We start from the raw sequence: 72,089 nt of genomic DNA on the forward strand, positions 1-72,089 counted from the left end.
CCAAATCAAAGACCACATATATATTTCATAATATCACATCCCCTGTTTTAAGTGCCTGCATTGCCATAGTAACTTATGCACAAATATCTGTTAAACATTCATTAACAGTAAAAAAAAAAAAGTAAACAGCATTGCAACTTAATATGGATCATGCAACTAAAACAACTACCATGTTATGCTATATCATTATATTATCTGCTATTAAATAAAATTTTAAAACCACTAAAAATTAAGTTGGGGTGTAACTGCTGTGCAGAACAGATTTTATACAGCAAGGATGAGACTGCCATCCTTAGAAAGGCCTGCTTGCAAGGCTGGCTCATGGCTGGGATCCAGGACATTGGCTTTGAGAGGATTCCCACCATTCCCTAAGTGAAAAGAGCGGCACACTGTGCCTAAAAACTCTTCATAAAAACAATGTGACTTACTCTGAAGAGCGGCTTTCCTTCTGGGAGTCTGGAAAACACTAAAAAGACTCTATATGAATATCCATTAAATTCAACATTTATAGAAAAGTGTTCATCTTCCTTGGTGAACTGCTGCTCTTCTCTATGCATATGCCATATGGTTTGTAAAACAAAATGTTACTGGAGCACAGTCATGCCCATCTGCTTACATATTTTCTATGACTACTTTCACACTACAATGGCAGGGTTGAGTAGATGTGAAAGCGATAACACAGCCTTAAATATTTAATACTAGATCCTTTAGAGACAAAGCTTGCCCATGCCTGATTTAGACCATATACAAAATGCCCTAAAACTGAAATCCCACCTTAAGACTCCCCTGCTCAATATTCTTCAATGAATCACTACAACAAACTTTAATGGCTCCCTACCCAGTAGCCATTCCTTCTTGTCTCTTGCTGGAGAAACACAATTCTATTTCAATATTTATCATCTTAATACCCCTCCCTGGCTCCAAAAAGAGAAATAATTATTCTAAGCTAATCACAGTAATTACATCTGTTTCCCAGTGACTGATTTAAAAATGAGCATATGGTGTGACCCACCTGATAAAATGTTACAGGGAGACCACTGCATCCTTCCCACTTTTCTCCCGAGTTACAAAAAACATATGAAGAAAAGCAGCCCTTCCCACCTTTAGATACTATCTTGTAAGAACATTGTGTTTGGAACTGGTGCTAATGAGCCAACCAGGAAAGGAGCCATAAGCACAACAGTGCCAAGAGCATCCTTGAAAGAGGGACAACAAAGTGGATCCTGGTGGCATTACTGAACCACCAAAACAACTTGGTTCCTATTGTTTCAGCCTCTGTTCCTTAGGTCATCCATTATTTGCAGCCAAATGCATTCAACCTGAGAAATTTCCCATGGCCAAAAAAATAAGATCTCTCCATTTCTACTTTTTAGTGTGGAAGCATTAAAAAGTCTTCCACAATCTTGTCTTAGCTAAGTGTTCATCTCATTCCCAAGCATTACAATTTTATGCTTTTTGCATAAGGAAAACTGAACTGCTCACACACCCTGCAAAGTTCACTCATGCATCTCAGATTTTGCACTTGCTGATCCTTCTGCCAAACATGCAATCTTGTCAGCTGTTCCTTCTGCCAAGCATCATTCTTCTGTCGCTCTACCTGGCATGCTTACCTGACATGTTACCCAATTTTTTAAAGCATGAATTCCTTGCCGTGGACTTAAACTGTCTGGCACATATGTAACATGGTAAGTACATTAGAAATGGTAGTTATGAGCTCACAGAGGGCATCAGACACATAGTAAGCACTGAATAAAGTAATAAATAATAAAAATGACAATAAAAATATAAAGCTTCTGAGTGTATTTCTTAGACATTTATATTTGGTAACATAACAAAAATGCTTATTGCCTAAAAGACTCTTGAGCGTTATTTGTCAACTGGTCAAGAAAATAAATGAATGAAAATGATTTTTGACAATTCTGTTGAAAAACCACAGACATTACTTCCTAGGACAGCTCTATTTTATTATGAGAACCCTAAGGACTGAAACTACATCTATCATTGTCTACTGCAACTTGCAAAACCTAACTTATAAAGGCTCTTTCATAAAGACGTACTAAATTAAAGGTGTCTCGTACACTTCAGATTAGCAGGTGCTTAAGTTGTCACACCTAGGGAGAATAGTACCATTTTTGCTATTGTGAAATGTTTGTGTACTTTTATTACAATTTGTTGAGCCCAAAGCAAGTCTGTTGGAATACTGACTATGGTAATCTTTTGCCTAATGGTAACAGGGTATCCTATTCTAATAAAATTACTGTTATCATGATAGCTATCTGGCAGATAGAAGAATATATATCTTGTTTTAACAAAGTAAATATATCTCATGCAGTTTCAATTTATTTGGGATGAGGTCGATAATAATGAGACCACGTTAGAATAAAAATATGTAAGATAATTTGTGCTTCTCAACAAGTAATATCTGACTTTTGTACTCAGTATCTTTAAAAATGAATCTTCTTCTGACACTACTGCACACTGGCTACTTTTTACAGTTCTTATTGCTATTTGTTCATACCAGAAAGCTATTTTTGAATTGCCAGTATTAAAGATAATTACTTCCTTAGTGACAGGAAACACTATGTAATACCCTTGATCACTGAACAACAAGGATTTGAACTATAGGGGTCAACTCATATGCATATTCAACTCATATGCATATTTTCTTCTGCCTCTGCCACACAGAAGCAACAACACCAACTTCTATTCCTCCTCCTCAGCCTACTTTGTGTGAAGACGATGAGAATGAACACCTTTCTGATGATCCACCTCCACTTTATGAAAGTAAATAGTTTTTCTTCCTTATGATTTTCTTAATAATGGTTTATTTTCTCTAGTTTTCTTTATTGTAAGAATACAGTATATGATACATATACAAAACGTTTTAACTGACTGCTTAAGTTAACAGTAGGGCTTCTGCTCAACAGTAGGCTGTTAGTAAAGTTTTGGGGGACCCAGAAGTTATACGCAAATTTTTCACCACACAGGGAATTGGTGCCCGTAACCCCTGCAATGTTCAGATCAACTCTAATTAATATTCATTTCCTAGACAGAAACATTTATTATAAAATATAAATAACTCATTTTAATAAGAAATCCAATTGATTATAATGTCACCACAGAGGAAACATATAACATACTAACTTTAAAACCTATTTTATTATTTATACAAAAATATCATAGAGCATTTTAAGGACAATAATTAAATGAAGACTTTTTTTAGACAATACTGTTTGTGATTATAAACTCCCTACAATTAACTTCTTACATAATTCTAAATTCTAGATTACTAAGAAACAAATTTTTAAAATATGCACACAATTTACACATTGACTTTTTAACTGCCCCTTTTGTGCTCAAAACTTCCTTACTCTTTATTTTTTTATCCATGGTAGAACGACCAAGAGCAATTCACTATCAGAAGTCTTACCTGGATTGTTGTTTTCAGAAAGATCGTCAGGTATCTTTTCTTCTTTATATTCTGAAATTTGGTGGTGAATGCTATGTATAAAAATGTAATAAGTAATATTACTATTTTAATGCTGATATGAAAACATTTACCAAATATATGAAATTCTCAGAGTATTTCAACAAAATCAGGGCTAATATCAGAACTTTAATTAGCCCACACACTTCAAATGTGTAAGCGCTGCAAACTTATTACGCTTTGATTTCAAGAATACAAAACTAAGGTGAAGTCCTCATGAAGTGTGAGCAGCATAGTTCAGTCAACGAACTAGAGTACGCTTGACATAACAAAAAGTGTCCTGAACTTAAAAGAAGTCTTAGGTGCTATGACCAACAGCTATTTGTTCATGGAAAAGTTGCTTGTCTTAGGCTCAATGTCTTCAAAACATGACGATTTTTCTTCCTTGTGTCACTCTTAATAGACATTTTTATAAATATTTAATATTAATACTATAACATTTTTACAATGCTTGAAGAAATAGTCAAGTAATGGATTACTTTGTTCTTTAATTTAATTGCTGAAATTATTTTAGAATCCCAAATACAACCCATTCTGCATTTTTCCCTAGGCTGCAATATTGAATGAAATGTTGAAGTTTCAAGAAAATGTTATTAAGTCCTAATTTTGATTATTAGTTTTCCTATTCTTTGTGGCTTGTAATTCAGGGTATCTCAGTTATTTCATAATTTGTGACAAATTTATTAATATATTATCTCATTAAATTAGATAACATAACTCTCCCCCCATTACTGAGCTAATCAATCACACCAAAGGCAGAATAATCAATAAATGTCAAGACCTGCCTTGGACTGCTACTATTCCTTCTCTACCTACTCAAACTCTGAACCAGCAGATCTTCGTTAGCAAGATGCTTAATCTCCATGTTCCCTCCAAGTGATGGGGAAGGCAAAACCTTACTTTTATTTTTACTAAGTTCAATGAAGGAGATGCTGGTTCATATTTTCTCATGTCTGAGATCAGTACCGACAACATATTTGCATATGATATTATACATGTTGCTCAACACTCAACTCCACTGTCATTTCATACATCACTTTACACAATTTTCTTGTTAGTGAAACTCACAATCTTAATATTGAGTCACACCTGTTTTGCTTTGACATACACTGTTTCCTCTGAGCTAGTCAGCAAACAGTCAAATGATGTTCACAGGACTGCACAGAATATGGAATGCTTCATAAATTTTCATGTCATCCTTGGGCACGGACCATGGTAATCTTCTCTATATTCTTTCAATTTTCATGTATGTGCTGATGAAGCAAGCTCAAAGCCCTATATGGACACTGATGAGTCAGGGATGAGGTTTGGCCCTGTTAAATCCAATCAACCTCCTGTATGTATGTATGTATGTATGTATGTATGTATGTATGTATTGTATCAACAGAAGAGCCAAACAATTAACCTACTTTTAGCTCAGAGAATTCTGACGAATGGTTTCCCTAAGAGATAGAATTTGAAAGAATTTAAGAAACCTCAGGTACAGGTCCAAGTAGCTTGGGAGATTTTCATTGTTATGGAAAACAGATCACTTGAGAGACCAGCTACAAGTTGGTGACCATTACTCTGCAGAAGGATGAAATGTGACTTTCCAATACTTAAAAAAAGGCACTAAACAGAGGCAAAAGGAGCCTTGGCATACAAATTTGTAGCAAAGAAAAAAGGAAGTTCTAATATCTTCCTACAATGATATTTGAAACTCTCTGACAGTTTAGAACAATCTCAACTATTTGCTAGAGGGAAGACAATCAGGGGCATCAAAGGATAACTTACCATAAAGACCTAGGCTAAGTCTAGGCTGAGATGAGGGCTCCACATAAGGTTTGGAGTGTGGAGGGAGGGCCCTTTTGCTCACTATGTTTGTGGCTGTAGCTAGGAGGCCCAGCTGCCAGAGCAGGGTACTGGTGATTTAGGAACAATGGTTGAGCATATGTGCACGAACTCAAAAAATGTGTATGTAGCCTTGAAGTCTAAATATGGATCACCATATGAAGACTGAGGGATCTGAATCTGCAAAGGTCAATCATTTCCAGACAGCAAGACCAGTGTCAAATGGAATAACAGAATAAATGAAACAACAGAATGATTGAAGTGTCCTTTCATTCCCCTCTCTCAGACTTGTAAAAACAACTGTCTTCTTTGCATTTAGAGAACCATTCCATTTCCTGAAAAGTTCAAGGAGGAGGCTATAGGAAATAGCCCCCAGAAGACACTACAACATTTTCTGTTAAGTAGACATTTCAAGACCCAAATAACTAATTAGAAGGATCAAACATGTGGCATATTATCTCATGCACGAGTTATTCTTCAAATGAAATGGATGATGCTGATACCATCCCTGATGATAAAGGTTTCTTGAAAGTCTCGAGATGATGAATTCTGTGCCCATTACTACTTCTAACTCGTTTAGCCTTTTGTTTGATTTCTGGCTGATGAATTCGACTAATTCACTGCCATTCCAACACTACCTGAAACACGCTATGAAATCTCACCTGATGTATAAGATACAAAATTTGAAATTATTTTACACCTTGATTTAGTGTTCACTGGTCTTTTAATGTAAATACTTACGTATTAAAACCACTAGTAGTGCCATAATCCTTCACAGTCCTTCCAGAGATATCTTCAGAAAAAACATCCATACCTTCCTCAAGAAGGTGTAGTATACTTGGTGAGTTATGATGTTCAGCAAGCATGAGGGCCGTTCTAAAATAACAAAGAGATAACCTCACCCTTGGGAACTTTAATAGTTATTTAAAATGCTAATTTGATATAGATTGCCAGCTGAATATTTTGCCTATCAGTATAGAATTAACCTTTTATATGTACTAACTGACACAAGCATCCTGGGTGCTCAAGCGTGCCTCTTTGTAAATTACCACCTAGGTTAAAAGGAAGGGACAAAAACGTAGCTTCTTCTGTCATTAAGGTATGACATAGTAGAAGTTGGTCATTCTCTGCTGAGATCACTTATCTAAAGTAAGCAAAGCATTGCATGAAGTATGCTCCATGTCTTTCCTATTTTGACATAATGGACTGTGATTCAGAGTCAACTAGGGGTCAGTTAAGTAAGAGCTATCTGCAGGCTTAAACAATAACATTAGTAGTAATGGTGAAAATAGTAGCCATAGTAGTTTCAGTTAATGATGTTGATGAGCACGTGCTGGGGCCTGAATTCAATGTTCTATACATAATCTTACTTGTACACAACCACCCTGGAAGGGCATAGTGTTATTCTCCTTCTCATATTAGAATACACATTTGGTGGGAAGTGGTCTTCCCAAGGTCACACGCCTAGCAAGTGGGAAAGCGAGAATTTAAACCCGGTTTTATGTGAATGAAAAGCTGTCTCTTCCCTTTATCATCCACTTATGACTTATCTTCATTAAAGAAAAATTTTATCCACTTAAAGTGGTCTTTCTCTCATTTTCATAACAATTAAAAAGAAAAAATCAAAATACATTAGAAATGAAAAAGGAAAACAACTGATGAACCCACAGTATCTAGTTATAGCAATTAATAATCCTTTACAGATCACCTAACATCAATATTTTTCAAAGAAAGCACTTAAGGCAAAAGAGTCGTCCCAAAGAAACAATGATTTTCAACTTCTATTTATGTTTCATATACCATTTTTGAAGGAAATTCTATAAGAAGAAGTTAAAAAAATACTATAAAAGGATTAAGAAGTTCCATATTGAGTCATAAAGTGATCTAAAAGTTAAAGTCCACACTTCAGTAAAACTAATATGAAACCTCTTTAGGTGATATAAGATGACATGATCAAAAACATCGGATTACAAATAACAAATATCAGTCAGTATCATAAGAGATGATGAATCCTACTGCATATTGTTCTTTAGGTTCCCCAGTCCAAATAATTGCTTTTCTACCTAACTGATGATTTGTGTTGATATTTGTCACTCTATCCTCTCAACAATTATGTTAATCTTCTCATTCATTTAATAATTCTGACTTGAGTGACTCTTACTACCCTAAAATAACATTCACATTTTTTTAAAAAAAGCACTAAATACTATACCTGTTCATTTTATCTACTGCATTTATATCTGCATTCTTCTGTATCAAAAATTCTACCATTTCCTCTTTAGTTCCACTTACAGCAAGTAGAAGTGGAGTGAGGTGATCCTGTAATACAGAAAAATCAATTTATCATTCAAAAAATTTCATATTTCTCAACTGAACTGAACATTTGATGTAAGAGCCTATGAACTTAAATGTATCATACAGAAAGTAAATGAAAGGTAGTTTCATCCACTCACCCATCTGTTCTGCTCCTTCCCTTAGAAACTCCCCTCCTCTGCCTCTCCAGGCTAACTCCTGCCATCTCCAAAACTCATTTCAAACGTTTCTGGGTTCTAAGAATCTTTGTTTCTATCACAACATTTACCATGATATGCTGTACTTAATTTATTGTTTTCCATCTAAACCAAGAGCTTCTTGGGGGCAGGGGCTGTATCTTTTATCTCCATATTCCCAAACCCTAAGATGTAGTAGTAAATGCTTCAAGCATTTTTATTGAATTAATATCAATTATTGTACCTACAGCAACGTTTTTTACATGATATTCCAAAGAGTATTTAGATACCATAAGTTAAACACTGTATCCCAAAAGGAAGATTCCATGACCATCCAGGCTAGAGAAGTAGTGCAAAACTGTGCATCATATGTCCAGTATTAAAGAAATCTCTCAAGCTTTGCCTGATCTCTATTTGACAAGTATTATTATTATTTAGTTTTTTTGGTAAACAACATGTGAAGAATTAAATCTTTAGAGATACAGTTTTAAGAACTTTCCAGTGAATGTGGAGGTTTCCTCCAGGTGATACAAACTCCTGTGATTCTCTTCTAACAGTAGCGTAGGACCCCAGGGTACCAATGTCAGGTACTCCTTCTCCAAAGGGTCACTAAGGAAATGGGCTCTGAATAAAAGAGAGAGGTTTCAAATGAATTTCAACTCATTATTTCATGGTCCATGTTGTTTCTCCTGTGACAAGGTGACAGATTTTTATCTTAGTTATTAGAAGGCTCACTATGATTTTTTTCCTCAATTATCCTGATGATCCTGAGATGCTAATGCCTATCTGCTTTATTTTAATCCACTTGTATTCTGATTTCTATTTTAATTGGTACTCCACTTGGTTTTTACTTCATGCAAAATATAAATCAGAAATAAAAATATAATGGCTTATCAATTAGAGTTCTAATACTGATCTATATGGATTATTGCTAGCACAATGGAAGCCACTAAATCATTTGCATTTTATAGAGTTTATGCTGAGGAGAAAGATATAATGCTGTCTTCATTACACACAGCCTAGCCAACTATAACCATGGGTAAAGTTCCCTGGTGGTCTAGTGGTTAGGATTCAGTGTTCTCACCATGGGTAACCTAAAAAGCTTATAGGTATTCCAATACAAAGATGATTTTTTATGGTATATATAATAAAAAATTGATTTTTTAAAAAAATTTCTATATTCTAAAATCCAACCATATTACTAATGGATAAATGTATATTATAATATAGATGACATACATTCTAAACAAGTATAAACTGTCTTGAAAACCTTGAAATTATTTCAAAAAATACTAAAAAACAAGCTTTGTCCTCTCAAGTGCTTAGGTAGGCAAGTAGATGTCCTGAGCCTGTGAAATACCTAGATAGGCACAGTAGCAAACTGGAGAACATACACCTTGTATAAAGGGGGAAGATTCTGCACAGCACAGCAAGCATATGAGCTCAAGGGACAATAGGCTTGACTCTTTAGGGAAGCCTGAAACCCAGGTTCCTGCATGTCTCCCAAATTTTACATGCAGACTCAATTTATCGAGGCAGAGTAAACCTACTTATGGGCTGCATTTTGACTATAGTCTCATGTTCTAAAATTCACTAATGATGTTTCCAAATAGTCATGTATAAAGCAAGTACTTGCATGTGAAATCTTTGTTTTCTTTAGTGTCATAGGTTTTGCCAAAATATCAAGCCCCAATATGGAATAAAAATTGCTATTAAGATTTATAATACCCACAACAAGAATTTTTCAAACATCTATTCGTTTACTATCTACTTGTGTTTATTTTTCCCAGATTGTTACCCAAATTGTTAACTAGTTCATAGGACTGCTAAAACTAAATTATTAAAAGAATTCCTCTCTATGTTCTTGGAAACTTCATGCTTTTAAGTGTTTAAAACTGCCATCCTCATTACGTCAAAGCTGTATGAACTTAACAGACATACTGAGATAGTCCATAATACAGCTGTACCTGAATAAAAGATTCAAGATTTGCTACTGTGCTAATTGAGAACGCCTTGCTTGTAGTAAACATTTGTTGAACTAATCCCCTGAATGATAACAAAGAAATGTGAAATCCCAAAAGGGCCCGTTACTACTTATTGAAAGACTGTCCATAAGCAGATTTCTAAAGACCCTCTGACTGGCAGTGAATGATTGCTAAACAGCAGGAAACGGGTGTTATTCCATAAGCTGATAGATGTTGCCAATAATATTCTTTGGAACTGCTCAACCACAGAGTTAGAGAGAGGCAGATAAAGTCAGGCTAATATTATTAGAAAGGAGAGATTTGAAGGAAGTAGCATCTATCAAACTCCAATTCTTCTGGAGATTTCTTATGTTTTTGAAACATGGGAATTTCTATATTATATTTATTTATTCAGTGGTTGTTAAGTAGGAATGCATCAGAATCTCAAGAAAAGTATTTTTATTGGCTAGAGAGAGGGTCTGACTATGTTGCACAGGTGGACTCAGACTCCTGGGCTCAAGTGATCCTCCTGCCTCAACCCTCCAGGGTAGCTGGGACAACAAGCACACGCTTCTGCACCCAGCTTTGAGGAAATCTGTTTCAATATACATATCGAGGCCTTCTTAGATTTACTAAATTAAAATCTGCAGGGCTGAGCCTAGACTTCTAGATTGTTAAAAAATGTTCCCCGGTCACTGTGACACGGCTCTAGCTGAGCACTAGCAGAGCAGGCAGTCACTTCAGTGTCCTGTCTCTCTCACATGGCCAAGGCCCTTTATCACTTGGAGATCTGGCCCCAAACAGGAAATAGTGAGAGATGGAGTCATTTGCTGAAAACTCCATTTAGTCTTGCTGCACAGGGTTAGAACAGGGACTAAGAAACTCAAAATGCAACTTGATTTTGCTATTTATAAGTTTTGTACCTTCCACCTTCCCAACAAGAAATTCTAGTAGAGTCTTGTCGAAGTGGCTGTTTCTGCAAGAGGAGGATAAGTGGCTGTTTGGGCAAGAGCAGGATATTCTTCCCTCTTCTCAAGTCTTTCCCACATCCTCACCACCTATTCACTGCCAATCTGCTTTCCTCAGAGTCCTCCTAACACTGATTTCTGGGCAAGTTTACAACTCCCTAACACTCTTTCCCAAACTAAGAATTACTTTCCGTAAAACTGAAGAGCACTTTGTCTAAACATATAAACCAAGAGCAAACAGACAAGTAAACACACAAAAAACTCTTCATTGTATTTTCCCCAAATTACCTAATTTCCAAATGGCCAGCATATTTCTGACTGTTCTCTTTTTCCCTTTCCATTTCTTTCTCTTACGACTTGCCAATTAGAGATTAGTCACTTTGATATAAATTGCATTTCTAAGGAACTTGTCAGCAGCAGCAAGAATTCCATTTATTATATAATGCTTTAGTTTTCAATTATAAGATAAAGCGTATTTCCAGGGCAAATTTGGCTCCCCTGGCTTGTTTTATACTAAATAGAAAAAACAAACAAACAAAAAAAACACAACACTTGTTTGGAAAAAAAGTTAACAAGTTTTCCTTTAACAAATGCAGGGTTTTCACAAATATTAACCATGAATGTATAAAAGAAAACTGCATCTTCTAATGCTTCTTTAAATGTATAAACATTTTAAGTAAAATTTTAAAACAATTAAGGTATTTCAAAATATTTTCATTCGCGGAATGTTTGAGCTTCCAAATATGGAAAATTGATAGTTACATATGTCAACGTTTGATATTTTTCAAATACAGTTCATTGATCTCTACCTTGTTTATGGCTTCTTTATTTGCGCCATGTGAAAGGAGCTTTGCTGCGATCGATGGGGTGTCGCCATAGACAGCATAGTGAAGAGCTGTGTTGCCATACACGTCACTGTGATTCGGATTGGCACCATGTTCTAACAGGATGGTGGCACACTCCTCTTCCAGGCATTGTACCGCCTATCAGTATCAGATCAAGAAATAGATCATAAATTCTAACAGTTCAAAAGAAACATTCCAAAGATCCCACCGACTAGTTACATTTAAATGAAACAAATTTATTTTTATTGTGTATATTGAAATGAAATCCATCTCATGCTGCAAAAGGTGGCTGCTATATACCTTAATCAGAGCTGTCCTTTTTTCACTGTCGGGGACATTGAGCTTGCATTTTCTGTCCACCAGGACAGTAACTACTTCTGGATGGCCATTGGCACAGGCCAAATGGAGAGCAGTCCTATGAAAGTGAGAGAGATTTTTAGGAAATTGTAGTGCACTATCTTAAAATATACAAAGATTCATGTAATTATAAATATTAAACAGCATGTTTTCTTCTACCTTTAAAGCAAATATTTAATTTTCTTGTGAAAAAAGTACAATATTTATTAGCTGCTATTCCTCACTAGATTAATAAAAGAGCAGCCTATTAGAAAGAGATTGGCTTTTGGCGTCAGTTCAACTTGGATTTGCATCCTACTTTAAGCTCTATCAATTATTAGCTATTGACCAGGCGCAGTGGCTCATGCTTGTAATCCTAGCACTCTGGGAGGCCAAGACAGGTGGATCATTTGAGCTCAGGAGTTTGAGACCAGCTTGAGCAAGAGCGAGACCCTGTCTCTACTAAAAATAGAAAGAAATTACCTGGACAACTAAAAATATATAGAAAAAATTAGCCAGGCATGGTGGCACATGCCTGTAATCCCAGCTACTTAGGAGGCTGAGGCAGGATTGCTTGAGCCCAGGAGTTTGAGGTTGCTGTGAGCTAGGCTGATGCCATGGCACTGTAGCCTGGGCAACAGAGTGAGACTCTGTCTCAAAAAAAAAAAAAAAAAACTTATTATCTATCACTTAGCCCTTCTGTGCCTCAATTTCATCTTCAATAAAATAGGGGAAAAAAAACAGTAGCTATCTCATAGGACATCACTGTGATGCTCAAATGAGAATCTGTACTAAGTATGTGGAACAGTTCCTAATGCAAATAACAGCTCAATGACTGTTACATAATGTAATTATTACTACTGCTTAACAAAGATAACATTTTAATTAAGCAAAATAATGCAATTATACCTACTTTGTGGTTTATTTAAAGACTAGAGATAACATTGTATTTCAGTGATGCTAGGGTGCTCATTTTCTCACATTTTAACATCACTGATACTGGAACAGCACCTTTTATTCATGATTTATTTCAACTACAATGGGCAGCACAGAAAAATTATCTCATTGGTAAGCAAAATAACGGGACATCACAAAATCAATGCTGCCTTACATTAAGGGAAATAGGGCATATACAATAGGTCTATGGAAGTTCTAGTTATATCACTGGCATTTATGTAAGTTTCAGTTCTTAAAAGTACTATGGAAAAAGAAGGTTGAAATAACAAAATTTTTAAAACCAAATAATTCTTACTTTGATTTTCAAATACTTCAGACCAAAAGAAACTCAGGATTCGAATGAATAGGTATGCCTCATTTGTTCAATATATATATTTATACACTGTGTGAGAATCAGATATTTTGAACGTTTACTGTTAATAATTAATACTGTTACAAATTTTAAAAGGGCAGTTAAAGTCATCTTTTACAATTGTCTACCTTCAGAAATGCTTTTGTTTGAAAGGAGTGAGCAATGACTTTAACTGAAATTAAGTCCTAATCCTCCAATTTTAAATTTCTCAAATTTCTCAGGCTGGTCAGGTAAATAGTTTTAAGGATGGATGTGTCCTGAAAGTTAGTAGAATACGTCTGTTACATAACAGGTCTTCATAGTATGTTTGATGAATAAATGCATTGAGAAAACAGAGTACAAGAGTTAAATATTTTGAAAGAAGACCCCTATAAAGTTATACCTTTGTAATAGTAACATTTATATTTCCTATTTTTTGTTTTCATAATGATACACCTAAATTATAATGAATAATCTAAAATTTTTGCATGTAAGCAATAAATTATATAACAAAACAGATGCACATTAAAAAACTGTGTATGTAATAAAATCTTCAAGCACAGATGAAAAGATTCCCTTTACTTCTGAAGGGATAAAAGTTGGTGGAATATTCCAATCCACAAAATAATTTTAAAATTAATTCATAGAAATTAAGAAATTACTTCTATCTGTGCAAGATTCATATTACGGCTCTTCCCAGGGATTATATCCTTAATGACAAACTTTTACTAGAACTTTCAAATCGTACACCCTAATTACCCAGAAATAACAAATTTTATCATATTGTGTACATATTTTAAGCTAACACAACACCACAGTGTGTTTGTGTATATGTATAATAATCAAATTGACTTTTATTCTTACTTGATATACCTAAATACTCTTTACATGTCAGCACACATATGTATCTATGCCACCTTCTATGGTGACATATTATTCCATCTATGGACACAATCTAATTGATTTGTAAATCCATCATATGCATTCCTCTTAAAACCTTATTATTTTAAGTGCTGAGAAAAACAAATTGTATGATCTCTATTTCTTGAGGATATTTTAGTATAATGGAACTGATGGGTAAAGGGCATACACAATTTTTAAATGTGTAGTTCCAGTTGCCTCCTTAGTGCAGTAGGGAGTGTGTCAGTCTCACTTGTATGTAGTTACCACCAAGTTGTCTATTTGAAAAGAAATCAACAACATAAACTGTAAGCACCAGTATAAGTATTTTCCATGTTTAATAATAGTATTTAATGTCTTCATTCTGACAAACTTTGTGGATAGCTTAACATTATCTAATTTCTCTTTTAACTTAAAATCCTTCTCTTAGCAGGGACACTTAATATTTTTTCTTATGTTTGTAGGTCACTTGTAGATCTGCAAAAAAAGGACTTTGCCCAATTTTAAATTAGACGTCAGTTTTTATCATGTTTGATTTGTCACCATCATCAAGTTTTAAATTCTTTCATACATTTGGGTGTTTCTAGATTTTCTATTCTGTTCCATTCATTTATCTATCTCTTCAACTGCTAATAAATGATTAATCTGTGGAAATTCATAGCACATTTGGATACCTAGAAGAGCAAGTCTTACTCCATTACAAAATTTTTCTTCATGTCATCACAATAGTAAAAGCGAGACAGCATGTGTTAACTAAAAAATTTGGAAACCTTATAACTTTTATTTAGCTCATGTAAAACTGATAAAATAGAAAGAGCTCATATTCTCAGAAAAATGAGTCTTCCTATTGAAGACTATGGTACCATATACCCACTTCAAATTTTCCTTCTAAGTTCCCTGAGTAAAGAACACATTTTCATAGGTGTACAGTGACATGAAATGGATATTGAACTTCTTGCTAAGATGTTTTAACACAGAATTATTTATAGTATACTTATTATTCCTCTCACTATGTACCTTTCTATAAGGTATATAAGATAATGATTTAAAATGTGTACATTAACAATCAAACACCCAGTATACTTGTGCTAGTTAAGTAGCTAAAACTGGCAAGAAGCTGTCCTAGAAGGGGAATCATGAGTGGATGGGGAAGCAGCTGAAGTCCTGTTTTTGTGCTGCTGCCCATGAAGCTGGCCTTGGCGCCGGACCCCTCCCAGGTGCCATATCCCAGGTGCTGCGGAGCCCGCAGGCAGGACAGCCGGGCGCCCTCGCCGGCAGGACCCTGGGCTACTGCCAGTCTGGGAAGGGCGTCTCCCCCGCACCTGCCTGGCCCCCAACCCGGGATGGCCGCGCCCATCACCTCTTCTTTCTATCTCTGGCATCCAAGACCTTTTTCTTCAGCGAAAGGATCTGCTCCACTTTCGCGACGTCACCGGCGCTGGCAGCTTGGTGGATTTGGCCGAGACCCTTCTTCCGGATGTGGTACCGTGGCTGCAGGAAGGCGCTGTCACCAGCCTCGCCTTCCAGGCCCACCCTGGTCTGGCCACAGTGGCTGGAGGGGCCGGAGGGCGGCCCGCCCTTGTCTGCCCCGAAGCAGAAGATCTTCCTCATGGTGGCGGCTGCCGGCTTCGGGGGAACCTCAGCCCACTCTCACCCCCCACCCCACCGCAGCCCACCCCCTGCCTATTCCCTGCCTCGGGAGTCCAGTGCAGTGAAGACAACCCGATATGACCACGACCTCCAGCAAGGGAAATCCCGGTCTCCAACTTCTGACAGCTGTAAATGGCCAGGCAGCGCCAAGCACAGCCAAGCGACCACAGGCACCGCCAGAACCGTTAAAGCAACTGCTCACGTGCGCATGAGAATGAGCCGTTACTGCACATGCGCACAACTGCCAGCGGGAAACCGCCCACCCCTCCCCCTCCCCCCCTTGGTGACACACTCCAGAACGCGCCACTCGGGGCTGTTCTGTCCCTGCTGCCGCATGGCCTGCATGTGTGGCTGCAACTCGGGCCCCTACGTGGCCTGGCGGAGCTCACCCCGGGGCTGCCTCGGGCTCGCTGAGGGTGGCACCCCTGGGCCTATGGGTTTACAGCCAGCTGAACTCTCTGCTGACCATGGCTATAAAATTACAGATTCTAAATAAAGCTATTTTTCCAAATCTTTCTATCAGAAAATGTGTTTCTGTTTTGAATACCTAAAGCTGGTGCAGACAATTGCTTTTCAGTATGAGTGGTGGGAAAAGAGGCTGTCAGTGGAGAGGTAGAATAAAATATGATCCTCCAAGATTTGGAACAATAGACAGCTTTCCCATTGTTGGGTGTTGGCATTTGGGCCTGGGTCTGGTTAAAGTCCCTGACTTGGTGTTTGTCATATAGGAAGTGTCACAGGGAACTGACAGGGGTAGACTCCTGTGGCCTTTTGGTCTCTCTCTGCTGACCATGGCTATAAAATTGTAGACTCTAAATAAGATACGCACATCTCATTGATACCTTGAAGCTGAAAAAAAATCAATCAAGACCCAAAGATTGCCTGGCCACAAAATATCTCAAACCAGGCTTGGGCTCTTATTTCTGGGACTTTCTTCTTCCCCTTTTACAATTCCTCCTCTTAATCGTTCCCTTAGCTAAACTCTTCTTTTTACAAAAGCTTTAACTATTCTGGCAGACTGCTTATCAAAAACAGAAACCCTCTTGAAAATCAGCAGTTTTTAAGAAATATTCTTGCCATTCATACTTGTTTTAAAAGTAAAACGTAAAATTCCTATAAAGACACCCTCCCTATACTAAAGGAAATGGTGACATTATTATCTTCAAGGACAAAGAATGAGTCCAAGAAACTACTGTCTGACCTTGTTAGAACTCATAAGAGTTTTAAACTCATAAGTTTCAGCCTTCTCACATATTTCAGTCACATTTTCACAGTTAACTGTTGTTTGTACAATCTAGTATATTGATAACTGAATCAAACTGCTTTACTCAAAATTGGGTTCACAGAGTTTATAAGATGGCCTACTTAAAAAAAATCTTAACCTTATGCCATTTTGTCAGAAAAAATGATTTACATCCAACTGGTTTTTATAAACTGGCGAGTTTATATGTTTTACTATCTCATGACTAAAATTCTAAAATGAAATCTTTAAGACCTTTTTTATCTGTATATATATATATATATATATATACACACACAATATATATATTTAGATATATTGATGCATATATACATGCATTATGTCATATGTAATGCCTACATAATAAAATCTGGTATAGCTAGCAAGAAATCCCTTCAAAAGAACTATTTTGGCCGGGCGCGGTGGCTCACGCCTGAAATCCTAGCACTCTGGGAGGCCGAGACGGGTGAATTGTTTGAGCTCAGGAGTTCTAGACCAGCCTGAGCAAGAGCTAGACCCCATCTCTACTAAAAATGGAAAGAAATTATATGGACAGCTAAAAAATATATATAGAAAAATTAGCCGGGCATGGTGGGGCATGCCTGTAGTCCCAGCTACTCGGGAGGCTGAGGCAGGAGGATCGCTTAAACCCAGGAGTTTGAGGTTGCTGTGAGCTAGGCTGTCACCACGGCACTCACTCTAGCCCGAGCAACAAAGTGAGACTCTGTCTCAAAAAAAAAATGGATCATAAATAAGCTGAATATTATGCAAGAAAAAATGGATAACCAACACAAAGAAACCACAAAAAAGATCCAGGACTTGGAAGACAAATTCACTAAAGAAATCAAAATATTGAAGAAAAATCAAACTGAACTCCTAGAAATGAAGAATTTATTCAGGGAGCTACAAAACACAGTGGAAAGTCTCAAGAGCAGGGTAGATCAAACAGAAGAAAGAATCTCAGAATTGAAGATAACACTTTCCAATTAAATAAATCAGTCACAGAGATGGAGCAAAGAAATGAGAAAAGTCAAGAATCTACAAGAAACGTGGGATTATGTGAAGAAGCCTAACGTGAGAGTTATCGACATTCCTGAGGGTGAAGAAGACAATAAGCAAGGGTTGGATAAGCTATTTGAAGACATAATTGAGGAATATTTCCCAGGCCTTGCCAAAACTCTAGATATACAGGTTCAGGAAGCTCAAAGAACCCCTGAGAGAGTCATACCAAATAGGAAGACACCACGTCAACATCATGCAGTTATCAGACTGACCAAAATTTCCACTAAAGAGGCCCTTCTTCAAGCTGTAAGGAGAAAGAAACAAGTAACATACAAAGGAAAATCCATCCGAATTATGCCAGATTTCTCAACTGAAACCTTACAAGCAAGAAGAGACTGGGGCCCCATTCTCACTCTTCTGAAACAGAATAATGCCCAGCCTAGAATCTTATACCTGGCTAAGCTCAGCTTTATATATGAAGGTGAAATTAAGACATTCTCAGATAAATACAAACTCAGAGAATTCACCAAGACAAGAACAGCTCTCCAAGAAGTACTCAAAACAGAGCTACACACACGGACCAGAACAAGAAAGACCCACGAATATACAACTACTCAAGAGAAGATAAAAACCCAGTTATCACAATGGCTCAAGTGAGAAAACAGAATAATGAAATTCAACCCAACATGAGGAACAAAAATCAATCTCACTTATCAATTCTTTCATTAAAAGTGAATGAATTGAATTCCCGACTCAAGAGACATAGACTGGCCCAATGGTTAAAAAAAATAAAAGCTAAGTATCTGCTGTCTTCAGGAAACTCATCTAACCTGCAAGGATGCATTTAGACTGAAAATAAAAGGGTGGAAATCGATATTTCAAGCAAATGGAAGCCAAAAGAAAGCTGGCATGGTGGTTTTAATCTCCGATAACTTAGTTTTTAAATCAATAAAAGTAATGAAAGACAAAGATGGTTACTATATACTGGTGAAGGTTACAATTCAACAAGAAGACATAACTATACTTAATATATATGCATCCAACTTAGGTGAACCCAGATTCATAAAGCAAACCCTACTTGATTTGAACAAAATGATAGACAACAGCACTTTGATAGTTGGAGAGTTTAACACGCTGCTCACACTACAGGACAGATCCTCCAAACAGAAAATAAACAAAGAAATAATGGACTTAAATAGAATGCTAGAACAAATGGGCCTGACTGACACCTACAGGACATTCTACCCAAAATCCACTGAATATACATTCTTCTCATCAGCTCATGGGACATTCTCTAAGATTGATCATATCCTAGGACATAAAGTATGTCTTAAAAAATTTTAAAAAATAGAAATTATACCATGCATCTTCTCAGATCACAGCGGAATAAAGGTAGAAATTAACCCTAACAGAAATTCTCATTCCTACTCAAAGTCATGGAAATTAAAAAACCTTCTCCTGAATGAATATTTTATAAATGAAGAAATCAAGACAGAAATCGAAAGATTCTTTGAATTAAACGACAAAGGAGACACAACTTATCAAAATCTGTGGGAAACAGCTAAAGCAGTCCTGAGAGGAAAATTCATTTCCATAAATGCCTATATCAAAAAGACAGAAAACTCACAAATAGACAACCTAATGAATAGACTCAAAAAGCTGGAGAAAGAAGAACAGACCGACCTCAAACCCATCAGAAGATGAGAAATTATTAATATCAAATGAGAACTAAATGAAAAGGACAATAAAAAAATCATAAGGGAAATTAATAAAACAAAAAGTTGGTTCTTTGAAAAGATAAACAAAATAGATACACCTCTGGCTAAACTAACCAAGAGCAGAAAAGAAAAATCTCTAATAACCTCCATCAGGAACATGAAAGGAGAAATCACAACTGATGCCACAGAGGTACATATCATCTATGAATTCTACAAAAATCTTTATGCACACAAACTGGAAAATGTGGAGGAAATGGACAAATTTTTAGAAACACATGGCCTTCCCAGGCTCAACCAGGAAGAAATAGAATTCCTGAATAGACCAATAGCAAGAACTGAAATCGAAACAGCAATAAAAAACCTTCCCAAAAAGAAAAGCCCTGGTCCAGATGGGTTCACACCTGAATTTTACCACACTTACAAAGAAGAACTGGTGCCCATCCTACATAAACTATTCTCCAATATCGAGAAGGATGGAATTCTCCCCAACACGTTTTACCAAGCCAAGATAACATTGCTACCAAAACCAGGAAAGGATGCAACAAAAAAAGAAAACTACAGACCAATATCTCTTATGAATATAGATGCAAAAATTCTCAATGAAATCCTAGCAAATCGAATCCAAGTGCTTATCAAAAAAATAATCCATCACAACCAAGTGGGCTTCATCCCAGAGATGTAGGGATAGTTTAACATACGCAAATATATAAATGTAATTCACCACATAAATGGAAGCAAAAATAAGGACCATATGATCCTCTCAATAGATGCAGAAAAAGCATTTGACAAAATTCAACATCCTTTTACGATAATAACGCTTAACAAAATAGGCATTGACGGGACCTACCTAAAAATGATACAAGCCATATATGACAAACCCACAGCCAACATCATACTGAATGGGGAAAAACTGAAAGCATTCCCACTTAGAACTGGAACCAGACAAGGCTGCCCACTGTCCCCATTACTTTTCAACATAGTATTGGAAGTCCTTTGGAGAGCTATCAGGCAAGAGAGCAGAATCAAGGAAGTCCAAACAGGGAAAGAAAAGACCAAACTCTCACTCTTTGCTGAGGATATGATGTTATATCTGGAAAACCCCAAGGATTCAACCAAGAGACTCCTGGAATTGGTCAATGAATTCAGTAAAGTCTCAGGTTACAAAATCAATACACACAAATCGGAGGCATTCATATATGCCAATAACAGTTAATCGGAGAACCAAATTAAGGACTCAATACCCTTCAAAATAGCAACAAACAAAACAAAATACCTAGGAATATATTTAACTAAAGAGGTAAAGGACCTCCATAGGGAGAACTACGAAACACTGAGGAAGGAAATTGCAGAGCATGTAAATAGGTGGAAAACCATACCATGCTCGTGGATCGGAAGAATCAACATTGTTAAAATGTCTATACTACCCAAAGTGATCTACAGATTCAATGCAATCCCTATTAAATTACCAACATCATTTTTCACAGATATAGAAAAAATAATTTGATGCTTTGTATGGAACCAGAGAAGACCTCATTTAGCAAAAGCAATTTTAAGCAATAAAAACAATATGGGAGGTATTAATTTGCCAGACTTCAAACAATACTACAAGGCTGTGGTTCTTAAAACTGCTTGGTATTGGCACAAGTGTAGGGACACAGACCAGTGGAACAGAACAGAAAATCCAAATATAAAACCATCCTCATATAGCCATCTAATCTTTGACAAAGCAGACAAAAACATACTCTGGGGACAAGAATCCTTATTCAATAAATGGTGCTGGGAAAATTGGATAGCCACATGTAGAAGACTGAAACAGGACCCACAGCTTTCACCTCTCACAAAAATCAAATCATGGTGCATAACAACAGACTTAAACCTTGGGTGTGAAACAATTAGAATTCTAGAAGAGAATGTAGGAAAGACTCTTACAGACATTGGCCTAGGCAAAGAATTTATGAGGAAAACCCCTAAGGCAATCACAGCAACAACAAAAATAAATGAATGGGACCTGATTATAATATATTAAAAAGCTTCTGCACAGCCAAAGAAACAGTCACGAGAATAAACAGACAACCTACAAAATAGGAAAAAATTTTCACATACTACACGTCAGATAAAGGACTGATAACAAGAATTTACTTAGAACTCAGGGAAATCAGTAAGAAAAAATCAAACAACCCTATCAAAAAATGTGCAAACGACATGAATAGCAATTTTTCAAAAGAAGATATAAGAATGGCTAACAAACATATGAAAAAATGCTCAACATCTCTAATCATCAAGGAAATGCAAATCAAAACCACAATGAGACATCACTTAGTTCCAGTGAGAATGGCCTTTATCAAAAAGTCCCAAAACAACACATGTTGGCGTGGATGCGGAGACACAAGAACGCTCATACACTGCTGGTGGGACTGCAAACTAGTGCAACCCTTGTGGAAAGCAATATGGAGATACCTTAAACAGATTCAAGTAGACCTATCATTCGATCCAGAAATCCCATTGTTGGGCATCTACCCAAAGAATGAAAGTCATTCTATAAAAAAGACACCTGTACCCGAAGGTTTACAGCCACACAATTCACAATTGCCAAGATGTGGAAACAACCCAACTGCCCATCAATTCATGAATGGATTAGAAAAATGTGGTATATGTACACCATGGAGTATTACTCAGCTATAAGAAATAATGGTGATATAGAATCTCTTTTGTTCTCCTGGAGAGAGTTGGAACCCATTCTATTAAGTGAGGTATCCCAAGAATGGAAAAATAAGCACCACATGTACTCACATCAAATTGGTTTCCCTGATCATCACCTAAGTGCACATTTGGGAATAACACCAATTGGGTATCGGACAGAGGTGGGGGGTAGAAGGAGGGATGGGTGTATACCTACATGGTGAGTGCGATGTGCACTGTCTGGGGAATGGACACGCTTCAAGCTCAGACTCTGGGGGATGGGGGGGCAAGGGCAATATATGTAACCTGAACTTCTGTACCCCCATAATAAGCTGAAATAAAAAAATAAATAATAAATAAAAAAAAAAAAGAAGCCTTGAACGATACCAGAATCTTACATTAAAGCCACCGATAATCTGAAAAGACAAAATCTGATCAAAAAAAATCTAAAGCACCTGTGTGGATACACTGCAGGTCTGCTACACACTGCCATTGATTGATTGATTGAGACGGGGTTTCAGCATGTTCCCCTGGCTGGATTCGATCCTCCCACCTCAGCCTCTACAGTAGCTAGGACTATAGGCATCTGCCACTGACTTCACTTACACACTGCTTTTTGACTACAGGTGTATAAGTGACTGTCTTTTTCAAATTAATGAAATGCTTTAAAACTGGATTGTTCACCTACAAGAAGGGTATTCTTATGTAGACTCTAGGGAAGTTTCTGACCCGTAACCAAAAGAGAATCACAAATTCTAGGAAAGATTCTGCTAATTAGCTCTACTATGTCAACATGATCAGCCACTTATAAATTTGGGGCAGCAATTGGGTCTCCCTATATTACTAAATCAACATCAAAGGCCCATTCCAAGTCACAATACCATGAAAGAGTGTTAAGAGGAAAGAGGCAGAAGTAGAGCACAGTGTCAGTAAGAATACAAACCAGAGTCAGACAGACCCATGTCAAGTCCTGACTCACAATGGGTTTACATTCATCTTTAAGGCTTAAGTTTCCTCATTTATAAAATGCTGATATCTACCTGACAAGTTTGGTGTGAGGATTAAATGAGACAACACATACAAAGCACAGTGCCCACAACATTATTAGCATTCAACACTATTTTTTTTCTGCAGCTACAAATCTCTAAATCTTTCAGTTTCTGTAGTTTCCATAAAACTAGAAACCAAAAGATGAGTCTTTGGTCCCAAACAAATATTAGTTTTCATTTTCAGTAATTTTACATTAAAGTAAATGAGGGTAACTACTGGTCTAAAACATGGCAGTTAGCTTCATCAGACACTGCTTTAGGATGCTGTGGTGTTTATTTACTATACACAATCCTATAAAAGAAAAAATTTTGTCTCCAAAAAGCTGAGTGCAAATAAAATATTTTATTTCATTTTAGCAAGTCATTTCTTCATTTGTTTGGTCCTAATACATCTGTCTCCTCATAATCAAAATTTGCCTCATAAAACTATATACCACCACCAGAGAATCACCAGTAAAATCCTTTTTGGATACAGAGAGACACTAACTCTGTTTTGTTACATTGCCACATGTTTGTAGCAAATAATTGTGAAAAGAAAATGACTATGTCTAATGATTCCTCCCCTGCTACTATTTTACATTTAAAACTGCATCAGCTATTTAACTGAACTTTGGGTTATGGAGAACAGCATCATATAATACAAACCTAGCATAGAGAGCATGAAAGAAAACCTTATCCTTCTAGTAAATGAAGACTGAAAGTTGTAATACTATGATTTCACATCAGGTAATCTGCACCTGTAATGAACGAGAATTTTCTTTACTGTTTTTGAAACACATAAAATTTCAAACAAAAAAATGTTATGGGATCAAATAAAAACTCAGTCGTTTCAGCCAATACAAAATGTCTAAAAGATGCAAATGCAATATACATCAGAAATTGATTTCCTAAGTTTTGGACTTAAGGAATCAGAAAGCCGATGACTTACACAGATGACTGCCTTCTGTCGACCCTGTATCCGCTTCAAACTATACCCTCTTTCCTTCTCTTCTAGTTCAAACTTTTCCAATTTTTCTTCAGCCTTCTTAAATAACTGTCTTAACAGCAATTACAAAAAAAAAAGAAACACCAACTCCACCTTCAAAACCTTTTGGTCAAAGGCCAAGTGAGTTCGCACAGCCTATAAAACTGTTTTGCAGTGGTAAATTATAGTGTACTGTGAAAAATACAAAGTGCCATCATTACACATCACCTTATTTTTCACGTATTCATATTCACTCTCTTCCTCTCAAAGTTAAAATCCCAGACACAAGTAGGCAAGATTTCAGGACTAGCAGTAAGGGGACAGCCACCTGGAAAACGGGGACTCTAATTCAAGCAGATCATTTAAACAAGGACAATTTAACACACCACCACAAATCGAAAAAGGTCAAGCAAGGCCACCATTCACAATGTTGTCATGGGCACTAACAATTAAAGAAAATAAGGTCACAGGTGTTGGTTAGCAGATTCTTTGTGGAGAGTGGAGAAGGAAAAGAGTTAAGGGAAAAATAAGTTTCCCAAGAAAATAAAGTGGGTGTTGAAAAATAAAGAGAGAGGAGATTCGGGTTACCGGAGAAAATTGCTTCAAGAAATTAGTACTACCCCTGAGCCCTCAGCAAAACTGTCATTAAATCTCTCTGTCTGGTGCCGAGTGCTGCTTTAACCATGCGATCCCCTCCTACCCTCCCGCCCTCCCAAGTTCTGTGTCAAAATGAATTTCAGGTGAGTCTGGGGGCCGAGTGGACAGTTTCCCGCTTGGGGTAACTGTAACCGCGGCATGCGAAACTCCCCCGGCCACAGCGCGCCAGCCCACAGAGGCGCTCCTGGGCAGGTGCCACCCACGGCGGCCCCCCGTCCCGGACAGGGACACGTCCCCTCCACGTGACCAGGGCAGGTCCATGAGCCCAGTCGCGAGGCCACCCTGCTCTGACCGCCGCCTTCAATCGGAGTCTGGGCATTGGGGCGGGACGGCCGGGGGAGGGGCGGGGTCACGACCCTCCCGCGTCCCGGGCCCACAGCCTCCAGCGCCGCGGCACGGTGACCGCCACCCGCGAGGCCAAGGCTGCCTGTGACCGAGCCCGGCGCGCCGCCGGCCCCACGGGCACGACCGACCAGGGGGTGCGTGCGCAGCAGCAGCGCCCGGCCGGGCTCCGGGCCCTCTAGCTCACCTCACGGTGCGCTGCCTCCTCCCGGTGCCCGAGCGCCGTGGGGTCCACGCAGGGGAGCGTCCAGGGGGTCCCGCCCACTGTCACAGCGCCGCCGTGTGCTCCCCTCCGAGCGCTGCCGCCTCAGCCGCCCGAGGGGCCGCCACGACGCGCTCATCTCTGCGCCTGCCGTCTTCGTCTCCGCAGCGCCGCCAAAGCCACCACGGACGCCACCGACGCCTACTCTTCCCTGCCGGGGCAGCGGATCCGCGCTGGGGAAACTCCACACGAGTCCTTCCCTCCGCCGCCGCTTCAGCCGCCACCTCAGTCACTTGATCCAGCGGCCGCCTCCATGCACCTGCACCTCCGTGACACCGCCTGCGCACCCCTCTGTGCGCCTGCGCCCTGGGGCCGCCCCGCGCCTCCTCCGTGCGCCTGCGCCCTGGGGCCGCCCGCGCGCCCCTCCGTGCGCCTGCGCCCTGGGGCCGCCCGCGGCCCCTCCGTGCGCCTGCGCCCTGGGGACGCCCCGCGCCTCCTCCGTGCGCCTGCGCCCTGGGGCCGCCCCGCGCCTCCTCCGTGCGCCTGCGCCCTGGGGCCGCCCCGCGCCTCCTCCGTGCGCCTGCGCCCTGGGGCCGCCCGCGCCTCCTCCGTGCGCCTGCGCCCTGGGGCCGCCCGCACCTCCTCCGTGAGCCTGCGCCCTGGGGCCGCCGCGCCTCCTCCGTGCGCCTGCGCCCTGGGGCCGCCCGCGCCTCCTCCGTGCGCCTGCGCCCTGGGGCCGCCCCGCGCCTCCTCCGTGCGCCTGCGCCCTGGGGCCGCCCCGCGCCTCCTCCGTGCGCCTGCGCCCTGGGGCCGCCCGCGCCTCCTCCGTGCGCCTGCGCCCTGGGGCCGCCCGCGCCTCCTCCGTGCGCCTGCGCCTGCGCCTGGGGCCGCCCGCGCCTCCTCCGTGCGCCTGCACCCTGGGGCCGCCCGCGCCTCCTCCGTGCGCCTGCGCCTGGGGCCGCCCGCGCCTCCTCCGTGCGCCTGCGCCTGGGGCCGCCCGCGCCTCCTCCGTGCGCCTGCGCCCTGGGGCCGCCCGCGCCTCCTCCGTGCGCCTGCGCCCTGGGGCCGCCCGCGCCTCCTCCGTGCGCCTGCGCCCTGGGGCCGCCCGCGCCTCCTCCGTGCGCCTGCGCCTGCGCCTGGGGCCGCCCGCGCCTCCTCCGTGCGCCTGCGCCTGGGGCCGCCCGCGCCTCCTCCGTGCGCCTGCGCCCTGGGGCCGCCCGCGCCTCCTCCGTGCGCCTGCGCCCTGGGGCCGCCCGCGCCTCCTCCGTGCGCCTGCGCCTGGGGCCGCCTCCATGCCCCTCTGTGTGCCTGCGCCTCCTTGGCACAGCCTGTGCACCCCTGACACCGCCTGCGCCTTCTCTGCACGCCGGCGCCTCCCTGGGTTTTCGGCGACAGCGAAGGAGTGTGTGGCTGCAGCCGCGCCCCCAGCCTGTGGGCAGCCGCACCACCGCCCTTAAGTGCGTGTCTCCGGTAAGGTGCGTGTCTTGCAAATACTGACTCCCAGTCCGTGCCTCGCTTGCTTCTCCCTTCTGTTAATACTTTCCTTCTCAGGCAGAAGTTTTTGATACTAGCAAAGACTTACCAGTGTTTTCTTCCATGGATTTTACTTTGGTGGCGTTATCTAAAAAGTCATTGCCAAACCCAAGGTTACCTAGCAGTATTCTCTCCTGTGGTGTTTTATGGAAGTTTTACATTTTGTATTTTAACTGAGGTCTGAGAAGTTGAGCCGTGGAAGTGGAGGGTAGAATGATGGTTGCCCGAGGGGTGTTGGGGCGGGGTTGGGCCTCAGGTACCCGGGTGCACACAGAAGGACCCGGTTGTGACATCCGTTGCGCAGCAGGGCGACTGTAGTCAGTAACAGCGTATTGTAGATTTCCAAACAGCTAAGATAGTAACTTCAGATGTGTCACCACAAAAATGATAGGTGAGTGGGCCGATGGATGTGTTAACAACCTTGGTTCAATTATTCCACACTGTCTACATGTATCAGAACATGACAGTTCACCCCATACATGTATACTATGAGGGTTTGTCAAATAAAAATAACATGAGTTGTAAAGTTAGGTCTAAGATTCACTTTCAGTTAATTTTTGAGGAGGAACGACTGTGTTTCGATTCTTTTTTTTGCTTTTCTTTTTTTCTTTTGTTGGCATATAGATATGCAGGGGTTCCACCATCATTTTTGAAAAGGCTGTCTTTCCTCCATTACACTGCCTTTGCCTTTTTCTAAAAGGTCAATTGACTATGTTTCTGTGCTTTTATTTCTGGGTTCTCTATTCTGTTTGGTTGATCAATTTGCAAGTCCTTCAAATTTGTTCCTCCCCTCTGATATTGTTGGCTACTGTGGGTCTTTTACCTTTTCCATATAAACTTTAGAATGAGTTTGTCACTTTCAAGTTGTCAAAATAACTTGCTGATGTTTTGACTGGAATTGTTTTGAATTTATAGATCAAGTAAGAGAATTGTCATCTTAACATTTAGTTCTCCTACCTATGAACATGAAAAATCTCTTCATTTATTTAGATTTTGATTCCTTTCAACGGTTTTGTAGTTTTCCTCATACAGAGGAAAACTTTGTTGGTTCTTTGGGATTTTTTCTACATAGAAAATTGAGTTATCTGTAAGCAGAGAGCATTTTATTTCTTCTTTCCCAACTTACATATCTTTTATTTCTTTTTCTTAAGGCATTTAGCTAGAAGGGGCTTCTGTTCCCCACTTCAAGCCACCACTTTCAAATCCCTCGAAAAATCAACCACAGCAACCACTTAAAAATGAAAAAAATAACTCTGATAAAGTACAATTTCCTTCCTTTCGATTTATGTCTGGATAGAAGGCCAACGCTGTCAGGTGAGCCCTTGTTATTTAATTAACATAAGCCATACTCACAGTCCATGGGGTGGAGACAATTGCAAAAGCCTGTCTTCAGGGCCGTGCTTTACAAGAGCCATTTAGGATTCAAACTGATTTTAGACAGGCAAAATAGGATGCCATTTCCACTCTCTGGAAATGAAAAATGCAAATCCAAAATGTTAACCTAGTGCACAGTGAAGAACAAAATCATACTATAATTATATTCATCTTAGTCCTGTGATTATGTGTATGAACATGAAGAAAGACAAACATCAAGGAGAAATCAATGGAGAATGGAATTGTGTGTATAGGGGGTAGTTGTTAACATTTCCTTATGCCAATTTATACTTTTAAATGCAAGCATGTATTTCTGTGATAAAAGTAGAAAATCTAGAAAAGCATTTTGAAAAGTATCTTTGAAAAAGCTAAAAGTTCTTACAATTAAAAAGGAAGTCATGAAGCTCGTGTCACACAGTATTACCCACTGGCATTTATACCAGAATTTGCCATTACAAATTAGACATTACTTGCTTTTAAAACTGCTTGAATTATGCAACCATTCAAACTAAAATATAAAAATATGAAATGTTTCCATCATTTAATATCTATCATTAAACTGAAAAAGCAAGATGTTTTAAAGTCTCTTGGGAAACTTTAAGTGAAAACGGGAAGAGGGTAACACTGGGAAATGTTTATGTCCGTTCTCTTTAACGTTTTACAGAGCACACCCTGTGCCGGTCACATAAGCTGCTGCAGGAGGCTCCTGTGTCGGGGGTCCCCATTCTTCACCCTCCGCAGATGCATCCCCTTCTCCACGTGGAGACTCCTCAGTTCCTTCCATTGAAGAGACAGCGCTGCCTCTCTGGACCCTTGACTCTGAGTCAGGCCATGTGACTTGTTCTGGTCAATGGGATGCCTGTTGCTGTGACACCTGAGGAGGCTCAGGACAGACTTGTGTTTTTCTGTGCCACTGTTACAAGCGTGTGCCTGGGCTCTGGCTGAGGGATGAGGTGTGAGGCGAATCATTCCAGATGGGGCCACCCTGGACCATCCAGCAGCAGCTTCTCTGGACAGGTAAGAGACCCCAGTGAGAGGAGAGCATTGCTGAGCCAGAGTGTGGACGTGCAGGCCTGTGAGCTCATTGTTTCGGGCCAGGGGAGTTGGATGGGAGGGTTGGGGGGTGTGGTTGTCCCAAAGCATCATCATGACAGGAGAGGACAAAGGGGTACAGCTGCCCATAGTTTCTACCAACCATTTGTCAGTAACATTTCTATGTTATAATAGTTGTAGCAAATTAGATATCAGTAGATTTAACATACTTGTAGAGTTTCTGTATTTCTTTATAAAAAATACCTTTGAGATGTAATTCACCTGTTTAAATTGTGCAGTTGAATGACATTTTGTGTATTTGTAAAGTTTTATATTTATCAATACAACTCACATTAGAACATTTTTCTTACTCTAAAAAAAAAAAAAATCTCACCCCTTGTAGACATAATCCTCCAACCTTCCATCCCCTCCAGCTCTAGGCAACCAGTGATCTACTTTGTCTGTATAGATTTATCCTTTCCAGACATTTCATCAAAATGGAGTCATGCAATCTATGGTCCTCTATGACTAGCTACTTTCGCTCAGTATGTTTTCAAAGTTCATCCCTGTTACAGTTTGTATCAGTACTGCATTTTTTTTCCGGTCAACAATTTACTAACTAAAATTAATCTAAATTAAGATCTGTAGATGTACTAAAATTATAAGTTTTATATCTATGAAGCTATTCTAAGGTTTTATTATAGTGGTACAATATTTCTAACATAAAATTTACCATTTTAACCCTTTTTGGGTATAAATTTAGTCATGTTAAGTCCATGCATATTGTTGTCCAACCCTCACCACTGTTCATTTCTGGTGATTTTACATCATCCTAAATTAACACTCTGTACCCATCAAAAAATAACTCTCCATCTTTCCTCCCCCTGAGGCCCTGGTAACCGGTATTCTACTTTATGTCTATATAAATTTTCCTATTCCACATACCCCACATAAGTCAAATCATACAATATTTTATTATTTGTGTCTGGCTTATTCCACTTGCCTAATGTTTTCAAGATTCATCCATGTTGTAACACATATCAGAATTTTCTTCCTTTCTAAGGCTGAATACTATTTTATGGATACACCTCATTTTCTTTATCCATTCTTGTGTTGACGATGGGCATCTGGGTTGTTTCCACCCTAGCTATTGTGCATAATGCTTCTGTTCATGTACAAGTTTTTGTAGAGATATACATTTTCATTTGTTTTTGTGAAATAACGAGAAATACATGTATATTGGTCTCTGCCCCTGGTTACTGACACAGACCTCCTAAATCTCTTGGAATTTCCTGGATGTTACGAGCGTATTTTGTTCTAATGAGGAGACTCTTATTGAGATTCTGGATGGGGGCTGGTCACCAGAAAGACCAAGCCATGATTAGAAGCTTGAAACTTTCAGCCCCCTACCCTGACACACCATGCTCTGGAGAGGGGGGAGGGGCAGGAAATGGAGTTCACAATCCATCATGCCTACGTGATAAAGTCTCCATGAAAATCCCTGAACCCCTGGGGGGTTTGTAGAGCTTCCCAGTTAGTGAACACACCCTTGTGCTGGGAGGTCATACACCCCGGCTCCACAGGGACAGAAGCTCCTGTGCTTATGAACCTTGCTGACCCTTGCCCTACATATCTCCAGCTGGCTGTCATCTCGTTCATTGATATAATAAACCAGTGAACATAAATATTTCTGTAAGTTCTATGAGGCATCCTAGGAGATTATTGAACCTGAGGAGGGGTCATGGGAACCCTGACTTATACACAGTCTGTCAGAAGTACAGGTCACAACCCAGGGGTTGCAGTTGTTGACCCAAGTGGTTGAGGGGTACCATCTTGTGGAACTGAGCCCTCAATCTGTGGGGTCTCTCCTAACTGCAGTTAGTGTCAGAATTGAGTTAAATTGTGGTATGCCCAGTCAGTGTTCACCAGAGAAGTAGTTGTTGGTGGGTTCAGACCCCTCACATTTTGGTTGTAGAAGTGTTCTGTGTTGAGTAGTGAGTGGGAGAGATAGAAAACTTAGTTTTGTGTTTGTGTACATATGTTGGAATGAAATTGCTGGATCATGCTGTTTTCTGTATACATACATGGGAATGAAATTGCTGGATCGTACCGTAACTCTGTGTTTAACCATTCTCAAATGGTTAAGGAACTGCTAGATTTTGTTCCAAAGTGGCTGCACCATTTTCATTCCCACCAGGTATATGTGAGGGCTCCATTTTCTCCATATCCTCAACATTTGTTGACAGGTTTATTTTTTTAATTATAGCCATTATTGTTGAGTTCTTAATTTCTGCACAATTGGAGCATGCATTTGTGCCAAAATAAGTTTCAAATGCAAATTGAATAAAATTGATTAACATTTCTTCAACAGTAAACACAGGAACATAAATTTCATTTATAAGCACCATTTTATATTATAGGACTTTAAGCGCTTTAACCAAAAAGTGGAAAATAAAATCAAGATAAATATAATTTAGTATCTATCTTAGTCAATTAGGCCTGCTATAGCAAATGACTGTAAACTGGGTAGCTTATAAACAGTAGAAATTTATTTCTCACCATTCTGGAGGCTGGGCAATCCAAGATCAAGGCATTAGCAGCTTCTGTGTCTGGTAAGGACAGGACCTGCCTCCTGGTTTATAGATGGTGTTCTTCTTGGTACGTCCTCATGGGCTGAAGGGACAAGGGAGGTCTTTGAAGTCTCTTTAGTAAAGGCAGTAGTACAGTTGATAAGGGCTCCACCCACATTCCCTAATCTCAAAGACCCACTTCCTAATACTATCACATTGGGTGTTAGAACTTCAACATCTGAATTTGGGGAGGTACACAGACATTCAGTTCATATGATAATATTCAAATGTTAATGTAAGAGTGGTGAATTCACCAGGTGCTCCCAGCATGGGCACAGAAAGATTTCTCATGCAAAGTTTAGGGTATGTAGAAGTAAAAAGTTTACTTACTTTTCTGAAAAAGAAAGAAGGAGAGAAAGAAGGAAAATGGCACAGCAAGAAGGAAGGTGGAAAGTGCTGGCAGCTGAGGAAAAGGGGCTTGGTGTTTTTAAAGGGTAAAAATGGCTTCTTGTTTCCTTAGCTGCACACGGATAACAGAAGCAGCTGTGGAGCCAAGGTGTTTGCTTTTTCCAATTTTTTTTTTTTTTTTTTTTGCCGCTTCTCTGTGAGGCTGGCTTTATCTGAGTCCTTGAAAGCTGTCCTGGCAGGAACTGAGGCAAAGAGCCTGCAGCCCTGTTGTCTGTTTAGGGCTCTTCAAGGCTGGGAAAGAAACTCTTAGAGATAACGAGTTAGGCTTGAGGACTGTGAGTTGAGTTTCAGGTATTTAATGAAACAAAGCAAAGCGTCCGCTGTGCTGTAAGTTTTCTCTTCAACGGGGCCATTATGTGTTGTGACTTTATTCCTCTTTTTTCTGTTTGATAGTTTATTTTCCTCCTGCAGGTAGGTTGTGAACAAGGCCACTTTTCCCTTAATTTCAAAGAAGAAAAACAAAAAACATAGCAACTATTTTCCTGCTTCCAGTTTCTTTGAAGAGTAAACTTTTTGCTTAGTGATTACAACATACAAAATATTGTGTCCATTTGGTATATGTGAACAACTCAGTGTCTCTTAGATAGATTTCACGTTGAGTCTAAAGTCACTTCTACTCTCAAGAAAATTTTAAAAAAATGATTTGTATATGGAATGGAACGTTCAAGATGGTATTATTACTTGTCTCCTATAGTACTAAAGCAAAGACTTTGCACCAAGCAAATTTTCTTGTTTAAGAAGGGCCACTACCTAAAGAGTTTAAGTATATACCTCTCAAAAAGTTTCTTAGCCTTTCATCATTACTCCTAACAATTTCAAAAGCTAAACTCATAAAATTTTTAACTTCCTTTAAGTTTCTACTGACACTGGTGCAGTATACAGACAGTCATTTTATTTTTATACTAAATGTTCCATTTAGTAAATGAGATTTCTCAATCTAAGTTGGGAAACCTGATACGAGCCAGGTGATTGGAATATAGGCTGGCTGGCGCCAAGGACAGAAGGGAAAATGCACATCAGAGCCAAGGATGTGCAGGTGAACAGGTGACCCTCCACTTCAGATGGCATCCAGTTCTCTACCTGATGCCCAGGGGGCTAAATGCGCTGAGTGACAACTGCCTCTGAGCCCGGGAGTTGTGGACTTTGTTTCTGGTAACTGTCAGAGCCCAAGGGGGCTTCTGTTGTGCTTGCAGACTTGACCCTGCTGGTCTGTGCTGGGGGGATTCTAAGTCTGTGGCTGGTCATTATTGTCAGCAAAACCTGCTAAGGTCTTTGAGAATTTTTATGACCAGCTAGCGCAAGGGCAGGGCCACATGTCCATGCTATTGCTTAGAGAACATATCTGTTTTCAAGTGACGATTCATTCTAGTTTTATTTTCGTAACTACATAGGGCAGAGTGGAGCTATGTATTAGTTTATTAAGTATGAAATGTCTGATTTCCTTAAGTACTAAGTCTGACAATTGATATCTCGGACATTTCACTCTGAACTTCTTGTTTTATGCTTATTGTAAAGGTACATCCTTAGCCTTTCAAACACACATTTTGGCTTATGATTATCTTTCAAATTGTTTTTAGATCAATTTTTACGAAACCATGGCTGTGTCAAAAATTTATGTTATTTTTGAATATGAGTTCTGTTGTCAAACCAATGCAGTGCAGACAGCTTGAAGTATCACCAGAGTGTTTGGGAAGGATGTGGCTGATGAACACTTGGTACGTGGATGGTTTCAGAAGTTCTGTTCTGGTGATTTTAATCTCAAAAATGAGCCACATGGGTGACCTGAGACCAAAGTGGTTAATGATGAGCTGAAAGCTGTAGTGGAGGCAAATCCATGTGAACCTACATGTGAATTCGCAGGGAGTTAGCTACGCTCCCAGCAAACAATCGGGTCCCTCAGGCAGGGGTCGTCACAAAAGATAAGGAAATAATAGAAAATAGAAAATAATAGAATATGGTAATAAAAGAATACACAGAGACAAAAGTACAGTTTTATAAAAAATAGATTTATGAAAAAAGGGGCAGTCTTGGGAGAACCCACTGCGTTCCTGTGAACTGTGAGGCCACCAGTAAAGTTTCACATCAGTATTTATAGGTACAGTGATCGGTTGCCAGGGGTAAGAGATTTACATAATAACAGGTAGTTCATTTTAGGTTCAAAATCTCCTAAAAAGCCTCTAGAGATTGGCCAGCGCGGTGGCTCATGCCTGTAATCCCAGCACTCTGGGAGGCCGAGGCGGGCGGATTGTTTGAGCTCAGGAGTTCAAGACCAGCCTGAGCAAGAGCGAGACCCCGTCTCTACTAAAAATAGAAAAAGAAATTATACGGACAGCTAAAAATACACACGTATATATATATATACACGTGTGTGTGTGTGTGTATGTATATATATATATATGTATATATATATATATATATAAATTAGCCGGGCATGGTGGCACATGCCTGTAGTCCCAGCTACTCGGGAGGCTGAGGCAGGAGGATTGCTCGAGCCCAGGAGTTTGAGGTTGCTGTGAGCTAGGTTGACGCCACGGCACTCACTCTAGCCCGGGCAACAGAGTGAGACTCTGTCTTAAAAAAAAAAAAAAAAAAAAAAAAGCTTCTAGAGATCGTTTAAGTAACTCTATGTATGTGAGCAAAGGGTTACAAAATCTTCCTACGACAAATTTCTAAGTTCTAAGATAAAGCTATCACTTTAACAGAAAGGAGAAACAGAGATATAGTGGCTCTATATTTCTTTTATCTAGTTATTGTGGATTGAGACGGGTAGTCAGGAGTAGAGCAGGAACTGTCCCTTGGGCTAATTGCTTTTAGCCACAGGTGTCTGTCTGTCCGGCAGGCACTCTTTGATCAGCTGTCATCCCATGGCTCCTTGCAAACCTGCTTTGTCCTAGAAAGCAGGTGAGAACCACAGGTTTGAGACTACAGTGTCACCTTGGAAAGCAGCTGCCACTGACCTTTGAGATGCGCTCCTGAGGCAAGGCAGCTTTTGGTTTGTGAATTAACACGTTCACATATTCCTTCAGGGCAAAGCCCTGCAAAACTCCTGAGATCATTTCTGTCTCTAATATAGCAATATTAATCTATGGAGAAACATGAATTGGCAGCAAGGTTTGACATTACTATTCCAACAATATTGGAGCATTGGAAACAAATCAGCAAGGTAAAGAAGCTGGATAGATGGGTACTGCATGAATTAAACGAGCATCAGAAGAGAAATCATCTCGAAGCTTGCCTTTCTTTGCTGTCACGACATAAAGATAAACCATTTCTACACTGTATTGTTATGTGTGATGAAAAATGGATTCTTTATGACAATCACAAGCATTTAACACAACGGTTGGATAAAGATGAAGTGCCAAAACACAAGCCAAAACTGAATATTCATCAAAAAAAAAGCTAATGATATCTGTTGGGTGGTCCAGCACTAGTATTATCCACTACAGCTTCATGAAACCTGGTGGATTGATTATAACAGATGTCCACTGCAGCCAATTGGATGAAATGATGAGGATGCTTGCAATAAAGAAGCTGACACTGGTTCAATAGAGACAGCCCAATTGTCTTTCAAGACAACGCTTGACCACGTGTCACACAAACAAAGCTGCTCAAACTACAGAGGCTGGACTTGGAAACTCTCTGTCATCTACCATATTCACGAGACCTTGTACCAACTGGCTACCACTTCTTCCAGGCTTTGGACCACTTCTTGCAAGGAAAAATATTCAATACTCAACAAGCTCTGAAACCACCTTTTGCAATTTCACAGCCACTCTCTCTCTCTAGGCTCTTCGCTGCTGACATAAACAAGCTACCATTAACATAGCAAAACTGGGTCTATAGTTTAGGTGGATACTTTGATTAATTGTACTGCTTCTTGTTTCAGATATAATAAATGACACTTTTGATTCTATAACAGACATTTTATATTTAATGACCTAATAAATAAAGATGATTCCAGCAGCATTTTTTAAAAATGCACTACCATACTGAATCTTACTTTCTGACAGGCAGGGGAGTACAGTGGCTTGGGATTCTGGTTCCACAGCTTCAGGCCAGCTCTGTGGTAGCGGGTAACTTACTTTCCCTCTCTGTGCCTCAGTTTTCTCATCTCTAAAAACAGGATATGATAGTAACCTACCCCATAGAACTGTTATGAAGATTAAATTATTTAACATTTGTAAATAATATCTGGAACATAGTAAATGCTCATTGAATTTTAGCCATTACTCTTGCTCTTGTTGACATCAGGTATAAAAGAATAAATGTGACTCTGGTTCATGACCTTGGGTAGAATCACAAGATAAGCACTGTTTTAGGGAAAAGTATTTGTACAGGGTATTTTCATTATCCAAAATAGTCTCACTAATAAGGTACTATTAGAGTAGAGCAGTGTTACAAAGTAAGATCATTAAATAGAAGCCCATGGTACAGAATGGGCAACTCTTACAGTACATTGATAGGTTTTGACTTTCTGCAGTATCATATCTGTAAATAATAAGTCCTTGAGATTTTAGCTTTTTGGATCAACTTGCTGTTAACAATTTAATTTTTTTTTTTTTTTTTTTTTTTTTTTTGAGACAGAGCCTCACTCTGTTGCCCAGGCTAGAGTGAGTGCCATGGCGTCAGCCTAGCTCACACCAACCTCAGACTCCTGGGCTTAAGCGATCCTCCTGCCTCAGCCTCCCAAGTAGCTAGGACTACAGGCATACGCCACCATGCCCGGCTAATTTTTTCTATATATATTTTTAGTTGGCCAGATAATTTATTTCTATTTTTAGTAGAGACGGGGTCTCGCTCTTGCTCAGGCTGGTCTCGAACTCCTGACCTCGAGCAATCCACCCGCCTTGGCCCCCCAGAGTGCTAGGATTGCAGGCGTGAGCCATCGCACCCAGCCAACAATTTTAATTTTTAACTTCTGTCAATGTTATGTACTTTTCCATTAGCTGAAAAGGACTCCCCAGGTCATTATGCAGATGTCTCTGTCAGGACAGTGTGCCCTTGAAACATGCTGTTTATGATCTGACTGTCTGAAGTCTTCCAGGACACACAGTTTCTGGCTGGCAGCATAGATGGTGCAGCATTTATGATCATTAAGTGGGTGCTAGTCTCCATGTTGAGTGTACATCTGTCACTGGGGATGCCATCTCGGTGTGAATGTGTGTGGAAACCTCAAGGTGGGTCCTTGGAGAGACCATTGCTGTGTGATTCTGAAAGGTTAGGTTGAGGTCCGTCCCTTGGATTTGCTCCTGTCCTCTCTTCTTCAACCACCCCTCGGTGTCTTTGCCATGTGCTATTGTCTTCGTGGTCTCCGTCTCCACCTCATCTCCCACCCATCTCCCATCCTGCCCACCCCCCAGTGACCTTTCTAAAGGTCTCTTCCCAAATGTGCTTACTCTCCTGGGCAACACTATTCATCCTTTTCCTCACACCACACATACATACACACAAACATGTATACCACACACTCTCCCACACACGCTGCAGACAACACAAACCCCCCACACTCACATACATCCTACATACACACCATGAACACCTCCCATATACTCACACACACCACACACACACACTCACTACTTCAAAGGCTCCACTTCACCCACTACTTCTACCCTGACCCTAAACTACAACCACTGGCTTACTTCCACCAGGATTTTCATTGCCCCTTCCTCCAGGGGACTTTGTGTCCATATCTGGTCTCCCTAGGGAGGGTCTAGTCCTTCTGCAGGGTCTCCATCCTCCTCCCCTGTGCCGGCTGAGTCACTGGCTCTGCTGGACCATCTTGGTTTTCCGGCCTGTCTTCCTTTGACAGCTCTCATCATCATGCATTGCAGGCACCTTTTGACAAGTCCGCATTCCGGCACCAACAGTACCTTAGTCGTTTTTATGTTCTAGCACCTTGGATTGTGTCTGACACACAGTAGACAGTCATTTATAATTTCTGAGCACCTGCATGCATGAATGCACACAGATATCAGGATAAACATTCAAAAAGTGCTTTCCTTTTTACTGAATCTGTGATCCAGTTCACTTACCTGTTGGCTTGCACCTGAGATAATTAAATTTCTATTAAAAATATTAATAAACTAAGTGAATCTCAATATTATCTCTGCAATTTATGCTTTCATTGAGATGGGCAAAGACTATCGACAGTAGGCCCCATGTGTAGGGGGTTGAGTTAGAGAAGTAGCATAGAAGGCACTGGAATCTTCAATGATTTCTATTTATACCAACATACAGAAGAAAAAGGATGAAAAAGACATACATAAATGAGATTAGAAACTAAAAAAATGAAGTTATATAAAATTATATACTGTGCAAATTCTATATAAAATCTCTCTTTTCCATTTGGTGTACAGTGCCTCAGGATTTTTGTCTTGTAACTTATTAATAGGAATGTTGTACCATGATTACATTGCCAAAACTACCTGAATAACATCTGTGCTAAGTTTTTATGGAGATTACTTTAAGGTTGACTTGGCATAGACTAAACAGCATACATTTAGAGGGCACAATGTGGTAAGTTTTGGTGTATGTAGACCCATGAAACTATTACCGCTGTCAAGGTACTAAACACATCTATAATTTCTGAGGACACTCTTCTTTTCCTTTCCTTCCCACTTCCCCAGGCTCCCCCATACCCGGCCAGCTGCTTATCTATAGATTATTTTGCATGTTCTAGAATTTCATATAAAATGGAACCATTCAGTACTTACACTTTTTTGTCTGGCTTCTTTTATTCAACATAATTATTTGGGGACTCATTTTTATTGTTACATCTAAAAAGAGTTCATTCCTTCTATTCCTGAGTAGTATTCCATTATATGGATATACTCATCTGTGGCTATGTTTTCAATGTGTTCCCTCCAAAATTCAAATGTTGCCTTTGTGATAGTATTTAGAGGTGATGCCTTTTTGAGGTGATTAGGCAAGGAGGGCTGCCCTGTCGTGAACGGGATCAGGCCCTTTTTAAAAGAGGCATCATGCAGTGTGCAGTGTTCAGCTTGCTTGCCCTCCCACCTTCTGCCATGTGAAGATGCAGCAAGAAGGCCCACCTGAGATGCTAATACCTTGTTCTTGGACTTCCTAGTCCCACAACTGTGAGAAATTAATTTCTGTTCTTTATAAGTCACCAGTCTATGGTATTCTGTTATAGCAGAACAAAGGGACTAAGTAACCTGTTCATGGGCATTCATTTGAGTTGTTTCAAGTTTGGGGAAGTTATGGATAAAATTGCTATGAAGAGTAGTGCACGAGTCTTTATGTAGGAATATACTTTCATTTCTCTTCAGTAAATACCCAGTAGTAGAATGCCTAAGGGCATACGACAAACACATGCTCAACTTTTTTTTTTTAATTTTTTATTTCAGCATATTACAGGGATACAAATGTTTACGTTACGTATATTGCCCTTGCCCCACCAGAGTCAGAGCTGCAAGCGTGTCCATCCCCCAGATGGTGTGCACAGCACCCATAAGGTGTGAATATACCCATCCCCTCCTCCCCCTTCCCCTCTGCCTGACCCCTGAGGGATGTTACTACTATATGTGCTCTTAAGTGTTGGTCAGTTAAGTCAATTAATGCCAATTTGATGGTGAGCACATGTGGTGCTTGTTTTTCCATTTCTGTGATACTTCACTTAGTAGAATGGGTTCCAGCTCTATCAGGGATAATGCCAGAGGTGCCACCTCACCATTGGTTTTTGTGGCTGAGTAGAACTCCATGGTGTACATATACCACATTTTATTAATCCACTCCTGTATTGATGGGCACTTGGGTTGTTTCCACACCTTTGCAATTGTGAATTGTGCTGCTATAAACATTCTAGTGCAGATGTCTTTTTTAATAGAATGTCTTCTGTTCTTTTGGGTCGATGCCCAGTAATGGGATTGCTGGATCCAATGGTAGTTCTACTTGTAGCTTTAAGGTATCTCCATATTACTTTCCACAGAGGTTGTACTAGTCTGCAGTCCCACCAGCAGTGTATGAGTGTTCCTGGTGGCAGTCTGATTTTAAAAAACCACTTCTATCCTTTTTTTTTCTTTCTTTTTTTTCTTTTTTTTTAATTTGAGCTTATTATGGGGGTATGAAAGTTTAGATTATGTATATTGCCCATGCCCCCCAACCCCCCTGAGTCAGAGCTTCAAGTGTGTCCATTCCCCAGACAGTGTGCATTGCACTCATTATGTAGGTATAAACCCATCTCCTCACCCCACCCCCCACATCTTTCCAACACCCAATTGATGTTATTTCCAAATGTGCACTTAGGTGATGATCAGGGAAACCAATTTGCTGGTGAGTACATGTGGTGCTTATTTTTCCATTCTTGGGATACTTTACTTAGTAGAATGGATTCCAACTCTTTCCAGGAGAACAAAAGAGATTCTATATCACCGTTATTTCTTATAGCTGAGTAATGAGTGTTCAATCTTTGTATTTTAGCTTGTAAGATGTCCAAGCAGCCTTGAATTATGAGGAGCATAAACTTTGAGTCTATCTCAACAGCAGAAGGAAAAGTTACCAGGTTGAGGGATGGCATATAGAAAACAGAGAGACAGAGAGCTTGAGAGACTGGACATTTTAAATACATAGTGGCAGGCTGACCACTTGAGCTCTGAATTTTCGTGGATACGATTTGCCCTTCAATTAAAACGTGTGCTCAAGCATTGGCCATAACCACCTGCAGTCCTAGCATACCTGGCATGCCTTTCAATCTTTCCATTTACACGCATACTTGTGAGTAGAGCTGCCCTAAACCAACCATAGTGCCCAAATGGCATCATTCTCCTTGTCTTTCCTCAGGTTTGCAGGATTGGTTACCTGTTTTTCTTTAGAAGAAGAAATCAAACTGTAGTCTAGGGGTAAGTGTGGCGGATCACAGTGTGCTGATTGTGGGCACGACTCCACAAGGTATCACCACTCAGTCATTTCTCACCTCTCACTTGTGTCTCAGGTACTCTCCCCAGGGGTCTAACACCTCTGAGAGGGCTCAAAGTACCCAGTGATCAGCTCCTGTATGCGTTTCCTGTACAAGCTTTCTTTTAATTAATTTTGTTGGGGATTCCCTATAGGGCCACCTCACCCCACAGAGAGTCACCCCAGGCACTCCTATCTGCACCCCTAGTCACCCAGGAATACCCTCAGCTGACACAGATAAATGCCCTCTCTCTTCAGAGCTGGGGAACTCAATCTCTCATTTATCTGCAAACAGGACATTTCAGTTATATCTTTCATTTCACAAATGCCCAGAAAAGCCAATTCAAAGACATTTGGGGAGGAAGAGGCAATGAATGGAGAAGACCCTTTAGAGTGGACCTCAGAGTCAAAATTAGGATCCTCGAAACAATTTCCTACAAAAAGAATTGATAGCTGAGAATAAACCAGGATCATCAATAAAGACTGTGAGCTCTGGGGACTCAGGAGGACTTACCAGTTCTGCCCGAGGGAAAGCTCATCCTCAAGTGGCTCAAGGGTGTCATGCTGTTACCTGGAGTTGATGTTGGGCCTTCATGGAATCCTGAGTCTTCTCTGAGCCCCAGGTGTGAGCACCATCTTGTCAAAAGAACCCAAACTGTTTAAAATAATTACAGGGGTTTATTCTGATCTGAAGATGTGTGACTCACCTGGACAACATGGCCTTAGAAAGTCCTGAGAATATGTGCCCAGACTACTGTGGTACAGTTTGGTTGTATACGTTCATGCAGATAGGAATTTCAAATAAGTCCCTAACTCAATAAGTGGAGGGCGTGTATTTATTTTGCCTGAAATGGCAGGACATCTTAAAGAGTGTTCTTATATGTTATAGGTGTATTTAAAGGTTCTTTGACTTGTAACTCCTTAATGCATAAAGCTGTCTTAAGGCTTGGAATTTTTTAACTTAAGAAATCTGTTCATCAGAGACAAGCCGTTGGATGTTTACTGAAACTCAAGCGATCTCTTATGTAAATTGAAGGCCTATAGGTTTGCTTTAAGTTTTACATTCTATAGCCTTAGGTCTGTTAATGATTTGGCATCTCATTGTTATATAGTATAATGTCTCCAAAAAGATAGAGGTGCATCATGATGCAGGTCTGACCTACCTTTTCACAGCCAGTATCTGAGCCTTAGGTTTTCTCTGCAGTCCCCTTGGCCAAGAGGGCGTCCATTCCATCACAGCTGGGGGGCTTTTTATTTAGTTCATACAGACATGATTGTAGAGTGTTCTTCTTTCTGTCTTGATCCACCACAATCATTGTGCGGCCTCTTCTGAAGCTGGTGCTCAGTGAAATAGTTGACATTCAGCAGAAAAATATTATCAGGTTGCTATGAATACCTGGTCTACCCCTAGCAACACCATATCCTAACAGTGCTAGGGGAGTTTCCAATTATTAGAGGTTGCCTCTCTCTTTCTTAGTGCCTCCTTTTGGCCAAGGCCAAAGAAAGTCAGGTTTCTGGATGTAAATCAATGATCTCTACCATTTCTGTGATGTTGCTAATCAGCTGCTTGTCCAGAGAGCACGGCCTATAGAAAAATTAGGGCTTTTAATTCACCATCTTATAATAGGACACCTTTTTGTTTCTAGAGCACTTCATAGTTGTGAACTAACGTAAAATCATACCTACCATAATAAAAAAATATGTCTTTCTTTATCTTTTGGCAATTGATATATCAGGATGATGGCAGTTAATGTAACCACCTGGAATTATTTTATTTCTGTGAGAAGCTTGTATTTCAAGGCCTAAGTTTCTGATAGCATACTCAGCTTCATAACTTTTTGTTTTTTTGAAAGTATTTACCACATAAAACCTCATTAAAATCATGGTTGTTTTGTCTGTAAGGTTTACATTACTGTGAATAGTTCCCAAAATGGTGGCAAGTAATTGTTGGGTTCAGGTGGCGAACAAAGGGTGGCTGGTTCAGAGTGATGCAGCACTGGATGTAGAGAACTTTGAAGAGGAAAGTGGCAATATCTCATAGGATGTCAGGTGACTGTCAATAAAGGAGTCTGTGTAGGATAGGAACCAGTAAGTGTAGTGGAAACTCTGGAACTAAATCAATGGAAGTTTTCATGCATTTTTCTATTGCTGTTATAGATCCCAAACAAGGTGGATATGGCTTGGCCACTAGATCTAAAAAAGACTGAAATGAACAGTAGGTCTCTAATGATTCCCACATACCTGATTCAGCATTTGGTCAGAATGTTCATAAACAAAAAGTGAAAAAGGATTTGTGAGCCTAGAATCCTAGAGAAAAATCTGAAAGTTTATATTTCAGTATTTATGTTTAAATAGGAGCATGCTTCTTATACCTTGAAAAGTACACAGCTATGAACACACACTTCTATTAATACCTTTCACTAATATACACTTAACCTAAGATCAACTCTCTTTTGGATTTGCCAGGTTTGGAGCATTTTATTTTTTGCACAGAGGGAAGTAAAACATACATTTTTTTTGTTTTTAAATACCAAGGTTGAAGGACAAATGGCTCTCATAACAGTTTTGAATTATTTAAAACCTGAAGAGTTTTAAACCAACCAGATAAATTCCAAGTTCAGCACATTCAGAACCAGGATTTGGAAATTCAAACTCAGATGGGTTCACTGTCCTGTGTCTTTCAGAAAAACGGGGGTGGAGGGAACAATTAAGGGGAAAACATATGGAATGAAATCAGTGTAGATATAAACTTTACAACTTACATCAAAATTCATTCAAAATCATCCTCAGACTTAAACTACAATGCAAAACTTTAAAGATTCTGGGAAAAATCAAAGAAGAAAATTTATGTGGCCTTGGGTTTGGTGATGAGTTTTAACACACAAGAAAAAAATCTGATCCACAACAGAAAAAATAATACCATGGCTGTTATAACATTCAATATTTATACTCTGTGAAAGATCAAGTTGAGAGAATAAAAAGACAAGCCAAAAAATGATAAGAAATATGTGCAAAATACACACCGGAGGAACAATTCACATTCTACATATAAAAAGAAGTCTTGAAACTCAACAATAAGAAGACAAACACCCCAATTAAAAAGGGGTACAGATCTCAACACACACCTCACCAAAGAAGATACATAGATGGCAAATAATCATACAAAAAGATGCTCAGCATCCTATATCGTTGGGGAATAGCAGATTACAGCAGCAATGAGATATCACAGCACGCCTGCTAGAATTACTAAACTCTTAAAAAAGGACAAACCATTGCTGGAGGAAAGGCAGGAATTCTCACTCATTGCTGGTAGAATGCATAATGGTACAGTCACTTTGGAAGACCGCGTGGAAGACTAGAATATGCCACCCCAAGAGATAGCTCTTTTTGTTGTTGTTATTGTTTTGGACAGGGTCTCTGTCCCCCAGGTGGGAGTGCAGTGGCACGAACACAGACCACTGCCACCTTGAACTTCCAGGCTGGAGCGATCCTCAGCCTCCCAAGTAGCCGGGACTCCAGGCATGAGCCACCACCGCCAAATAATTTTTATGTGCGTGTGCAGATGGGGCCTTGCTCTATTGTCCCGGCTAGTCTCGAACTCCTGAGCTCAAAGGATCCACCTGCCTCGCGCCCGGCCTATAATTAGTTTTTAATGGAGAAAATAATTTAAAATAAATCCTGTTTGCTGTGGTGGCTGCGGCCCACGTTATTTCCCAAGAGGCGAAACCGTGGAACTGTGGAAACCCCAAAACCCGAACTGACCTGCGCGCTCGAGAGGCGCCCGTGGGGGCGGGGCGGGCTGGGCTGGGCGCGGGGGGCGGCGCGGGGGCGGCGGGGACGGGGACGGGGAGGGGCGCTGGGCCGGCCGCGCGCACAGCCTGACGCGGGAGCCGCCCCGGCGCTGCGGGCGCGCGCTGGCGGTCTGCGTGGCGCCGGCACCGGCGTCTTCATCTGCCCCCTGGCGCTGCGCGACCTGCTCCCCACCTGCTCCTGCGTCCCCGCCGCGGCGCCGCACGACCTCTCCGACGGCGGGCGGGGGTGAGCGAGGCCGCGCCGCCCCTTCCCCGCCTCTGCCTCCCGGGGGTCCCCGCCTCTCCCTTCCGGGGTCCCCACCCATCCCTCCCGGGGTCCCCACCCATCCCTCCTGGGATCCCCACCTCTCCCCCGCCACCCGCTCCCGCAGGTGTTTCCTACCTGTCGCTTAAAGTCATAGATTGGAAAGGCCCCGGGTCGGTGAGGTGGGAAGTTGAACTCCCCTCTACTTTTTTCCCCATCTTTCTTAATAAAAGTAAGACTGAAATATTTCCAATAATCAAAATAAAGTTAAAAATCTCATCCCTTTGTTTCCCCAACCTCCAGGTCACTTCCGTTACTTGCCTGGCTTCCAGGCAGGTCCTTGTACCTACGTGCATCTGTTCATGTGTAGGCTTAAAAACTTTCTGAAACAAATGTGATGCATTTTCCGAAGAAAACATCTTGGACTAGTTCTTGTTTTTTTTCCTAATGTTGTGAACATTTATTAAAATAGTAAACCTTACTTTATAAGAAATGAAATAATATATTTATATGGTAATTTGTATTCCTAAGAAAATAACAGCGTCCAATTAGACAAGAAAAATTTTCTATTTTTCTGTCACTACCTAACAAAATCATGCATAGAAATTTCCATTTTAAATGCTAATTTTAAGAGAATTAATGTTTAAAGAGCATATGTCATATTTTAAAAATAGATTTTCTATGGCTCTAGAAAATTGGACTAGTTCTTTTTAAACATTGTATTAACAAAGCCATTCAGGAAGAAGGAACACAGAAAACATATGCCCTCTTGGTTGATAAAGGAGAGGTGATATTCTCCGTCCCTAGAAGGGAGCAGACATTACAGAGGAGCCATTTGGAGCCACTGAGTTAGGAGCAGTATGTGGAGGCTGAGGAAAAAAGTAGACCCCACATTTCCCGAAAGATCAGTCCCCCCAAAGAGACACAGCTGGAGAGTGTCCTGTTGTGATCCCACAGCCAGAGGTGCATTGCATTCTCGCCACTAAGGCTTACGTGCACCTTGGGAAGAAGGTCCTGGTTGTGTCCCCATTTTCACAGTTGGGTACATTCTTGTGGTCACATCAGAATTCCTGGAAAATGGTTGGAAATGTGAGAGAAATGGATCATTATGCCTCCAAGCCCTGCCATTTCCACCCCATTGCCAGTTCCTTTTAAACTCATGGAGGGTGTTTCTTTCATCCTACCACCACCAATTTGAGATCTTCAGGTTACTTCCCTAGCATTCCTTTTCTTTCATTAACTTGCACTGAGTCTAATGTTAGTAGGTCAGGATGCTGAAATCTTTGAGTCCCATCTCATCCATAGTGTAAATATTTCCAAAAAAGCATTAAACATCGAGTACAGAGCATTGACTCGAAAATGACGCATCATGTGGAAAGCCGTAAATTGACTTATGGGTTAGAGACTTTCTTATGTACTCTGGTAGAATAATTGCATCTGGGTAAAATTGCCCTGTGCAACTAACTCCGTAAAATTAATGGGAAAGGTTTTGATCGTTATTCAGAATTGTTTTTGAAGAAAAGACAGAAATGTTTTCATTTCTAAATGTTTGTGAAAGCAGATTTATGAAGTATGTTTGCACTGCTGGGTGTGTATAGTTCCATTTGAAGAGGCGAACATAACTAAGCCAAGTGGGAGCTTATACTGGGAATCAAAGACCTGAATGACTGTTTTGGCTCTACTACATGTTAATTCAGCATGTCTGGGTCTCACTTTTGCAGTAAAACATTAGGGATTAGAGAAATTTGAAAGTGGAATGAGGCAGAGATTTAGCCCCAGCCGTCCTGGGAATGATGCCCAGGGAAGGCCACATGGTGCATCTCCCCTGCTGAGGGCTTAGTCGTTCACTGCCGAGGTTTTTCTCAAGTTTTCTCGTTTCCTTGCTTTCTACTTCATGGAGAATATGTCACTCCAGCTTCTAAATACCTAATTAAAGTAATATGATGTTCATGCATTTTGTAGGGTTAGTGTGAGAATAAAGCCTGTTAGTAAAAGTGCTTTGAAAAAACTTGGTCATGTCACAAAAGTGTAAGGTATTCATTCTATTAAGGCTGTTTAATTGGAGGTGGCCTATGTTTATGTGGGACCAGATTTATAGAATAAATAATGTTTTTAGATATCAAGTAAACTACACCAAAACGGAAGTTCAGAGGAGAGGAGGGAGCCTGCAGTGAGGCTGGAGATGGATATGGAAAGAGAATTAACTGGTACGCTGTAGGATAGGATAATAATCATAAAACTCTCCATAAATTGACAAAAGGGAGTTCAAGAGAATGTGATCTGAGCCGAAAATCAGTTCAGAATTTGTTATTTTACAAAGGTATTGAGGATCCCCAATATGGCAAAGCATTCTACCTTGGGAATAGAAAAATGAAGTTATTTATGCCCTCTGGGCCTCAGAGAATAGGAGATACCCCAAATGAGCAAAAGTAGAATTTGGTAAAAGAGGATCTATTCTGCTGGAGGAGCACGGAAGAGTCAGGAAGCCTTCCCCGAGGAGATGATATTCTAGCTGGGTCACAAAGAAAACTTTAGCCTGTTCGCAGCAGAGCGTGTGTTCTAGAAACTGGGATCAGCCCGAAGTTTGGAGGAACAAAAGAAGGCTGGTTGTAGTCCAAGAATACCGTGCAAGGCATTTCTAGAGTATACAGTTTCTATGTGGGGAATGGTGGGAAATGAGATGGAAAGAGGGTAGAAAACCAGTTCTAATTCTAGCCTCCTTTGTGACTCTAAGCATGAATAAGGTGAGTGGGGAATGTTGGGGGAGGCATGGAGTAGTGGCCTTGCTGGGAACCCACAGGGCTCTGCCCACTTTCTTCCCGCCGTGGGTACAGGCGCAGCCAAGGGGAGGGACGGTCTGCCCAGGTGTGCACAGACCTCCGTGAGTCTCCCTGAAATCCTGCTGTGCACAGTGAAAGAATTTCCTAGTGGTGGCTGGCAAGTTGACTAAAAGCAATTTCAAAAAAGGAGTTCCAGAAATATTCTAAGTAATGGTAGCATCATCAGGAGAAGTACACATCCAAGTGCATTTATAGTACTACATTTGAAGAGTACTCAGGTAAGAAAATATAGAAAATTAACTTTCTCAGCAGCTCTTCTGAGAGTTCCTGGGGAGGTTTTAAAAACACAGGTGCCTGGTTTCCACCCCTAGAGATTCTGATTTAATTGGTCTGATTGTGATAACTGGTATTCAGTTTTCAGAAGTTCCCCAAGTTAGAAAAGATTATAATTTGCAGCTAAGGTTGAGAACCACTGAATTAGTGTAAATGCTGACAGCTCCAAGACTCAGGCTGTTAGGAAGATTAAAAGAAATAATGGATGTAAAGTTTTTATATGGCACAGTGCCTACCACATATACATTGCATTTTAAAAATAGCAGTGAGTCAGAATACTTGAAAAATGCAAGTCTCTCAAAAATACTTGAGATATAATTAACTGAACTTTTGATTCGGAATTGGACATTTCATATTTAATGAGCTCATACAGAGGTTTTCAGTCTGTTTTACCCGGAGCCGTGATGACCAGTGTGGGTGAGTGCTGGGGTAGCTGATGCTCCAGCAGCAGCAGGACAGTTCTGTCCTCTCTTTTCCATAAATAAGAGTTTTGCATATAACTTTAGATGAATTTTTAAAAAAGGATTTTACTGGAAAAAAGGGAAGGAGGGAGGGAAAGAAAGCACACACTGTACATAGAATGAAATGTTTAGGTGAGTTTTTCGAGATTGAGAGCTGAAAAATTGTGAAGTGGGTTAAAGGAAGTTGTTGAATTCTTTTTTTCATTCTTTTTCTTTCTTTCTTTTTTTTTTTTTTTTTTTTTTGAGACAGAATCTTACTCTGTTACCTGGGCTAGAGTGCAGTGGTGTGATCATAGCTCACTGCTCAAACTCCTGGGCTCAAGCAATCCTACTGTCTCAGCCTTCTGAGTAGCTGAGACTACAGGTGTGCACCACTAAGCCTGGCTAATTTTTAAATTTTTTGTGGGGATGGGGTGTTGCTATTTTGCTCAGGCTGGTCTTGAACTCCTGGCTTCAAGTGATTCTTCTGCCTCTGCCTCCCAAAGTGGTAGGATTACAGGCATGAGCTACTGCACCTGACCAGGAAGTTGTTGAACTTTTATTTAGTGAAAAAGCCTTAATTTTCTGGGCCATTTCAGAGCAGTGGGCTTAACCTGAAACTTCTTCAGTTCTATTTTATTTTTCAATTTGTGGTTAGAAAACATCACTTACATTTGTTATTATAATAATTTTCACTTTTCTATGACATTTCAGAAATTCCAAAGTTCCTGAGGAAATTACACATGATGAAATTGATGTAAAATCAACAGTATTATGGGACTTTTAAAAAATACTTAGGCTGGGCGTGGTGGCTCACGCCTGTAATCCCAGCACTCTGGGAGGCCGAGGTGGGAGGATCGCTCGAGGTCAGGAGTTCGAGACCAGCCTAAGCAAGAGCGAGACCCCTCTCTACTAAAAATAGAAACAAATTATATGGACAACTAAAATATATGTAGAAAAATTAGCTGGAAATGGTGGTGCATGCCTGTAGTCCCAGCTACTCGAGAGGCTGAGGCAGGAGGATCGCTTGAGCCCAGGAGTTGGAGGTTGCTGTGAGCTGGGCTAACGCCACAGCACTCTAGCCCGGGCAACAGAGCGAGATTCTGTCTCAAAAAAAAAAAAAAATTCTCAAGTGGGTTATTGAACAGATGATTTACGAGCATGCAGGCAAGGGTGTGCACAGCATGTTAAGATGAGAGAGGGTGATGTCACGGAAAGAACTGGACTCACAAGACCGATTCCGCCTTCGCGGCCTCATCCTGTCAGTAAGCAGCTGTGTGGACATGAGCACATCACTTGACTTCTTTGAACTACAATATCTTTATTTGGAAAATAAGGTTATCAAATTAGTTGTCCTTTAATAGTCTGTTTAGCCACAAAGAACATAGCATCCCCAAGGGTACCAAATTTGCCACAATTATTTTAATTGGGCTTCCCAATGATAAAAGAGCTGCCATTTATGAAAGAGTACATCACATATTAATACTCGGTATTTATGTCACTTTATGAAATACCATGGTCCCATGACAAGAAGGTATTATTAATCCCTTTTAACAAATGATGAAATGGAGGCTCCAAGTGGCTAACAACAGATCAGATAAGTCAGGATCAGAATGTATCCTGATATCAAAATCAATTGACAGGTGTCCCATGCTGTTACGAGAGGCAAAGGGAACATATTTAGGGTGGATGACACTATAATGAGATAACACTATAGGAGCATGGCAACAAAAGTTCTTTTTTGTTTGCATAGTGATATCTAAAATATATTGATACCATATGGATCCATGTTCATTTCATGAAAAGTTTCTTCTGGTATTCCTGTAACCTTGAACTGTTTAACACTTTTATAAACAATTTGGTTGAAAGAATAGAAAAAAATTTGGGTCAAATTTGCAAGAAAAGAAAAACAATTTAAGACAGATACCCAGATTAATAATTTATTCACATATTCATTTATTCAAGTATCACATCCAAAGCAGGATTTGAGTAATTAAGCTAATTCATTCACAGAATGGTAAGTATTAAACACAGTGAAATGTGTTAGCATTGAAAGTAAAGTCCTGCGCTGGGCATCTAAACTGTCTTTCTAAACATAAAAAGGCCTTAACTTTGAACAGGGCTGGGATTTGGGAAATTGTAGCAAGTAGTGAGAGTGGTTGGGATCGACTCTTGGGCTGCCATTTGCGGCTCCCCAAAAGGATTGGAAAGGGTGATACCTAAATATATTTTTCCCTTAGTCATAGGATAGGAGGGAGGAGAACCTCGGGCTAACAAAAACTTGTATGAAATTGATGCAGGTCATCTCAAGTTGATTTCAGGTCTAACAAAAGCCAACCGTTGGAAATTTCTAGCATGAAAGATTGATGTCACCTTCAGGCGCAGTCACAGAAGGGAGTGCTCAGACCTGGGGAGGCAGTACAGGCCCCCGTTTCTGTGTTGACTGGGCCACGTCCTGCCCGTGTGGTTCCCCTCCCACGTGGTCCCCAGGCCATCGTGGCTGCCTTTCTCCGTGGATCTTTCTGAAAGGTCTGGAAAGCATATCGAGTGAGGAGCAGCCGGGACAGTTAGAAAAGAAAAGGCTTAGTAGTGACACTGACACGAGAGCTTCTTTCAAATATTTGAGGAACCGCTGTTTGGAAAAGATAGTTGGTTGGTTCTGAGACTTTGAAAGCAAAACTAGAAGTGGGTGAAGTTGAAAAGCACTGTCTCCAAGTAGAGCCTTTCCCAAACTGAACGGCACGCCTTTGGGGATTAAGAGCCTGCTAATCACTGGTTCTCTTCAATTCAGTGAACATTTATTGAGTTCTTACTGTGTGCCATTCTGAATGCTGGGAGGACATCAGTGGTAAAAGTGGGCAAAAATCTTCGCTCTGGGGTTATTAATTAGTAGGGGTAGGGAGACTTTCAATAAATAATAAAATAAATCAGTAAAATATATGCATTATGTATAAGATGTGTGTATCTGTGTTAAAAGGGGGAAAAATTATGGTCTAAGAGTAGAACAAGAGATGAGGAATGAGAGGAGATGGAAGGGAATGAAGTGGAATGCAACTGCAAATACGGTGTTGGAGTAAGTTGGCCTCACTGAGAAGGAGACTATATTAGTGAGGGTTCTCTGGAGAAATAGAACCAACAGGATGTACAGAGATGTGTAAAAACAGATTTACTAGGAGGGATCGGCTCCCATGGTTATGGAGGCTGAGACAGTCCCTGACCTGCTGTCTGCAAGCTGGAGGCCACAGGAGGCCCGGGGTGAAGACCCAGCCCAGACATGAAGTCCTGGGAGCCAAGGGGCAGCGGTCTGAGTCTCAGTCTGCGTGTGAAGGCCGAGCACCGGGGGACAGTGACGGCACCGGGGGCAGTGACAGCACCAGGGGACAGTGACGGCACGGGGGACAGTGACGGCACCGGGGGACAGTGACGGCACTGGGGGCGCTGACGGCCAAGGGCAGGCAGAGAGCAGGTTTGCCCTTCCTCTACCTTCCGGTCTGTCCCAGCCCTCAGTGGGGGGGTGCTGCCACCCGCAGTGGGGAAGGGGGGTCTCCACTCAGTCGGGGGTTCACACACTAGTCTCTTCCAGCAACACGCACCCCGGCTGTCTAGGTCTCCCTCGAGCCGGTCAGCGTAGCACTTGGAATTAACCACCGCAGCGACGTGTGAACAAGGACTTCAGTGACGATGCGAGGGAGTTTTCTTAGGGAGGAGCATTGGAAGGAGAAGGAAAAGCCTCGCAAAGCCCCGAGGTGCGAACGTGGCAGCGGTTGAGTGTCCCTGGTCTGAAACGTTTGGGGCCAGAAGTGTTTCGGATTTTGGAGCATGTGAGATTTCAATTTGTGCATGACGGGTGCTTGACCTGTATTTACGCAGAGCATTTGGAAGCGAAGTTTAAGAGAGGATCGGGACCACATGACCTCTGGGAAAGCCTCTGCCAACTCCACATTCCCGGAGTTCCTGAGTCTGACGGTCGAGAATAACGAATCTGGTGGCCGTGAGCAGGTGAGTTCAGGAGCAGAGGTGCCAGACCAGGGCTCACAAATTCCCACGGTGAAGGGGCCAGACAGACAGTGTAAACATTTTAAAAGATTAGCAATGTATTAACATATTTTAAAACATTATGTAAATGGAATCAAGCATGTTTGCAGGCCAGATATTGCCCAGTGGGCACCAGTTTGAGACCATGGTACTGGAGAAAGTAAACTCAGTTAATAATCCTTCTATAAAGTCTTGGGCAGGGAATCAAAGGAGAACAAAAGAAAAAAGAAGAAATCTGGGAGTCTTTGATAAGAATTATCTGTTTGTCACAACTTGACAAGGAACCAAAAGGGAAGAAAGAATCAAAGATTACTCTTTGCTGTAGAGCCTGGGAGACAAGTTCACCCTGACTTTGGTCTTCCCCAAGTAAAGGTCACTTGGATTTTTCCTACACGTTATCAATGGCTGGATACTGATTTATCCTCTCATTGCCTTATACACAATTCCATAGCATTTGGGAACTTAGAATTCAGTTAGAGAAAGAAAACATAACCCAATACAATCTTTTTCAATTATTTTGTGTCGATGATGTAATTACAGTCATGAAACTCTTGCATGGAGGCTCAGAATTAACTATGATAATTACAAAGAGACAGATAAAACATTTATTCTTTTTGATATACGACTTTTCCTGTTTCCTGGCTGCAGGTGCCTTCGTTTGCAAGATGGTGCCATTTGTCCAGGCTACGGCCATCGTGGCAGAAATTCTCACCATGACCCGCATTGCTGTGGAAACTTGTGCATTCTTTTAAGACGAAGCGGCAATATACCCACCGAAGGGCGTTCACGACGCTGGGTGAGGCCGCTGGGTGCGCCGTGGCGGTGCTGATGTCATTGCAGAACAAAGAGAACCATGTTTATAAACTAGATGAGTAGCTTCTCCTTTGACTTAGAGGTCACTGGGGTGTCATTTGAGGGTTTCAGTCCTCTCCCTGTTTGCCGCTCCCTCTACCCTCGCTCTCCGCCAGGCCCACTGCACACTGAAAAATCCATCACTTTGCATGCACTTCTTCAGTTTAAGTCTGAAACTTCTCAGCGCTGCTGCCAGCTGATCTAGAATAGCCTGTTAGTGGCATCCATGTCAACATTCGTTAGACTGGCAAATTGCCATCCTAGTGAGGAAGGCTTTAGGCTAAGGTAACAGGCAGGTAGATTTTGGCAGAGGGCAGAAAATGTGTTTTTAGAAAAGTGGAAAACAGGGGCCCTGCTCAGAGGTGGCCCTGGGGGTGAGAACACAATAGTAGGAGGTCACAGCGTGTGTGGAAACGATGGGTACTGAGCCCTGGAGATGCCAGACCCAGACAGATGCCACCCACTCCATGAGTTTGCTTTACACATTCCTGGGTCTCAGTTCTGTAACTGTACCTGGCTGAGCACGTCGGGATGGACACATACCTCATGACAAATGGTAAATTCGAAGCAGCGTCCTATAACCTAGTACCTATAAAACAGAATAATTTCTCTGTTCAATAATTACAATTGTGTCATTTAAAACCTTCTTTACCATAAACACAACTTATGGATTAAGTGAGTCTCAGCTCCCAGAAACCCAAAGCAATACCCAGTATTCTCAATGGTTCCACCCACTATAGAAAGATCCAGCAGAATTTAAGCTGGGGAATCTGCCCCCAAATCAAAGCTGAGGCTCTTGATTCTGTCCTCTTTCTGGTCTGCTAAGATTCGTAGGTTGAAATGCTCCTCTGCGGTTAATCTGGTTTTCCTTTGCTAAGGGCACATCGTCCAAGCAGTTCCTCTCGACAGACTCGTGGGGGACAGGGAATTTGGAAGGAGCACCGTGGGTTTTTTTCTTTTGTTTTTCTTTTTTACTGCCACGAGCACCCTGGTTTTTGAAGTTATAGGTGTTTGTTTTCTAAATAAGAAAATAATACCTCTGTTATTGTGCTTACAATAAATGTACTTTGGATTTTAAGAAGGATGATAGAGGGTGGTGTCTGACCTGTTTAAAGTTATCCATCCATTCAACAAACATGGATCTGCCCCTATGGCAGCCAGGACTTTTCCCTGGAATCTTATTTCAGGAAACAAAACAATAAAAATGGCATTGTCCTTGCCCTCAGGGAGTTCAGAGGAAGTTGAGAAGAAGTGAGGACAACACAGGCCCTGCACTAGAGACAGCAAGGAATTAGTGTCAGTTTAGTAGGAAATGTTGGTGGCCTTCAAAGCGGCTTTTGAGTGAAATCCTGGAAAATGAGTCCACAGACAGGCAGTGGTTAGGATGGCCCATCCAGGGTAAAGGCATGAATCGTGAAAAGCACGGTGCATTCTGGGACACAGGAACTCAGAACAGGCCTCGGGTGTGAAGACCTTGCACAGGTGTGAAGACCTTGCACAGGTGTGAAGACCTTGAATGGGTGTGAAGACCTTGCACGGGTGTGAAGCGGGAGAGAGGCGAGTGAGATCACAGAGCACCTCAGCGGGTTCATCCTACAGGCAACAGAACACTATTAGGGAGTTTTAAACATTTAAATCCTGTCCTGGGAAGACTATTCCAGAGCAGTGAAAGAGTAGAAGCGACAACCTTGGAGGAGACCATTGCACTGCTCCGGGGCAGTGACTGGCTGCCCTGAGAATAGGGGGTCTTGATGATTAGAGAATTATACATGGATATATTTTGCTCAACTGTGGGCTATTCTGATGATTTTAACATTTTTGCAGGTGTGGTCTGGTTGGTGGCAGTCATCGTGGGATCACCCATGTGGTACGTGCAACAACTTGAGGTAGATGTAGACTCGAGACTGGGATCGATAATCTTATTGTTCAACTATTTTCTCCTCCTAACAATAAACATTTTCCTTCCTGCAAGAGTATTATAGAAAATTTGTGTGAACTCATTTATTTCACGGAAGGTTTTTCAAGTGGAAGAAAATAATTTGTTTTTTTTGTGTTTGTGTATGTGTGTGTGTGTGTGTGTGTGTGTTTTGAGTCAGAGTCTCAATCTGTCACCTTGGCTAGAGTGCTGTGGCATCAGCCTAGCTCACAGCAACCTCAAACTCCTGGGCTCAAGCAATCCTCTTACCTCAGCCTCCCTAGGAGCTGGGACTATAGGCGTGTGCCACCATGCCCGGCTAATTTTTTTCTCTATATATATATTTTTAGCTGTCCATATAATTTCTTTCCATTTTTAGTAGAGACAGAGTCTCGCTCTTGCTCAGGTTGGTCTCGAACTCCTGACCTCAAGCGATCCTCCCGCCTCGGCCTCCCAGAGTGCTGGGATGACAGGCATGAGCCACCACGCCTGGCCAGAAAATAATTTGTTTTAAGATTTTTTTTCTCTGTTTTATTTAGTTCTCATTGATACTATGTTAACACTTTAATGCTTAAAATGAAATTTTAAAAATGTACCAACGTCACTTTCTACATTTTCCTGCAAGCTGAGCATGCTTTTCCTAGTGTTCTCAAATGCGTTGTTACATTTTAAGAGTTCAGTGATTGCTCTAGGTTTTTCTTTTATTTTCAAGTCATGTAAAAGATTGTAATAGATTGTCTACTTATTAGTGGATTCCCCTTCATAAGTCTTTTCTTATCGGCCTCCTATTCATTAACAAATTGAAATTCTACTTGGAAGCATGTTGGGGATCATCTTATCCAACCTCTCTCCTTTCCCTACACCTCTGTCAGATGGCCCAACCAGGTGCGGGGAGTAACAGCAAAGGGGACACTATGCAGGTGTTGAGCAGCCAGTCACCTGGGCTCAGTGCCCTCTGGGCATGGCTGTTGCTCAGCATTGATTCTTGACCTCATGAATTTCTCAGAGACAACATCACTGAGGCTTCCGACCCTGCTGTGTCCTCGGGCCAGCAGCTCAGAACGACCTCTGAGCTCCCACACTTGCAGCCTTTCTGCCGAGCAGCGGGAAGCCCACGGGGCCGGAGCCCTTTTATAAGCGACTCAGTCTAGTTCCAAATTGTGGGCTCCATTTCTGGCACATAGAAAACAGATTTGTCAATTTTGAAAAATAAAATTGTTTTATTATATACTCTGAATATATTTTAAATCTACAACTCATTTTGCTTGTAGAAAATGCATATAATCTAACTGTCAAAAGCCAGTCCTCACTGTTAGACGGATGAGCTAAATCAGATTTACTTCTTGTCAGGAAAAAGTCTGATTTCATTTTTCAGGTCACATAAAAGTATTCATATGCAATCCCATGGCCACCCTTTCAGGCCTGAATTCTCTGAGTGCGGGTGGTTGAGCTCACAGAGAGCTTGCATTTCTCACCTGGCTGCTGCAAAGCACCAAGGCCATCCACATTTCTCACCCACGGCTGTTTCCCTCCCACTGGGCTCTTCTCAAGAGTGATGTATTTAGCAAATTTCAAGTGAGGGAAACAAGGAGGTGGTGAAATTAAAGCCGTCGTCACTTCTGCCTCCTCACTGTATGAAAAATGTGAATTCATGATGTCCCTGTCCAAATACCTTTTTTCCTATGCCAGGCTTTACTCTGAAAAGAAATGTATAATATTTAAGACAGGCCAAAGCACAGAGCCCTACCATGGGTTTATGACCCCTTGATCAAGGTGGCTTCATTGACATCAGTAATCTGAATTCTCTGTCCTTTTTTTTTTTTCTTTTTGGTGCCCCATAGTAAGATTTGGATTGGGTGAGACATGTAACTTGTATAAGCTGGGAGAAGGGTGATTATGAAAGAGGAAATGGGAATGTGGGCCCAGCATGACACCCAGGCCTCAGGTGCTGTATTAGGAGAATTTTACAGAAGTATAAGCTTTTTTCTTACCTCTGATGAGTAACCAAAAAGCTTCTTTTCCCCCATTCAACTGACATTGAACATTGCTGATAAAATTTGCTGGGAATATAGGCAGAAATATGCCTTAAGATCTAAGTATTCATCTAGAAAGCTCCAGAGTGACTAAAATGACAGTTGTTTTCATAAATTCATTTTTGCTCCTGTTACCCAGAGATGTGAATTTTGAATGTGCTTTAAAGGTTTGGATTGTCCTTGAAATGATCCGTTTTTAGCAGTTTCTATTATTATTATTGGAAATAGTATGAAGAAATCAGCAAACAAATACAATCTGAATATTTGTAGATTGGCAATAGTTTGAATCGCAATTTTTCATTCATCTCAGAATTTAAAAGCTACCAGTTGACTTTTAAATATCTTTCCAAGCAGTCTAATCGTTGTAATATGAAATTGCAGTAACAAGAAATGGCTTTCAGTCCTTTCCAACTAGAAGTCTGAAGCCTTGTCTAATCTCTCTCTTCAACAACTGAAGAAGCAAAATAATTTAACATTAAAGTAGCTGACATGATACACAAAATATTTTTCAATATGTATTTGGGTAAGTGTAATGCTTTTTCAGCCAATTGAAAACTTGTGACTAGTGAAAATAAAAGTTGAGAAAGACAAAAAAATGAAGCTCAATTCCATTTAAAATGGGAAAGATAGTTTAAAAGTCTTAAGACCTTCAGCAGTTAAGTATTCATAGAAAAACCACATTTCACAATAAGAGAACAATTAAAATTGTATCTCATTTGAAATATGTACCGGTGGCAAATTAGAAAGAGCTTAATGTTGCGTAACAGGAATACTTGGCTGCTGTCTGTTCTTTTGACACTGACTACGGGTTATTTTAACTGAATTGTTCTTACTGTAAAGGTCAAGCATGATCTCCTGTATGAGAAAGAGCACAGCTGCTGCTTGGAAGAGTGGCCCAGCCCCGCGCACCAGCAGATCTACAGCACCTTCGTCCCTGTCATCCTCTCCCTCCCTCCTCTGATGCTGACGCTTGTCCCATACAGCAAAATCGGCTACGAACTTTGGATAAAGAGAAGAGTGGGGGAGGGTTCCATGCTTCGGACTATTCATGGGACAGAAATGTCCAAAATAGTCAGGTCTGTTTCCTGAAATAGTTACCTCTGTTCAAAATATTTTTAAGTGGTTGTGCTAGAAGGGACAGCTGCCGGGGACCTCAGGGCCGCTAGGTAATTTTGCCAGAGCGTCACTGGAATTCACGTTTAGGGCACTGGCTCTCTGGAGGTTTTTTGTTTTTTTTTTTCTTTTTGAGACAGAGTCTCGCTCTGTTGCCCGGGCTAGAGTGCCGTGGCGTCAGCCTAGCTCACAGCAACCTCAAACTCTGGGGCTCAAGCGATCCTCCTGCCTCAGCCTCCCGAGTAGCTGGGACTACAGGCATGCGCCACCATGCCCGGGTAACTTTTTCTATATATGTATTTTTAGTTGGCCAGATAATTTCCTTCTATTTTTAGTAGAGACGGGGTCTCACTCTTGCCCAGGCTCGTCTCCAACTCCTGACCTCGAGGGATCCTCCTGCCTCAGCCTCCCAGAGTGCTAGGACTGCAGACGTGAGCCACCGCGCCCGGCCCAAGTATGGGTTTTTCTAAACTTAAAGCACCATGCAAATGTGTCGATCTCTAGTAGATGTAAATCTCCTTTACAGGAGTAATGGAGAAACTTAGTCTGAATCTCTGGCTTAATCAGATTATTTAGAAATATAAGAAAGTGTTGAATTTTAATTCTATCCTTACAGCTTCCCTTATTTCATAAACACTGATATTTTATTGCCACAGGCATGAGGCTTTTTAATATAAAGTGAATAAGAGCTTAGTCACTAAAGTTAGACTGCCTAAATTCCCATCTAAAATACATCTTTTACGAGCCATCTGCAAGTAACTCAACCTTTTTTGTGCCTCAGTTTCTGTAACTGTCAAATGGCTCAGTGGGAAGATTAATTACATAATCTGTGCCAACCGTCTGTAAGTGCCAGGCACCAGAAGGATACGGATGATGTGAGAAATACATGGATGGGCCAGGCACGGTGGCTCACGCCTGTAATCCTAGCACTCTGGGAGGCCAAGGCCGGTGGATTGCTCGAGGTCAGGAGTTCGAGACCAGCCTGAGCAAGTGTGAGACCCCATCTCTACTAAAAATAGAAAGAAATTATATGGCCAACTAAAAATCTAGATAGAAAAAATTAGCCAGGCATGGTGGCGCATGCCTGTAGTCCCAGCTACTCGGGAGGCTGAGGCAGTAGAATCGCTTAAGCTGAGGAGTCTGAGGTTGCTGTGAGCTAAGCTGACGCCACGGCACTCACTCTAGCCTGGGCAACAAAAAAAAAAAAAGAAAAGAAAAGAAAAAAAAAGAAATAGGAAGGAAATTTTGGGAAGTCACATGATCAAAGAAAATTTGAATACAAGCTAAAAGAAAAATACCAACATTTCAGCATCCCTCATGGTTGAATCCAGCTGTAATATCTGATTTGCAAAAGGAAGTAGTGATTCATTTCCGTTCATAATGGGCCCCAATGTACTAAGTTTCTCTTGCTTCACATAATCATAGACTCTAAAGGGAGCCGGGTGATGTGAATTAATAATATGGAGATTTGAAATTGTTTTTCTTCTTTTCAATTCTATTGACTATACTATATAACCTTTTATGAATTTAGTATACTTCAAATTAATAAGAAAGATAATTTTCTTAATTAAAAATAACAAATTCACATCGAATTAGTCAATAGACACATTAACAACAAACTATGACTTATCCCATGAAGTAAAAAGTTAACTGTGGCAAACATACTCAGTTTCAATATTTTGAAAAGCTCCAAAAGGGAATGGCTATGTTGAACGTGAAAAGTGTAGTATAAATTTATGCAAAGGAAAATCATGGGGAGTATTTTGTGACAGGTGTAGTTCTAGCAGGTATTTCTCGTCCACGACTGTCACTGTGGTTGGAAGCAGCTTCAGCTGTGTGTGCACCAGCACCGTGTGACAGTCTCGTTTTGGGCCATCACAGACCTCAGGGCATGGCCCGGGCAGCCCACGGAGCCCACGTGCTGCTCCCCTGCCTGGCACATGGAGATGCCAAAGCCCTGAGACCCGGGACCACGCCTGGCCAGTGAAGGACGGGCCACGTGACACCCTGGAGGGACAGTCCAAGCACACATTCCTGAGACTCCTCAGAAGGTTCTGGGGGGAGCGTCAGGTGACCATAGAAGTGACCAACTCATTCCTACCCCGGCTTTCCCTCCTTCTCTGCGTGACGTACTGTATCAGTTGTCAGGTTCCATGGGACAAATTATCTGAAAATTTAGTGGCTTAAAACAACACATATTTATTCTCCCAATTTCTGTGCTCAACAATTCAGAGGCAGCTCAGCTGGGAGGTCCTGGCCCAGGGTCCCTCTGGAGGACGCAGTGAGCCAGGGCTGCACCGGTCAGAAGGCTCAGCCGGGGCTGGAGGATCCACTTCTGAGCCTGCTTGTGTGGTTGTGAGCAGGGACACACAACCACACGGTTTCTGGTCACACGGACTGCAAGATTGTGCAGCGAGGCGGCTGCCACAGCGAAGAGAAGTTCCTGCATCCTCAGCATCCTGCTGGCCCCTCTCCCCGGGGAGCCAGTGCAATGGGGGTCACATGGCCAGCGCCCCACTTGCTGGGCCTGTCCTGGAAACGCCCCTTCACAGAGCAGAGCTGTAGGGACGGTCGCCACCAGGTGGCGCCAAACTGCAGCTGGAACCAGAGCGAATTCACCTTAGGCCTCCAGGACGCGTAGACCCAGCCGGCGACTCATTAACCTCGCACAATGCAACCTTGCATTTTAACCCCGACTTTGCAAAACCCCACCCAAGCAGTTGTGGCAAGATTTTACCATCATAAATAAAATATGGCTCTTATAGCCCAGATGAACTTTCAATAATGCTCATTTATGTGAAAACCAGACAGCACTTTATATTGATCTATTACAGAATTTGAGTTGTCAGCTCTACTTGATTATATTATAAGGAATAGAGGAGACACACCAAGACGCTAACAATACTTTTTAAATATTTTTTTTTTCTTTTTGAGACAGAGTCTCACTCTGTTGCCCGGGCTACAGTGCCGTGGCGTCGGCCTAGCTCACAGCAACCTCAGACTCCTGGGCTCAAACAGTCCTCCTGCCTCAGCCTCCCGAGTAGCTGGGACTACAGGCATGCGCCACCATGCCCGGCTAATTTTTTTTCTATATATATTTTTAATTGGCCAGATAATTTCTTTCTATTTTTAGTAGAAACGGGGTCTGGCTCTTGCTCAGGCTGGTCTCTAACTCCTGACCTCGAGCGATCCTCCCGCCTCGGCCTCCCAGAGTGCTAGGATCACAGGCGTGAGCCACTGTGCCAGCCTTAAAAATTTTTTTAAGGCAGACAAAAGTGAATTTTAGAAAATGAACATCTTTCCAAATTATATGAACATTTTGTGGTAAGCAGGTTAATCTCCCACCATTTTAATTGTAAATCCAAGTGGCCTTGTCAGGGTTTCTATGTTGTCAGTGAGGAATGAGGATGTCTGTGGCATTGTGTCCTGCGGGTGTTCCACGCCGTGACCACAGTGACGTTTCTATTCTGACACACGTGGTGACAGCGGGGCTCAGGGGCAGTGTGGCTGCCGCAGTCTGGGAATGCCTGGTGTGCAGTCTCAGTGAGCAGGCTGGCTGACACCTGACACGCATCACTCCACTCATAGCCAACGTGCACTTAGTTTCCCCCACACTTCCAGCTTGCTTTGTTTTTAGCAGACACAAACATGCAATTAAAGTCTCCTTAATGTGATAAAAGTTCGAAATGTGGTGTAAATACAGGAAAAAAAGTTGAAAGACTACTTTTTATAAACTGTCGAACTTGCCCTACAAGTTTTGTCCCCTGAAAAAGCTGTGGGTCCTCTATGTTCCCCTGCATGGCCCTCTGAGAGGAGTCACGGCCACTCGGGATGGCCGTCTACTGCTGGATTTTCATTTTTGCCTTCTTATGGTAAATGTGTAGTGTGTGGACTTAGGAACACACACAACATAGTAGATACAGCATGAATAAGGCTAAATGTGGCTAAAAATATCCTTACCAGATACAGAAAGACCACTAATTATAAATTTAAATTCCATGCAAACACACATCCTTCTGCTCATTTGCTCTGAACTCTTTTTTATCAAATTATGCTGAGAGGTAAATATTAATAAAATATGCAAAGTTATATAACAAGTTTTCCCTCCAGTTTTGTTTCCCCTAGTAAAAATCTTGAATCACAGAAAAAGCAATTCTTTTTCTGTCTCCTATCACCTTTGTGGCTGGGAGAAAACTGCATTTTTCATGCCAGCCCTTGAATATTCTACTCACTATTGACCCAGTTAACTATTTTCCTAATCACCATAAAATATAATCATAAAACTGCTCTCTGTTGCCTCAAGAGTTGTTCCTGAAGTAAAAGCAGAAAAACACTGTTTATGTGAGGTCCCCGTGTTGTTTGTGATACAGAGCTGCTGTTTGGAAAAGCTTCCACGAGATTCCTGCCTGTATCTTCAGGGGTAGCTGGGTACCTTAGTGATTGTAGGTGTCTACCAGCCTTAACTGAAAGTTCTTTTTCAAATGAGATAACAAGTATTTATATCTTGGTTTTATACAAGGAATTAAAAAAAAATTCTATTTGGAAGTTGACTTGCAGACATCAATATAAATGTAAATAACAAAGAAAAAAAATTGCTTACCCAAATTCCAAGAGTTTCTACTTGGGGAAGAGTCAGCTTTGAAGTTAATTTTTTTTTTTTTTTAACATGCTCCTCAGAACAGAACAGAATGGAGTTAAAGCTTTAACAAGCCTATTTGGAGTCTGCAGGGCTGCAGATTGGCCGGCACCTGAGACAGATTTGGCGGGATGAGAGACAGCTCTGCTACCTGCTTAGAAGAAGAGAGAGCTGAGACTTCACAGGGAAGGGCGGATAGAGGGAGAACCACAGCCTGGTGATGGAGATGAGAGAGCAAGAAAAATGTTTTGTCACTTTGGAGTGAGATGCCATGTGTGGTGTGAGGCATGTTCCCTCATTGTCCTCCACAGAGTCATTAAAGTTGGTGTTGCTCACTTACGCTCTACAGGGAAGAATTCCTGCTGGAAAAAGCTGAAGTCCTGAATCCAGCTTTAAGGTCAGTATAAGCTGAAAGTAGCTGTCAGTAGAAGAAGAGATTACATGTGAGATGAGAAGGGATTTCAATAATGTGATTTTCAAGCTGGAGAATCTCTTCTTTACCTAAGACCCCACATTTCCCATAATTTGCATGGATAGAAAAAGAGGTTAGATTTCTTAAGAATAAATATTCATAGTATTTTAAAGAGAGGGGCCAGGGCCATACCCAGTGTGTGCCAGCCTGGGCTGGGCAGGGAGCAAGGACGTGAACACATGGTGCCTGAAGTACCTGCAACCTCTGAGACTGTGAATTACATAAACCAGTGGTTTGCATTTAGGTTGGTTTGGCTTGAATTTCTGCCACCTGCAGTGAAACAATCTCCCGCCTTTGCAGCGGAGAGCAATTTGGTCAGTGTCGGAAGCAGCCACGAGAGGGAGAACCGCGGGAAGGAGAGAGGCAGAGCAAAGCGCTGGTGTCCGCGGGAATCCGCGGCCGCTGTGAGCAGGCGGCAGAGGGCGAACGTGCAAACCCAGGACCCTGGGCAGGGCCGGAGAGACAGGCACGGCCGGGCAGTCCCCAGGGAGGCCTGGGGGGGTGGCTGGGCCGGCAGGGTCAGGGCTGGAGGAGGAGGCCAGTGTATTAAGCGGTACATTAAGTTAAGAAGCTTAAATGTAAATTAAAAGTTTAAAAATATAGGATGATTATTAAAAATTTGGAAGAAAACCACATTTGAAGGATATAAAAGTCAAAGCAAACATTTATTTATTTATTTATTTAATTTTTGAAGACAGAGTCTCACTCTGTTGCCCAGGCTACAGTGCCATGGCATCAGCCTCGCTCACAGCAACCTCAGACTCCTGGGCTCAAGCGATCCTCCTGCCTCAGCCTCCCAAGTAGCTGGGACTACAGGCATGTGCCACCAGGCCTGGCTAATTTTTTTCTACTTTTAGTTGTTTGCCTAATTCCTTTCTATTTTTAGTAGAGACGGGGTCTTGCTCTTGCTCAGGCTGGTCTCGAACTCCTGACCTCAAGCGATCCTCCCGCCTTGGCCTCCCAGAGTGCTGGGATTACAGGCGTGAGCCACCGCGCCCGGCCAACAGTCTTAATTAAACAGACACACAGCGTTTTTTACGTACACAACTCCTTCTGCACAGACACACACACACTCCATGCTATTATCACACAGTTCACAATTTACACTACATTTATACATGCTGCTTCTATAAACATGAGCAGCAATACACTTGTTTACAGTCCCTAAGAAAGAAGCTGAAATACAAAATATTAAGCCAATACAAGATTTTTAGTTATAATTTATTGACACTAAATCATTGAAGAATGGTGATTATAGTAACAAAAATAAGTGATAGACTACAATGGGGTTTGGAATGTTTTTGTTGAAATGATTTTTTCTGTAGTGTTCAGATTTCCTTTGTCTTCCTAATTTGGTTAATAGGATTTCCACCCCTCATTTTCCTTTAAATATTTTTGCCCTGTCTCCTAGAAGTTGTAGAAATTGATGTTTTACTCAATCTATTCATAAGGATAATGTACTTAAAAAGCTTAATGAAGCTTTTTAGCATAAATTTGTACAAAAAAGGGGTAGAGTGGGGGGAAGTTCACATGAGAGTGTGTTTGTTTTTCCATGGCCGTGTTCAGGGTGGGCTCTAAGCTCAGCAAGAGTGTTTACACTGTGAGACCCACACCCGGGAGCTTCCGTGTCCTTCCAAGGACAGGTAGAGAGAGAGTGTCAGAGTGAACCACCAGGCTTTTATGAAATTGCCCACATGAAATAGTTAGAAAAGCAGTTAGAAAGTTTCCCACAAAATCATCATCCATTCTTAATTCTTTCATGCCTCAAAATGGGAGTCTCACAGCCTTGTCCAAGTTCCCAAAGTTCTAGAACTGTCCTTGATACGTGATCCACTTTACATGCAGCTGAAGTGGATTATGTATTTTCGTTTCTGTCTTCTCACTGTCTTCTGTTACTTTTAAACTCTCTATAAACACTTTGGAGTTTTTGCATACAGTTGTTAATCTTGAGAGACTTTTTTTAAAAAATTCCTTTTTTTAGAGGAAGCATGAAGAAATCGTCGTCAGAGTTCTCTGTGCCTCTTCAAAGCGCTGAATTTGGAGAGTTCATGGAAGCGCTTCATCCAGAAAGTGCCGCTATGGGGTGGATGAAACGAAATGAAAGTAATCTTGGTACGATGAGAAAATTTAGCCTCAAAGAAATCTTACAGGCGCTTACTAGTCAAGTCTTTAAACTATGAGTCACGGCCCATGATTAGTGGAGTATTCCTCCTCAGTTTTCAGTAACCATGAAGGTAATTTTTATAAAAGTAGTTATTACCCTGCCCACAGTGATAGCTGGGAAAGATAAACTCCCACGCAGGTAGGGGTGCGGGCCGGCTACGATCTGCGTGGGAAGCTGTAGGTGTCAGGACGCCTTATGGGGGAGACCCGGCTCCTCCAGCCTCAGCATCACCAGCTGCTTTCTAGTTCCTCAGTTGGTCTGTTCTGTCTCTCTCTCAAATCCAACACAATGCTGCCAAAAGCAGTTTATAGTCCTTTATTTTTTTTGAGACAGAGTCTCTCTCTGTTGCCGAGCTAGAGTGTTGTGGTGTCAGCCTCGCTCACAGCAACCTCCAACTCCTGGGCTCAAGCGATCCTCCTGCCTCAGCCTCCTGAGTAGCTGGGACTACAGGTGTGCGCCACCATGCCTGGCTAATTTTTTCTATATATATTTTTGGTTGGCTAGCTAATTTCTTTCTATTTTTAGTAGAGACAGGGTCTTGCTCTTGCTCAGGCTGGTCTCAAACTCCCAATCTCAAGAGATCCACCTGTCTTGGCCTCCCAGAGTGCTGGGATTACAAGTGTGAGCCACCGCGCCTGGCCCTTTCCTGTCTTTCTTTCTCTCTCTCTCTCTTTCTCTTTGTCTCTCTCTCTTTCTTCCTTTCTTTCTTCCTTCCTTCCTTTGCTTCTTTCTTTCTTTCTTTCTTTCTTTCTTTCTTTCTTTCTCTCTCTCTCTCTTTCTTTCTCTCTCTCTTTCTTCCTTTCTTTCTTTCTTCCTTTCTTTGCTTCTTTCTTTCTTCTTTCTTTCTTTCTTTCTTTCTTTCTTTCTTTCTTTCTTTCTTTCTTTCTTTCTTTCTTTCTCTTTCTTTCTTTCTTTCCCAGTTGAGGTGTGGTCTTGCTGTATCACCAGGCTGGTCTCCAACTCCTGGACTCAAGTGATCCTCCCTCTGCAGCCTCCTGAGTAGCTGGAACCCCAGGTCCACCCACTACACCCATCACTAATCATTGTTTCCAATCATCACCATCATCAAACTCATATATGTGAATTGCTTCCATTTATAGTTATTGTTATGCTACACAACAGTGATAATTTCATTAAATTGTACAAGCTAACCTTATTATAAACAACTTAATTCTGCAGTCAACTCTGTCCAAATGTGTTTATTCTTTATATTACACCATTTTTAATATCTATATTGAAAAAACCAGAGAGAATGATCACGAAAGCCTCTTGAATTTATGACATTTTCATTGTCTTTCTGCATCATAGTAGATGAAAGAGAGACTGTGTTATTAAATTGCATGAGATATTCTGTTTCACCCAACTAGACATATTATTACCAATAGAAATACTTATTAGCTTTATCCAGTAACAAAATATTGTGTTTAGTATGATACCAGTTATTATGTGACTAGAGAAGAAAAAAATTAGAGGAAAATTTTCAAATTTTCTGAAAATCATTGTCATCTTTGGAAATCACAGCCTAATACTAGAAGTTGCTTCTCTATTTTTTTTTCTTTTCATATAGTAAAGTTTTGTACTCCTTAAATTTGGCATAATTTCTATGTTTGGCATTTGTAATTTAAAAAGTTAAAGAAAAATTATTATTTTGGATCTTTGGCTACCTTTGACTTTCTGGCATCCTAGCATCTTTGTAAAATAGAGAAAATTTTCTTTAAAGTTGAAGTGATTCTTCTTAATGTCAAATATTTTAACAGCACAGTGAAATACACAATAAGATAGTTTTTCCTAAGACTTAATTACTCCTTCGCAATAAATTTGACATTCAGGAATATAACTTTTTAATTGCACTGGGAGTCCAACCAGTTTCGGTCTTTGATACTTTGCTTGATAGCAGAACTAGTTAATATAATTCCGTGAGTAGCATCAAGTCAGAGTAGAACAATGTAGAACAATGTAAGAATCATATTTTTGGAATATTTTTCCCAATTATTCTATTATAGGTACCTTAAAAAGACTATTGATTTCATGCCATAAAAACCAATCAAAATGGAAATATGTTGTTTGCTATTTGGGATGATATCAAATTATAGACTCTTTTGCCTGGAAGGGGCTTTTAAGCATTATCTACACCAATCTTGTTTTTAGATAAAGGAACCGAAGCCCCCAGGAGTTAAATGAATCTGATGTGTAATGAGGGTGTTCGAACAAATGCCTGGAGAATAATGCACTGGTTTAAATTAAACTTCTGTAAACAGATTTCTCTCCTAGATGAATAAAATGACTTTCCATACAAGCTTTAAAATTATTCTGTGAGTTTCCATGTGCTGGAGGTAAAATTTTACATCTGTTATGTAATCTTCTGAGTCCTTTGGGATAAAACAGTGAGGGCCTCTCCCAAACTTCAGCTTAGTAAATGACTTTCCCTTAAAATAGCCATAAACTTAACCATTTTAGTACCTGTTTTCACAGTTCTAAAGTTCCTGTCTATTTCTGAGCGCATGAACCCCACAATACCAGAGTTGGAGTTAAGATCTGAATATCACATGCAAACAGCAGCCTGTAAATGAGGGTCATGGAAGGTGGAAATCACAGCTTAATATCAGAAGTTATTTTTCCATTTTAGTTTTTTTCTTTTTTTTTTTTGAGGCAGAGGCTCGCTCTGTTGCCCGGGCTAGAGTGCCGTGACGTCAGCCTAGCTCACAGCAACCTCAAACTCCTGGGCTCAAGCAATCCTCCTGCTTCAGCCTCCCGAGGAGCTGGGACTACAGGCATGTGCCACCATGCCCGGCTAATTTTTCTATATATATATTTTTTTAGCTGTCCATATAATTTCTTTGTATTTTTAGTAGAGACAGGATCTCGCTCTTGCTCAGGCTGGTCTGGAACTCCTAAGCTCAAACAATCCTCCCACCTCAGCCTCCCAGAGTGCTAGGATGACAGGCATGAGCCACCGCGCCTGGCCTCCATTTTAGTTTTTCAGTTGAAAACCAGACAATGCTATAGAAAGAGGTCCCATCAAATACAGTGTATAGGGCTTCTAATACCCAGTCTGCTTTCCAATGGATGGAGAATGTTTAAATTATTCAATGTCGGTCTTACAGAATTTGGTCCAGGGATCAGAAGATGGCGGAGTGGAGGTGACCTCCTGGATTTGTGCTCCCAGAGAGGAAGGCGTGGATCTCCACCTGCCACAACGCTAGAGGATTGCTTCTCCACAGGAACGGCGGTGTGAACCCACGGAGAATCACCGTGGGACACGGGGAACAGGAAAAAACAGAGGCGAGTGAGAAATCAGACCGAGATAATTTGGAGAGTGCGGGACGGAAAACAGACAGCGGAGTGCGGGACGGCCGTGCCTGCCTCACCGGCGAGTGGGGCGGGTGCAGCCCCACAGCAGAGCGGCTTGATCTCCCCACTGACCCCCACATCCACTCGGTCAGGGATCTGGCTGAAATTGGTGCAGAATCACCGCGGGAGACGTGGAGCTCCGAGGACAGGTGACATAGGCGGGAGAGAGCTTGGACTCGGGCGGGTCTCCGTGGTGCCCTATCTCTTAAAGGGACAGACGCGGACCTGCACCGAGGCGAGGGGCCGCGAGCGTGAAATATTAAAGCGGGACTTTTTTGCTTTTTTTCTCCCCGTAGGGCAGCTCTCTGGCTGGGGAGCCGCTGCGGGCCCTGGCGCCTGCCGAGCTCTGAACGCTCTCGCGTGGTCGCCATCTCGGTTCCCACAGCTAAGCGGAAAGGACCTTGGACTCTGGCAGGCCTCTGCGGTGCCAGTGCCCTATCTCTTAAAGGGACAGACGCGGACCTGCACCGAGGCGAGGGGCCGCGAGCGTGAAATATTAAAGCGGGACTTTTTTGCTTTTCTCTTCCCGTACGGCGGCTCTCTGGCTGGGGAGCCACGGTGGGCCCTGGCGCCTGCCGAGCTCTGAACGCTCTCCCCTGGCGCCTGCGACTGACGGACGCGGTGGCCATCTCGGTTCCCACAGCTAAGCGGAAAGGACCTTGAACTCTGGCAGGCCTCTGCGGTGCCAGTGCCCTATCTCTTAAAGGGACAGAAGCGGACCTGCACCGAGGCGAGGGGCCCCGAGCCTGAAATATTAAAGTGGGATTTTTTTTTTTCTTTTTTTCTTTTTATCTCTCTCTTTCTTTCTTTCTTTCTTTCTCTTTTCTTTCTTGTTTTCTCTTTCTTCTTCTTGTTATTCATATTGTTTCTCTCCTTTTTTTTTTTTTTTCTTTTCTTTTTTCCTTTCTTTTTCTTTTCTCCTTTCCGGTGTCCCTCCAGCCCAGGAGCTACTGTAAACCCCTGAGTGCTCCAGACCCCCAGCTGTGATTCCTATCGGACCCTGAAAATTACCCCCCAGTGCCAGTGATCTGCGGGTGGGCAGGAACAATTGTGCGGGCCAAGGTCTAATTGCTGCAGAGCCATAGGGTGCCAGGCGACTCCTCAGGAGGCTCCATCCCCTGATCCATAGACCCTCTCCAGGTCCCCTTCCCAGGTGTGAACACTGAGTGCTTCCCTAAACGCAAGAGTGTGGAGCCCGGACCTTGGGAACACTGGGACAGTGTAGACCTTTGCCCGTGGGAGCTGCAGCAGCTGGGGCACTGAGGGAGTGAGGGCACTGCCTCCTCGGCCTAGCCAGTGTCTTTCCTGCTGAAGGAGACAGAAACCACACATCCAGAGGAAGAACCAAAAAGCCAGGGGGGGGGAAAAAAAAAAAGAGAGGGAGAAGAGGCTTTCTGCTTGCAAATCGTGTGAATCCTGCCTACTAACTGAAAGTCCGCAACACAATGATTTAACTTGCCAAACTGGTCTTAGGTCAAGCCAACCCTCTGGGGGTGGACCCATCAGAAGCAGTCCCCCAACTGAGATAGAAAAAAGAAACTCTAAACAGCACACAACAGTCTCCCCCTATAGATAAAGGAAGCAACATTCCTAGACTGTTCCATAGCCTAAGAACAGAGTACAAGACGTGCTGTTAACTAGACTAAAGCTGTGAGAAAAGATCTAACGATAGAGCCAGATGGGAAGGGCTCAGCGGAAAAATATGGGGAGCACAAAAAACCAAACGGAAACCTCGCCCCCAAAGAGAAATACCAACTCTCCTCCAATTGGCACAAGCCAGTTTCAGAATACCAACATGTTACCAGAAGAATTTCAGTCTTGGGTTATAAATAAGCTGAATGATATACAAGAAAAAATTGATATCCACCGCAAAGAAACCGCAAAAAAATTCCAGGATTTGGAAGAAAAATTCACTAAAGAAATAGACGTATTGAAAAAAAACCAAACTGAACTCCTAGAAATGAGGGATTTATTCAGGGAGCTACAAAACACAGTGGAAAGTCTCAAGAACAGGGTAGATCAAATAGAAGACAGAATCTCAGAAATCGAAGATAACTCTTTCCAATTAAATAAGACAGTCACAGAGATAGAGCAAAGAAATAAGAAAAAAGACCAGAGTCTTCAAGAAATGTGGGATTATGTGAAGAAACCTAACGTGAGAGTTATAGGCATCCCTGAAGGTGAAGAAGATAATAAGCAAGGGCTGGATAAACTATTTGAAGACATAATAGAAGAAAATTTCCCAGGCCTTGCTAAAACTTTAGATATACAGGTTCAAGAAGCTCAAAGAACCCCTGGTAGATTCATAGCAAATAGGAAAACACCACGCCACGTAGTCGTCAGACTGACCAAAATATCCACTAAAGAGACCCTTCTTCGAGCTGTAAGGAGAAAGAAACAAGTAAC

At 41.5% G+C, this 72,089-nt stretch overlaps 1 protein-coding gene, 1 long non-coding RNA gene and 1 other non-coding gene across 5 annotated transcripts; 1 reads left to right on the top strand and 2 right to left on the bottom strand.

Annotated features, from left to right (window-relative positions):
• Positions 1–395: 395 nt before the first annotated feature.
• On the bottom strand, positions 396–15,753 carry LOC123629781 (putative ankyrin repeat domain-containing protein 20A5). Its single transcript, XM_045539171.1, has 7 exons — positions 15,468–15,753; positions 11,884–11,998; positions 11,548–11,721; positions 7,530–7,636; positions 6,059–6,193; positions 3,431–3,501; positions 396–466 (listed from the first exon to the last, which is right to left on the bottom strand). The coding sequence occupies exons 1-7, from the start codon at positions 15,716–15,718 to the stop codon at positions 396–398; spliced, it is 924 nt and encodes a 307-aa protein (XP_045395127.1). The 5' UTR covers positions 15,719–15,753.
• LOC123629806 lies at positions 4,650–4,756 on the bottom strand. Its single transcript, XR_006732281.1, has one exon. It is a non-coding gene; the product is annotated as a U6 spliceosomal RNA (small nuclear RNA).
• An 11,223-nt stretch (positions 15,754–26,976) lies between the features above and the next one.
• LOC123629794 lies at positions 26,977–55,975 on the top strand. 3 transcript variants are annotated; one of them, XR_006732256.1, is made up of 6 exons: positions 26,977–27,085; positions 28,295–28,457; positions 29,182–29,534; positions 52,983–53,111; positions 53,796–53,943; positions 55,824–55,975. It is a non-coding gene; the product is annotated as an uncharacterized LOC123629794 (long non-coding RNA). The 3 variants fall into 3 exon arrangements; XR_006732257.1 differs by having other exon boundaries at positions 26,977–27,080; XR_006732258.1 differs by lacking the exon at positions 52,983–53,111.
• The last annotated feature ends 16,114 nt before the right edge of the window (positions 55,976–72,089 follow it).

Source organism: Lemur catta, unplaced genomic scaffold, assembly GCF_020740605.2.
Source record: "Lemur catta isolate mLemCat1 unplaced genomic scaffold, mLemCat1.pri scaffold_43_ctg1, whole genome shotgun sequence".
Taxonomy (NCBI): Eukaryota; Metazoa; Chordata; class Mammalia; order Primates; family Lemuridae; genus Lemur; species Lemur catta.

Bases quoted from the DNA above. Each gene is read 5' to 3' on its own strand.
- LOC123629781 (XM_045539171.1), bottom strand. From the start codon at position 15,718: ATGAGGAAGATCTTCTGCTTCGGGGCAGACAAGGGCGGGCCGCCCTCC. The intron at 11,999-15,467 runs GTGATGGGCGCG...TCACTTTCATAG, and splicing joins GCCAGAGATAGAAAGAAGAG to GACTGCTCTCCATTTGGCCT. The intron at 7,637-11,547 runs GTAGAGATCAAT...TCTGTATTACAG, and splicing joins ATAAAGAAGCCATAAACAAG to GATCACCTCACTCCACTTCT.